Source organism: Megalobrama amblycephala, linkage group LG24 (genome assembly GCF_018812025.1).
Source record: "Megalobrama amblycephala isolate DHTTF-2021 linkage group LG24, ASM1881202v1, whole genome shotgun sequence".
NCBI classification, from domain to species: Eukaryota; Metazoa; Chordata; class Actinopteri; order Cypriniformes; family Xenocyprididae; genus Megalobrama; species Megalobrama amblycephala.
In genome coordinates, this window is record NC_063067.1 from 14,745,641 (window position 1) to 14,813,358 (window position 67,718).

The 67,718-nt window shown below is 37.3% G+C and overlaps 5 protein-coding genes and 1 long non-coding RNA gene across 15 annotated transcripts in view; 5 read left to right on the forward strand and 1 right to left on the reverse strand.

The window, feature by feature from the left end:
• The window catches only part of myh7bb (myosin, heavy chain 7B, cardiac muscle, beta b), a 20,613-nt gene extending 19,703 nt beyond the window's left edge, over positions 1–910 (reverse strand). The window contains 3 exon segments of the mRNA XM_048178742.1: positions 1–31; positions 225–361; positions 572–910. The exon segment at positions 1–31 is cut by the window's left edge and continues 73 nt beyond it. Coding sequence (XP_048034699.1) covers positions 1–31; positions 225–324 — 131 coding nt within the window. The 5' untranslated portion in view covers positions 325–361; positions 572–910.
• LOC125260404 overlaps positions 1–8,350 on the forward strand; it is an 8,405-nt gene extending 55 nt beyond the window's left edge. The window contains exons 1-3 of the long non-coding RNA XR_007183039.1: positions 1–73; positions 173–261; positions 6,274–8,350. The exon at positions 1–73 is cut by the window's left edge and continues 55 nt beyond it. This is a non-coding gene — a long non-coding RNA (uncharacterized LOC125260404). The remainder of the gene's footprint in view (positions 74–172; positions 262–6,273) is intronic.
• Positions 8,351–11,629: 3,279 nt separating this feature from the next.
• On the forward strand, positions 11,630–13,483 carry zgc:103759 (U8 snoRNA-decapping enzyme). 6 transcript variants are annotated; one of them, XM_048179128.1, is made up of 5 exons: positions 11,630–11,675; positions 12,043–12,159; positions 12,296–12,351; positions 12,465–12,690; positions 12,764–13,483. In XM_048179128.1, exons 1-5 carry the CDS (start codon positions 11,670–11,672, stop codon positions 12,968–12,970), a joined length of 612 nt encoding a protein of 203 aa, XP_048035085.1. In that variant the 5' UTR covers positions 11,630–11,669; the 3' UTR covers positions 12,971–13,483. The 6 variants fall into 6 exon arrangements, with proteins under 6 accessions (XP_048035085.1, XP_048035087.1, XP_048035090.1 ...); XM_048179130.1 differs by having other exon boundaries at positions 11,633–11,675; positions 12,311–12,351; XM_048179133.1 differs by lacking the exon at positions 11,630–11,675 and adding an exon at positions 11,886–11,904 and having other exon boundaries at positions 12,311–12,351.
• A 7,240-nt stretch (positions 13,484–20,723) lies between these two features.
• Positions 20,724–56,070, forward strand: arhgap4b (Rho GTPase activating protein 4b). Of its 4 annotated transcripts, XM_048177549.1 has the most exons (25): positions 20,733–21,020; positions 30,214–30,349; positions 30,512–31,024; positions 31,298–31,469; positions 32,864–33,026; positions 33,181–33,243; positions 34,683–34,856; positions 34,992–35,120; positions 35,840–36,061; positions 36,725–36,826; positions 36,979–37,164; positions 38,640–38,724; positions 39,002–39,029; positions 39,424–39,520; positions 44,289–44,349; positions 44,644–44,721; positions 45,410–45,538; positions 46,797–46,902; positions 47,006–47,236; positions 50,352–50,407; positions 50,619–50,790; positions 50,965–51,060; positions 51,157–51,339; positions 54,221–54,302; positions 54,661–56,070. In XM_048177549.1, exons 3-25 carry the CDS (start codon positions 30,958–30,960, stop codon positions 54,865–54,867), a joined length of 2,889 nt encoding a protein of 962 aa, XP_048033506.1. In that variant the 5' UTR covers positions 20,733–21,020; positions 30,214–30,349; positions 30,512–30,957; the 3' UTR covers positions 54,868–56,070. The 4 variants fall into 4 exon arrangements, with proteins under 4 accessions (XP_048033505.1, XP_048033507.1, XP_048033508.1 ...); XM_048177548.1 differs by lacking the exon at positions 30,214–30,349 and having other exon boundaries at positions 20,724–21,020; XM_048177550.1 differs by lacking the exon at positions 30,214–30,349 and having other exon boundaries at positions 20,724–21,020; positions 50,664–50,790.
• A 1,639-nt stretch (positions 56,071–57,709) lies between these two features.
• On the forward strand, positions 57,710–60,177 carry cav4b (caveolin 4b). Its single transcript, XM_048179334.1, has 4 exons — positions 57,710–58,205; positions 59,094–59,281; positions 59,394–59,581; positions 59,682–60,177. Exons 2-4 carry the CDS (start codon positions 59,099–59,101, stop codon positions 59,830–59,832), a joined length of 522 nt encoding a protein of 173 aa, XP_048035291.1. The 5' UTR covers positions 57,710–58,205; positions 59,094–59,098; the 3' UTR covers positions 59,833–60,177.
• Positions 60,178–62,437: 2,260 nt separating this feature from the next.
• The window catches only part of ikbkg (inhibitor of nuclear factor kappa B kinase regulatory subunit gamma), a 12,063-nt gene continuing 6,782 nt past the window's right edge, over positions 62,438–67,718 (forward strand). Inside the window, exons 1-7 of one of the 2 annotated variants that reach the window (XM_048178299.1) lie at positions 62,438–62,715; positions 64,461–64,648; positions 64,731–65,011; positions 65,112–65,183; positions 65,404–65,583; positions 66,949–67,004; positions 67,188–67,235. In XM_048178299.1, coding sequence (XP_048034256.1) covers positions 64,465–64,648; positions 64,731–65,011; positions 65,112–65,183; positions 65,404–65,583; positions 66,949–67,004; positions 67,188–67,235 — 821 coding nt within the window. In that variant the 5' untranslated portion in view covers positions 62,438–62,715; positions 64,461–64,464. The remainder of the gene's footprint in view (positions 62,716–64,460; positions 64,649–64,730; positions 65,012–65,111; positions 65,184–65,403; positions 65,584–66,948; positions 67,005–67,187; positions 67,236–67,718) is intronic. The other variant, XM_048178300.1, reaches the window with a different exon arrangement.

A 67,718-nucleotide genomic window follows, 5' to 3' on the forward strand; every position in this document is an offset into this window, starting at 1 on the left:
CTCTCATCCGGAATCCAAACACGTTTTTTCCCTGCACACAGAAGTATTTGGCACTTCTGAATTGAACTGTGAGGTAACTAACAAACCATTTTCACATTCACAATACATACTCAACTTAATGTGTAACTCAGTCACAATTGGATAAAATTAATGATTTGAATATTTCTGATAGGCTTGTGCATCATTAAAAAAACACAGGATACAAACAGGACGTCTGACAGTACCATCAAACGCATGGGACTGCGCAGCGAGTTGTTCCAGGTTGGTTTTACGCAGGAATGTGGCCGCATCTCCAAATTCCCTCAATTCCATAAAGCGGGACATGATTAACGCTTCCGGTCCCGGACCTGCGCTCAAACACCTGTAACGTTGTAGAAACTTTGTTAGAAAAAAGTTTTTCTCCACTTTGTTTTGTTTCTCATAGGCATGTGTTGAAAAAAAACTCTAATCCACACTCTTGGTGAGTATTTGTGTACAAAAAAAAAATTTGAATTCTTCAAAACGGTCACATGCAAGGCACGGCGCACTATACAAACAGTGCTATGGAAAGCACATGCATTTGAGTACTAACCTCAGTAATGTCTAAACGGGTTGGCCTCGGAAGAAGTGGCCTGGTCCTCTTTTATTGTTTCCCTCAAGGTCAGAGTTGGGGAGATATGTCAGATATTCCCATGTGTCGGTGTGTGTTCAGTTGCTCATTGGCTGCGTGGCCGTGCGGTCCGTCCCTGCGCGATCACAAAAGGCAAACAGGTTTGACGGAACCGTACTGTAAGGGGTTATTTTTAAAACGGCATTGTTGTTGCTTGTGATTTATGCGCTGCTGGCCAGAGGTTAAATGCATGACCTGTCTCTATTTCTTTAAAGACTTAAGTGATGTTATAATGGGCAAAAAAGTGATCACAGTAAAAAAATAAAATCTATGGCTTGACCCTTGAACCTCCCATATGGGAGTGAAAACACAAGATTGGGGAGGGGAAATGGGTATTTTTTTGTACACACAACGGCGTTTTCAAACAATAATTCTGTAAACACAAAAATTAGATTATAAATTAGTCACAGCGCACTAAATTGACGTTTGTGAAAAGCCGTCACGTTTACCTGTGGTAACAAAAGCAACAGTAGGTGCTCGAGACTTCCGTCAGGAGAAATCGTATCGGACGGTACATTGACAAAACACTTAAAATGTATTTATGATGTTTTTATATTAATGGTTTTATCACATAAGGAAATAGAAATATAATTTTATATGTATGCTATAAAGAAGGACACACAAGTAACAAAAACTTACAAAACCATTCTAACCTAAATTGCATATTGCCTAGGCCTATATATTTACACAGTTTGGAAATAGAAATGTAATTTTATATGCTGGCTAGAAGGGATTTAGTTTATTTATATTATTTATTACTTGATGTATTTTTATAATATGATTACTTACACATTAACAACATACCAGATTGAAAACAACACTATCATGATTTTTTAAGAGTAGGCTTAAACTGTGTTATGACTGGATGAATATGGTATTGAAAGGATAAATTAGGGCTTCCTATAGGCTAACATCTGAGAAAATGATTTTTCCAATTTGTGTCACAACTTGATGCAGTCCATTTCTGTGAGTGTATTAGAAGGGCATCTATCTTTGCCTCATTTGACAGACTAGTTGAAAGACATAGTAGTATGTTAATATAACACACAAGATCTGCATAACGTTCATACTCAGTTACTGATACAATCAGATCCTCCTTAACAAATAGGCGCCTCAGAAGCTGTCGACCTTGAGGGGTAAAGCTGAGATAAGTGTCCTCTAGCAGAATCCATGGCCCACTATGTAGTCCGAAAATAGAAGAGAATACAACTCCTGTTCCCAATAGCCGGCATTCCATGCAGAGATAGCCATGCTGTCTGGCATGGGTTTGTGGTTAAAGAGGCGGTGCTCTGCTTTGTTTCCCTTAGAAATTACTGAGCATGATCAGCCAGTGATTAAACACTGAAAGAGCGTCCACACTATCTCAACCTTATAAATACTGAAAGAGGTGTACACCATTTATATTTAGTTGATGAAAGTGCTGTTAAACACAATTTTATTTGTATTTATTTACTTTTTAATTACATTTATTTTTTGTAGTGACATCAGAAGTTATATCGCAATGAATTAGGCTACTTCATACAGCAATCTCTGTGTTGAGGAAGCTACTTTTAAAAAAAACGTAGTTACATATAGCCTACAACAAGCTACGAACAAAAAATAGCTAACTATACTGAAGTTGCTTAAGGGGGCAATATGTTCTTCATGTATCTTCAGTGTTGGGGTAACACATTACAAGTAACACAAGTTACATAATCAGATTACTTTTTAAGTAACTAGTAAAGTAACACATTACTTTTAAATTTACAACAAGATATTTGTGTTTACTTTTTTGAGAGAAATCAGGAGTGCAGAGGTGATGTGTCCGCTGTGTAAACATGGGCAAAGGTAACGTAACACATTACTTTCCATTAAAAGTAACTACGTAATGCAATTAGTTACTTTTTAGGGAGTAATGCAATATTGCAATGCATAACTTTTAAAAGTAACTTTCCTCAACACTGTTTATCATTTTAATCAAAGATGTATTTTTGCTTGCAGCAAAACAATGAGTGATTTGAAATGAATGAACAGTTAGGTTGGAAGTGTCAAACTTGAACAAACCAATTTATATGTAGACTTGTACAAAAACACCCTAACTTACATAACTAATTCGAAAATAGTACATATTGCAAAATTTTCTGTGAATCTGTGAATCGTTTTGTTCTCTGTTCATTTGGACGAGCCGATTTACTATGACTTACACATTGGACAGAGCAAATGATTTATGATAAACTAATTCAATAGAATGAATCAGACTCTCCAATGCTAAAGTAGAACAGAGAACTGTTTAAAACGATTCCTTTACAACCTGAATTCCGGAAATGTTGGGACGTTGAAATGAAAACTAAAATGAAAACTAAAAGACTTTGAAATCACATGAGCCAATATTTTATTCACAGTAGAACATAGATAACATAACAAATGTTTAAACTGAGAAATTGTAAAATTTTATGCACAAAATGAGCTCATTTCAAATTTGATGCCTGCTACAGGTCTCAAAATAGTTGGGACGGGGGCATGTTTACCATGGTGTAGCATCTCCTATTCTTTTCAAAACAGTGTGAAGACGTCTGGGCATCAAGGTTATAGGTTTCTGGAGTTTTGGTGTTGAAATTTGGTCCCATTCTTGCCTGATATAGGTTTCCAGCTGCTGAAGAGTTTGTGGTCGTCATTGCTGTATTTTTCATTAAATGATGCACCAAATGTTGTTTATAGGTGAAAGACCTTTCAGCATTCATAGTGCCTTCCAAAACTGGCAAGCTGCTCATACCGTATGCACTTATGCACCCCCATACCATCAAAGATGCTGGCTTTTGAACTGAACACTGATAACACGCTGGAAGGTCTCCCTCCTCTTTAGCATGGAGGACACGGTGTCCGTGATTTCCAACAAGAATGCCAAATTTGGACTCGTCTGACCATGGAACACTTTTCCACTTTTGAAACAGTCACATTTAACACATTTTAAATGAGCCTTGGCCCACAGGACACGACGGCGCTTCTGGACCACGTTCACATATGGCTTCCTTTTTGCATGATAGAGCTTTAGTTGGCATCTGCAGATGGCACGGTGGATTGTGTTTACCGACAGTGGTTTCTGGAAGTATTCCTGGGCCCATTTAGTAATGTCATTGACACAATCATGCCGATGAGTGATGCAGTGTCATCTGAGGGCCCGAAGACCACGGGCATCCAATAAAGGTCTTCGGCCTTGTCCCTTAAACTAGTGTTAATTTCGTCACCTATTTTTAATTTAGTCTTAGTCTTGTGCCAAATGTCCTTTTTAGTTTTAGTCTTATTTAGTCATTCACATATCTTTTTTTGTTAGTCAAGTTTTAGTCGACTAAACGTCTCGTCATTTTAGTCTAGTTTTAGTCAAAAGAAAACTCAAGTTATCTTAGTCAAGTTTTAGTCGACTAAAAGTCTTTTAATTTTAGTCTAGTTTTAGTCAAAAAAAATTGTAGTCTTTTTTAAAAAAATAACACATTACTGAGATTATTACTGATAAACATTTCAGTAAAAAAAGTGTTTCACATATCTCAAACATTGGTTAAATGTCATAATTACCTGACAAAATACACTTGTTGAAAGATTTTTGTTGAATGCAAATGTTAAACGTGTCTGGTTTTCAATTTCTGATTTAGGAGACACATTCACAAATGATTAACCTGTTCTGAAGAGTATTTTATTTTAACCAACACAATTCAAAAGCTAGCATGTCGTCGTCGCTCGTCACTCGTGTTCGCTTTGGGTGTTGTCGTGTGTTCAGCAGTTTCGTGTTGCAGCCACAGGCGTATGAGATCTGTAAAGCCTCGTTTACACTGCACGCATGTGCGGCTCGTTACGGCTGCGACGCGGCTACCGGAGCTGATACACGGCCACTCTAGTCAATGCTTGTGTTTACACCAGCCGCGCCGCGGTGCGTTTGAGAAGCGTCCCAGAAGCGGCTCGACGCGCCGCTTCGCTAAAGATAGGCGCCTCGCCTCCAAGATGCGCAGCTCAAATACAAAACAAAGTCAAAATAAGCACCCTGTGTAAACTCCCGATCATATTTTACATCACTAGAAACTGACGACAAGAGATTCGAAGTTGAAAAACGTGAAATTTCTTTGTTTGAGTTGACATCGCGCAGAGGACGGAACAACACCTTGCCGGAGCCGTAACGAGCCGCACACGCATGCAGTGTAAACAAGGCTTCAACGAGGCTTAACTTGAGCAACAGCGCGAAGCCGCGAACTCGTTCTGAATATTTTAAAGGCGTAACAGCTGATGAAAAGCAGAGACGATTGTAGACGAAAACGAAGAGAGATTTTATCTTAGTTTTTATTTTATACAAAACATTTTCGTCTCGTCTTTTTTCGTCAACAATAATGCATGTTAATTTAGTTTTAGTCAGCGTTTTTGGACAGTGGTGCAGTCTTGTCATCGTCTCGTCTTAGTCATGAAAAAAGAGGTTGTTGACATATTTCGTCTCGTCTCATCTGACGAAATTAACACTACCTTAAACACAGAGATTTATCCAGCTTCTCTGAATCTTTTGATGATGTTATAAACTGTAGATGATGAGATTTGCAAAGCCTTTGTAATTTGACGTTGAGGAACATTGTTTTTAAAGTATTCCACAATCTTTTTACAGAGAGACTCTGCCTCTCTAAGACATCCCTTTTATAGCTAATCATGTTATAGACCTGATATCAATTAACTTAATTAGTTGCTAGATGTTCTCCCAACTGAATCTTTTCAAAATTTCTTGCTTTTTCAGCCATTTGTTGCCCCCGTGCCAACTTTTTTGAGAGCAGGCATCAAATTTGAAATGAGCTCATTTAGTGGATAAAAGTGTAAAATTTCTCCGTTTAAACATTTGTTTTGTTATCTATGTTCTATTGTAAATAAAATATTGGCTCATGTGGTTTGAAAGTCTTTTAGTTTTCATTTTATTCACATTTAAAAAAAAACGCCCCAAAATTTCCGGAATTCGGGTTGTATAATTATGAATCAGACCTTCCAATGCTACATAGGACAGAGAGAACTGTATGAACTGATTCACTAGAATGAATCAGATTTTCCAATGCAACACATCAGAGAGTGGACCGTTTAGGTGAGTTTGGTTTTACTTAGATCAGTAATTAAATACAGCGACGCGATGCAGCATTTGGTTGCGCTATTCATTGTAAAAATAAAAATAGTTTGTTAGCTGTGGAAAAGGTAAGTTACATTACTAAAAATGTAGATTAAGTTAGTACTTTAGTTGCTACTTTTACATTTATTCAATTACCAGACAATTAATGAAACATTGTCTAGAAGTATCTTTTAGTTGGTTACTATCCAACATTGTACAATGTCACTTTAAAAGAGCAACCAAAATGGCACACCTGAACAAAGCTTCCAGGAACCAGGGTTTGAAGTTCTACACATGGTTAGCAGTTGTTACAGATTATCAGCTCGCATACAGTGGCACAAGCCTCTACCACAGAGGCTAAAAGGTCAGAGGTGGTGGGGGGAGGCCACATTCTGTATACCCACACTCAATGGAGGCAAAGAAAATACACATAAACTGCCTCTTAATGAATGTTTTCCTCTTGCCAATCAAAACATACAGTGTCTCCTGGTCTTCTAAATCCTGTATGTGATCTATCCATCAGGCGCAGACATGTGAACCATATCCCAGCTGAGCAGCGTTCGTCTCCCCCACAATTCTGGATTCTACATTAATTTTTCCCACTGATCTTCCTCTGACAGTGGCCTAAGACCCTGGCACACAGCAACCCCCCTGCACCTGTGTGTGTGATGGAGAGCGAGAATGAAGAGAAGGAGAGTTTGGGAAACCCTAGATGTCCTAATCTCAGGATTACCAGCCAGCCCATCCCCACAAATCGGCAGTAATATTAGCTAATCAGTCTTTTAGCAAGTGACTCAGTGGATGAAGACAACCAGTGTCATTCTCCCCCATCCGGCTCCAACGCACGGCCCGTCTGCATTGTGTTAGGTCTCCATTGCACCACCATCCTTCTCACACACACTCAAACACATAGCCTAGATATGAGCACCCACAGCTGTCTGTCTATTTTAGTCTGGATTTTGACAGCAGTATATCTACCCCCCAAGATCCCCTGTAACAATCCCTGACGCCTTCACCAGAACAATAGCCAGCAGCTCACATAAACCTTTTAAACTTAGAAAGCGCTCAGGCTCAAGAATAGCCCAGCCATTCTGGCGCAATCTCCTGCCACACGGTAAGCCCAGAAAGGACGGACAGAGTTAACAAGGCCACCAGTCAACACTGACTTGAACAATCCTAGATGCCTGATTCAAGTCTATGTGCAGATGCACAAAGTTTGTTACATTTTATAAAATGGATAGATTAGACTGATAGGATGAACTGCATTTAAAGCCATTGTAAAATATGCATATACACACACCTGTGCCACACATCTTGATGCACCAAGTTGCTCTGACCCATAAACAGCCTATATAAGGCTAATGAACTATATTAATTGCTGGAACAATTCTTTGTTCTTCTCATTATTATTAATATAGTAATGATGAAAAGAATGTATTTTAATATAACTTTAATGATTGAATATTGGTCAAAAAACAACCAGGGTAAAATCACAGTAATGTTCAGTCTTTCTGGCTTATCACTTTACAATGTTTAACTGCTGTGAATTTACAGTGATTGAACTGTGATGAATGGTTACCATGTGCATACCCTCATAACCTCACTTTATCTCTCCATCTGTCTCATTGTCTCTTAACATTCCCAGCATAGGCTTCCGCTATCAAATTTAGTATTTAAATAGTACATATAACCGGCAATTAAAATTCTCAGCTCCACTTAAATACACCTGCACATCTCCACATTCATTTACTGTCTCCTACCATGGGACAATAGAAACCTTGACAGATTGGAATGGGAAGTAGATACGGGTTAATTCAGTCAGTCTCCCATGTATTGCTATGTAAAATGTCTCTTAACAATTCAAAAGCCCAGGGATTGATGGAAACATCCACACGAATGACTCAGAAAACCCATATTAGCTGTATCCAACAACTGCTGGAGAATGTACACACAATAACACTATATACCTACAGTTCTTATCCCTTGCCTTGAATACTGCCCTGTTACTGTAGTATAAATGTAGATATTTTAGTTGTTTAAAAATGTTTCCATTTATAAACTTGATTATGTCATCCTATTTTATTTAAGACATGTTTGCATGTTCCACTATGTCCAACTGGCACAGGAGTTTAGTCATACCCAGCCAACATTTCCATGTGGTTTTTTGATGGGCTGTCACTTGAGCACTGCATGGGCAACCCAAATGGGACCCAGAGAAATTTGTTCATTGGCTAGATATGTATGTTAGCCCATAGGGGCACATGATGGGTCCATTGTAAACTCTAAGTGGGGATGTTCATTTAGATGTTCATTATATAGGCTTACTCGAGACCCCAAATGGGTGCTAATAATGGGGCCGAGATGGGCTACACAGAAAAAGCTTATGGGGCCCACATGCGTGATCACACTCATCCACAAATGGCCCTACTATGTTTTGTGGGACCACGTTGGGGGAAAATAGGGCCCCATTTATTAATTTCTTGAAAGATTCCAGTGGGTCAAATAATGACCTGCAAAATTCACATTCAAAGCACTCGACTCTGATGATTTACAGTGGGTACGGAAAGTATTCAGACCCCCTTAAATTTTTCACTCTTTGTTATATTGCAGCCATTTGCTAAAATCATTTAAGTTCATTTTTTTTCCTCATTAATGTACACACAACACCCCATATTGACAGAAAACACAGAATTGTTGACATTTTTGCAGATTTATTAAAAAAGAAAAACTGAAATATCACATGGTCCTAAGTTTTCAGACCCTTTGCTGTGACACTCATATATTTAACTCGGGTGCTGTCCATTTCTGCTGATCATCCTTGAGATGGTTCTACACCTTCATTTGAGTCCAGCTGTGTTTGATTATACTGATTGGACTTGATTAGGAAAGCCACACACCTGTCTATATAAGACCTTACAGCTCACAGTGCATGTCAGAGCAAATGAGAATCATGAGGTCAAAGGAACTGCCTGAAGAGCTCAGAGACAGAATTGTGGCAAGGCACAGATCTAGCCAAGGTTACAAAAAATTTCTGCTCACTTAAGGTTCCTAAGAGCACAGTGGCCTCCATAATCCTTAAATGGAAGATGTTTGGGGCGACCAGAACCCTTCCTAGAGCTGGCCGTCCGGCCAAACTGAGCTATCGGGAGAAAAGAGCCTTGGTGAGAGAGGTAAAGAAGAACCCAAAGATCACTGTGGCTGAGCTCCAGAGATGCAGTCAGGAGATGGGAGAAAGTTGTAGAAAGTCAACCATCACTGCAGCCCTCCACCAGTTGGGGCTTTATGGCAGAGTGGCCCAACAGAAGCCTCTCCTCAGTGCAAGACTGTGTTTTTTTTGTCAATATGGGGTGCTGTGTGTACATTAATGAGGAAAAAAATGAACTTAAATGACTTTAGCAAATGGCTGCAATAGAACAAAGAGTGAAAAATTTAAGGGGGTCTGAATACTTTCCGTACCCACTGTATATATATATATATATATATATATATATATATATATATATATATATATATATAAACCTTTACCTGACCAAACAAAGAATTCCTAAAATCAGCTGATTTTTATGTGGTGTTCTATTATTTTAAATTACATGAAAAAAAAAAAAAATCAACTGTAAAGAAAATGACTTCAACTCGGAATGTGTAAATTATGTTGTTTTTTTTTAATTGAAATGAAAAAAAAAAACTCTTGAATGCATCAGGATGAACAGCTCTTATTCCTGGGCCTGTACAGACTCCTCAGCTTCATACCTATAGAATAAAGAAAGAAAAAACATTTATTCTAATGCAGTGGTTCTTAATCCTGGTCCTAGTGACCCACCACTCTGCACATTTTGAAGGCCTGCGTCTCAACGTGCATACTATCCATCCTAAATAGTATGTGACATTAGTAATATTCAATACTATTTAGGGCGGATAGAATGCACATTGAGATGCAGGGTATGTCTGTCTATTTAACACACCTGATTCAGATCATCAGCTTGTTAGAAGAGCTCCATTAAAGGATTAGTTCACTTCTGAATGAAAATTTCCTGATAATTAACTTACACCCATGTCATCCAAGATGTTCATGTCTTTCTTTCTTCTTTTTTCATAAATAGAAATGAGTCAAGGATCATGGATTATTATTATATATTGAATTATATAATCATATAAAATATAATAATTATAAATATAGTCTAATATAGCCCAAATGTGGCCCATATGGAACCCTCAAATAAACAATAATGGGCAACCTAACTGGTGGGGCCCACAACGTTAACCAAGCTGGGACCCGCATTCAGACTCTTAAAGTGCCCACTTTGACCCCATGCCCTGATGACGCCCATATAACCCCGATAAAACCTGTGGGGCCCACATGGACATGTTGGCTGGGTATTTTTTGTTGAAAATGAAGAAGGGAGTGGTCGTGAAACAAAATATTTCCTTCAGTCATCACCTTGCAGTGGTGATCAGGTCAGAGAGATGGTAGTAGCATCATGGTTTAAGCTCCTGTAAGGCTGATGAAGAATCCTGTCAAGTGCTTTATTGCATGAAAGCAGTGTAGTCAAACACCCTTGAGATTTCAAACACACTCCATTTGGACAGCTAAATATTTGGTAGCTTGTTCATTAAATAAATTACAGAATGTGTTTTGCGGTTAGAACATTTAAACCTGTATACATAACATTTTATGAACAGGGACCAAACACTGTTTAACTAAATGCCCATGGTAATAATTTTATTTTTAACCACAATGATTTACAATGTAGAATCTGTACACATATTTCAATGTAAATACAGTATGAATAGCTTTTAGTTTTTATGTTTTTGCCACAAAGCCTAAACTAATTGAGCAATATGAGTGAGGAATTAACATGGCAGAGCTATCAGCTTTGCTTTTGAAGCCATGGTGGTTTTAGATATAAGAGGTTATTTCTAGTGCCATGCAGAGGTGGCATAGATTCAGAGTGACACAAGAGAGAGTCTTGCACTGTATCTATATTCACTTTATCTTTTTGCTCTGGCTTCTTCTTTCAACATGAACTTTCTTTCTTTCTTTCTTTCTTTCTTTCTTTCTTTCTTTCTTTCTTTCAGAAGCACAATTTAGTTGCTACTGCCATCTATAGGACAACAGATGTACGCTACATCCAAAGACTCAAGAGACTAAAGTTACTAAAATCTATGCACTGAATTATAATGTCCATAACTACTTAATTGTATGCAATATTGTAGTAAACTCTGTAGCTAAGTATTATCCAGAAACATTTATTTGCATAAGCCTATCGTTTTCATTTGTTATTGTGAGAATTATTGTGCCCAACCTTACAACAAAAGCTATGGAAACAATAGTTTGGCAGGTGAAATAGGTTAAAGGGTTAGTTCACCCAAAAATGAAAAATATGTCATTTATTACTCACCCTCATGTCGTTCCACACCCGTAAGGCCTTCTTTCATCTTCAGAACACAAATTAAGATATTTTTGATTAAATCCGCAATGACATTTCCTCTCGCAAGAGCCATAAAGGTACTAAAAACATATTTAAAACAATTCATGCGAGTTTAGTAGTTATAACATAATATTATAAAGTGACGAGAATATTTTTGTGCGCCAAAAAACCCAAAATAACGACTTTTCAACAATATAGTGATGGGCCGATTTCAAAACACTGCTTCGGAGCTTTACGAATCGAATCAGTGACTCGGAGCGCAAAAAGTCACGTGATTCCAGCAGCTTAGCCGTTTGATAGGAGATCCGAGTCACTGATTCGATTCGCAAAGCTCCGAAGCAGTGTTTTGAAATCGGCCCATCACTATATTGTTGAAAAGTCGTTATTTTGTTTTTTTGGCGCACAAAAAGTATTCTCGTCGCTTTGTAATATTAAAGTAGAACCACTGAACTCACATGAACTGTTTCAAATATGTTTTTAGTAGAACAACATGAGGGTGAGTAATAAATGTTAACACTGTTGCTTCTTTAAAATAATTATGAAATACTTTGGCATCTCTTTCGAGCATTTTAAGGCTTCAGACTTTTAAAAATATTTTTATTCTTTTTTGACAGATGTAAAACAATTGTACAGTTTTATTATGTCAACTGCGTGTTTTATATGGTTTATTATCATGACTAACCACGTTCTCAAATGGACTAGTATTTTGAAATAGTGGACATGAGGTGATTATAGTGGCACGTTGTTGCAAACGCACATATTGTAATAAGTGTTATTGATCTTACTTATCAATACGCGTCATTCAACCTACAGTTAACTGATTTAATTGTTTGTTTATCACTCGTCCCGTGATGGCGGAACAGATCACGAGAGAAGATGCATTGACACGGGAGGGCTTCAGACATGCCTGTCACATTATGCTGTACGGAGACTCTAGTGCCAAACTCTTCGGGAAAATCCCAATCAAACATATAGTACTGGTAAGGAAGAGTGCGCTTAACACACCTTTTTGCCTTTATCTGACGAGTGCGACTACGACAGATGCACTACCAAAGCAGGAAGTTAAAAAATAATGTATAAATAATGAACGCCCTGAACTTATGAACCTGAATTCAGATTACTGTTATTCAGATGCAGATGCGCTTTGATGGCTTGCTTGGTTTCCCAGGGGGGTGAGTTCAACTTTCTGCATGAAAAAATAAACCTTTAAATAATTTGTCTGAAGTTGTTTATAAATGCACATGAATTATTAATGGAGACTGTATTGTGTTTTATAATCTGTTAGTTTGGTGAACCCGTCTAAGGAGACGCTGGAGGCGGGGCTTAGCAGAGAGCTTCACGAGGAGGTGGGCGTGGCTGTGCCTGTGGGCGTGGAAAATCACGTCTCCTCCTGCCTTTCTCCATCCTCCCCTCGGCTCATCACACACTTCTACATCAAGAAGATGACAGAGTCAGAACTGAAAGAGCTTGAGAGAGCAGCTGTTACTACAGCCACAGACCATGGTTTAGAGGTAAAAATTCTTTTCATGTGCGTGTAAATGTACTCACAAACTCTTATTATGCAACTTTCTTGTCCGTCTCCAGGTATTGGGTATGGTCCGAGTCCCTCTCTACTTCCTGAAGAATGGAGGTGGTCTCCCCTATTTCCTGTCCCACTCGTTCATCAGCAACTCTCGGGCCCAGCTGCTCTCTGCCCTGCAACGCTGTAGGCTGCTGTCCCAGGGGGATCTGGAGAAGGCTGTGAGACAGGCTGAGCAGATGAGACACACACACAGCGATGATCCGCACTGACATTAGTTTACACAGCGGTGCCTTTTCACCCCTGGGCCATTACAGCTACATCACAGTAGCCCAACCCCCCAAGTGCCAGTAGAAACTCCCTGTTGTTATCACCCTACCATCAGGTCCTGATTCAGCCATGTACAGCATGTGCTCTCTGTAGATATCAAAGGTGCAGACCTGTTTAATTATAGAACCTTAACGGTTTATCATAATTTCACTAACAATTCATGACCCCAGATTCACTAAATAGGATTGTTATTGTTTGATAAAATTCTTTTTGCATAGTCCCTGTTCTGCAATATTAGAGCATTAAGCAAATTAATATGACTCTGAGATGTTGCAATAATTATACCTCAACAAATGTAATACTGTATGCAAATGTATTATTTATTATTTATGCAAGAGAGTTGATTGCTAGCCATAATGTTTGATGAAGTTATATCAGATCTGTTTATGAGAGTTAAATATTTGCAAGAGAAATGTGCATGCTAGTTGGACTAATAAACAGCAGACGACATGTAAGGCTTGTGTCTTTTTCAAATTTGTATTAAAGCACCACTTGCAGTACTTAGAATGGCCACAGAGCTGTGCTAACAGGCTGCCTTATTTGACGGGCACTTTTTCAAGCAAGTCTCAAGCTATCTCTTGCTATAGGATAAAGCTGCAGTGTGCAATTGTACAAATAATAACTTTATTTTTATTTAATTTTTTCAAAACGCTCCCTCTCAGTCCCGCCCCAAACTCATACCATTGGTTGCACAATGCCGCAGACTCCTCAAACAAACAGCATTGTTTTAAAGTCCCCCTGTGGTGAAAATCAAGCTATTAATGTTGTTTATAAGTCGATGTTGTGATTTTATTATACTTTAAGACAAACCATGTGCAAATTCATAAGTGTTTTCTCCTTTAAACTGCAGTGAACCAAAGACGTGGTTTGAAATCGCTGGTGTTTCTGACGTCACAACTGCCTTGTAACCAATCATGTCAACGTGTGGTTGTTAAAGGATTAGTCCACTTTCAAATAAAACATTTCCTGATCATTTATTCACCCCCATGTCATCCAAGATGTCCATGTCCTTCTTTCTTCAGTCGAAAAGAAATGAAGGTTTTTGATGAAAACATTCCAAGATACCTCCTTCTTCTGTATTACACTTCTGAAATCCTCCACTGGTCAAAGATTGAACTAAATTGTCAAATACAATATGCTAGTGCAAGTGTATAACAATTAGTTCAAACTTTGACCTGTGGAGGGCAGTAATACACTTAGCAGCGTCTACACTGCCGTAATTCTAATAGGGAAGAAGAAGAAGAGAGCTAGTTCAAGACAAGCGTCTATGGTTAAAACGTATATAATTTATTTTTTATTTTTTCGAAAATGACCGATCGTTTCACTAGATAAGACCCTTATTCCTCGTCTGGTATCGTTTAAAGCCCTTTGAAGCTGCACTGAAACTGTAATTTTGACCTTCAACCATTTGGGGCCAATTGAAGTCCACTATAAGGAGAATAATCCTGGAATGTTTTCCTCAAAAACCTTAATTTCTTTTCAACTGAAGAAAGAAGGACATTGACATCTAGGATGACATGGGGGTGAGTATGGAGTCAAATTAATGCCTTAAAGTTTTGCACAAAAATAAAGTTTTGCAAAACAAAAAAAAGAATTGAGCAATAAAAAAATGTTTTGCAAACAAAAATAAAGAATTTCAAAGGAAAAATAAAGTATTGAGCAGAAAAAAATAAGTTTTGCAAACAAAAATAATGAATTGCAAAATAAAATAACCTAGTGCAAAAATAAAAATATAATCAATTACAAAAATCAATGACAGCTGTAATCCTATTTTATCTTTGCCACATATTTTTCATGCTCAAACCTACTAAATCATATGCAACGCTCATTTTATTCTGCGTTTCAGTCAAGCGTGCGCTCACGATACCGGTTTTCCTTTGCGCTGCACTTTTCTGCGCGGTTCTCTTTATGGCACTGGTTTGACGTGGGGGTGGAGTCAAGAAACGGGGGCACGCCCCCGCGAAACACGTCATCGGCAGGAGACGCAGATCGGAACAGAACAGATCAAGCATAGAGACGGAGCGCATTTATTATAATCTGAAAACCACGCCCACCGGGGGAAAAACAATCCAACCGTCTCCAGGCTGCCTTCTTGTCTTTTCTGACTCATTACAAAAAACAGAACAATGCCTAAAAGGTGCTGTGTGACAAGGTGTACAGCTAACAAGCTAAAAAAACCAGAAATACGTTTTTATAAGCTGTCGACCCCAAAAAACGAATGTTTAAGGACACAAAAGTGGATACAGGCAGTAAGACAGAGAGCAACGGGTCATATTACTATAAGAAATGCATTGGAGGGGGTCGTAATCGGCGACAACATATGCTAAATAAACCAACAAAAACAAACCACTCATTATCTTTAACCACGTCAAAGAATTATTTCACCTGTCCCCAATTACGTTCCCCTCCAATGCATTTCGCGGGGGCATGCCCCAGTTTCTTGACTCCACCCCCACGTCAAACCAGTGCCATAAAGTGATCCGCACAGAAAAGTGCAGCGCAAAAGAAAACCGGTATCGTGAGCCCACGCTTGACTGAAACGCAGAATAAAATGAGCGTTGCAAATGATTTAGTAGGTTTGAGCATGAAAAATATGTGGCAAAGATAAAATAGGATTACAGCTGTCATTGATTTTTGTAATTGATTATATTTTTATTTTTGCACTACTTTATTTTATTTTGCAATTTATTATTTTTGTTTGCAAAACTTATTTTTTTCTGCTCAATACTTTATTTTTCCTTTGCAATTCTTTATTTTTGTTTGCAAAACATTTTTTTATTGCTCAATTCTTTTTTGTGTTTTGCAAAACTTTATTTTTGTGCAAAACTTTAAGGCATTAATTTGATTCCATAGGTGAGTATTATCAGGAAATTTTTATTTGAAAGTGGACTAATCCTTTAAGGAGTGGATCTCTGAACTGGTGTGAATGAGTGGAGGCGGGGCTAATTTGCATATTCATCGAACCGCGTATACTAAATTAGACAAGGGTGTAGAGTTACATTCAAGCTATTTTAAGGCATGAAGAAAAATTTTCAAGGAAAAAACGTTTAAATATGTCATTTTGGTGAGTTTTAAAGGATAAAATTATTGACTACAGGGGGACTTTAATAATTTTAAACAATATTTTAACATACTTTTTGGAGAAATTTACTAATGGCTTACATATTGTCTTACATAACCTTTAAATTAGTGTTAAATTTTGCCCACATCAATAATGAAATGAGAGTGCAGAAGCTATCATTTTAGCTTCCTCTTTTATGTACGAAACTCATGATGACTTTCATAATTTTCCTAATCTTTTAGTCAGAAACTCCATTATTCAGAGTTCTTTATTGACTGACTCATGCAATGGATGCATTTTCAGTAATTTACTCTTCTGTTAAATGATTGCATTAAGATGTGGCAATTTCTTGTAGCATTTTTTGCCAGTTTTGTTGCAAATAGCATGCTATATATTCTGGAAAACATACAGCTAACTTCAAGAGTCTTCAGATACATGTAGTAAGTGATCTAAAAGTGTGAACCACTAGTGAAAACATTTCTATTTCCCATTTAATTTTCTAACTTTTTATTACAAAAAATATTATCAGAATAAGAATGGAAATGAAAGTTGAATTGAAAAATGTCTTGGTTTTTCATCTTTGACAGCAGCATTCAAGCTTCATGAACTCCACAAGTTTGTGTGAAACCTGATGATCATGTTCTCCAGTAGGGTTATTCAAAGAGCTTCAATTGAAGTAGGAACATCTGACCGATCTGAATAAAGAGTCACATGCTGCAAATTAAATTTTTTACATAATAAGCCTCCTCTTTATGTCCAAGTTAAAAAATGAATTTGAATCTCAGATTTTCAGTGTGGTTTCAGGCTTTTGAACTCCACTCTACAATCAATGCACACATCTATATGTAGTCCATCAGCATCTCTGAACAGGATCTTTGTTGATGTGCTCATCAGACCACAGCAGGTGAAATCATCTTTGTTATCACTACTCAGCGTTCATTTGCATCGCTGCATGTGCAGTTTTGAGCGTGCGAGGCTATGAGTACGTGTTTGAAGCCAGAGATGTGAAGTAGGTCAAAGCTGTGAGGACTGACTGACCAAGTGGAAACTGAACTGTCCCTAGGGAGGACGGGCCGGGGTAGTACGGGTTGATGCGGGAAGAGGGGAAATTGAAGAAACAATCGTATCTGAGGCAACAGCGACAATGTTAAACTGCGTATACGGTTGTTACCTGTCGGGCCCTGTAAGTCGCTTCTCTTGTTGCACAAATCTGACAACCTGTTATAATGTTCACGTCTCATCATGGCTTCCCCCCAGCCACCCTCACAGTGGAGTCGCCTTTCCAAGCACTCATGGGTGGGGTGATGGTTCCCGTAGACCATTCGTTTGCCACGAGGGAGCTGGAGCATGTGCAACAATCCTTGTATTATATCCACAATTTTATAAGTCCTTCTTGACCGACTGCACACAGCATCACACATTTATATTGTATATGAACTCGTATACAGTTGTGTTGTAAGCGTACTCGGTTTAATATTGCTGCTGCTGCACTGAATATCTCTTTAGGGATCAATAATCATCAATCTTTTTATTTCTAGTGAGGCCGCACTGCAGCTGCAGATGTTTCTCTCAGCTGTGTGTGTTTCTGTCTGGTTGGATGTGTAAATACGTATTGTCTGTGTGTTTGTGTGTGTATGTTTCACATTATAGGATTTACGGGGCTTAATTTCCCTATATTTGTCACATCCTGAGGATTTTATAGTGAGAGAAAGAGAGCGAACACAGGCTTAACCCGAGAGAGGAAGGAAACAAGCACAGGAAAGATGGGGGAGGTGAAGGGGTTGAACTTCTCTTTCCACACTCTTAGAAAAAAAAGGTTTAATGGGTGTCTGTATAGAACCCTAGGGGTCTTGACTCAAACTCTTCATGCGAAAAGTTATTTGATAAAGTATGTTGACAGGCTGGTTAGTTCATGAAATGTAATTAAAAATGAATTAAAACAAAATTAATTAATAAATTCTAAATCCATAAAATGATCCTATGATGGGAATCCTCTGACAGAAGATTCAGAAGCTTTTCTTCTAAGAGTGCCTTACTCAGAACAGGAATTTAACCTGTGTTTATTAAATTAAATATTTATTTAATGTTAAAACACAAAATGTAAATGATTACATTGCTACATTTACATTGTATTACATTGCTCATTTTAGATGTTAAAGGGATAGTTCACCTAAAAACACTCTTGTCATACCAAACCTGTATGACTTTATTTCTTTCTTTAGATATTTTATGTTATAATGTTATATAAACAGGAAGGATGCGCAAGAAAAACCCTCTTGCGAAAGCTCAAACGTGCTGTGTAACACATTGGTTCTTGCACGCTTTAAAGCAGAACTAAGTAACTTTTTTTACCTTCATAAATAGTTTTCTAAGTCCTTACGATGGTTAATTGACTTGTAGTGGTGTGTTTGAGGCGTGCACTAACCCCATCTGGCACGTCTATGCCAGAATACAGCACTTGTAAGTTGAGCTGCGTCGACCCGACACAATCTCGCCTCATGTTCACGTTCACGCGAGAGTGACCAAATGCTTTACGGTAATTCAAAAACAATGTATATATTATGACTTTATAAGACAATTTCGAAAATTACCCACCTCCATCGAGTGTACTGTATTTTAGGGCTGCATGATATATCGCGCATTTCGTCAGTAAAGCCGGTTCCCTGATTACCGCTAAATCACCATCACCTGCTTTCAAATGGAGCGACATTTAATAGACAGAGCCGTAGATCACTGATAAGCCACGCAATATCGTGTTCATATCGCAGATGAATTGCCTTCGATAATGAACGCGATATTGCGTGGCTTTTCAGTGAACTACGGCTCTGTCTATTAAATGCCGCTCCATTTGAAAGCAGGTGATGGCGATTTAGCGGTAATCAGGGAACCGGCTTTACTGACGAAATGCGCGTGACAATCTCATGCGATATATTGTGCAGCCCTACTGTATTTGCAAATTACTCACCTCCTCTTTCTTGTACTGTATTTGCAAAACTACTGCGCTGGTGAGCGTTGTAGTCGCTGTTGTCCAGAGCTGCACTTGGAGTATTTACGACAGTGTGAAGGAACCTGTAGGGGGAGCTTCGCAAATCTTACTGAGTTCCACTTTAAGCAAACATGCTTGAGCTTCTGTTTACCACAGTTGATGTGTGAGCTGACGAATGTTTACATGTGAATATAAGCCTAAATTCAATCTGTTCGTCTTTTAAAGTGATTGTGTCTCTTTGGAAAAATTGGACTAAACCACTCAATTCATATGGATTAGTTTTACAATCTCTTTATGAACTTTATGAAGCGTCAAAATGGTATTAGCTGTCTATGGAGGGACAGAAAGCTCTCAGATTTCATCAAAAATATCTTAATTCGTGATCTGAATATGAACAAAAGTCGTACGGGTTTGGAACGACATGAGGGTGAGTAATTAATGACAGAATTTTCATTTTTGGGTGAACTGACCCTTTAATGTTTTTTGTTGTTCATACAATGGAAGTCAATGGTAACCAAAATTGTTTTGTTACCAGCATTCTTCAAAACACCTTCTTTTGTGTTCAGAAGAAGAAAGAAAGTCATACAGGTTTGTAATGACATGAGGATGAGTGAATCATTTAAGATTTTATTTCATTTTATTTAAGCTATCCCTTTAAGGTCTTCTCATTTACAAAACTAAAATTGTTCTCATGCATATGCAAATGAACCCGGTGTTTTTACAAAAAAAAATATATATAAAAAAACCCTGCCTCTTCTAAATTCTTTAGTCAAGCATTTATGTTTCAACAACAAATTGTATGATTCTGGCACATTAACAAGTCACGACCCACACTCAACACTTCTCAGTATCCTTTAGTGGTTTCTGTGATGAGTAAAGACCGAGTAAATTGGCGGTTATGTGGGCACCATTTCCTGTGAGGTGCGAACTTGTCGAAAAACTCGTTGTACCCTGCTCTTATTGTATGCATAACAATAATGGAGATAATGAGCTACATAAATATTTGCACATCCAGTGCATAATAGATTTGACAGATAAGTCATTAGCACATGACATCGCGCGCGTGGTGTAGGTAGAATAGAATGGTAAACAACGACGTTTTAAAAAGTTCAACTTCGACGCGTCGAAAAGGTCAACGGTGCATGTTTACATAAAAAAAGAAAAGAAAAGAAAAAAACAGAGCAGTGGAGCGGTAAAAACGCGTTCTGTGTAAACCGGCCATTACAGTCAGTGCCAGCAGCAGGTGTACATGTGTGTGTGTGTGTGTACGCGTCGGCCATTGTTTGTTTATCACCCAGCTATAGCTCTTAACCATTCAATCCCTTTTGAATTGGAATCAGCATCAGTTTTATAGCTCATCTGCAAGAGCATTAAATAGATTAATGACTGTACATTAATTCTGAACGTGTGTTTATGTGTGAGTGCGCGTGCAGAAAAAGGGGGGCTGGTAGTCCGCGAGCACAATGCAAGGTCATAAGAGAAGCATTTCATGGCCACAGAGAGGGGAATATTAGGAATGAGAGATGGAACAAAACGGGAGGGGGGAAAGTCTAAGAGAACAAGACAGCATATTCATATCCATCTCTGTATTTATAGTAAGCCTGCGGGGAGGGGGGCGCAGTGGGCGTGGCTTCGGTTATGACATTCTCTCTGATTGCCTGAGAGCTGAGGAGACAGAGTGAGAGGCTGTGTTTCAGCATGCGCGTGTGGTGTGTGCATGCATGTGTGTGAACCAAAGAAGGGGAGCTGTTTTCTAGCATGCATGCTTGTGTGTTTATGTGCGTGCTTCCACCTTATTGTAAATGCACTCTTGAGAGAGAGAGAGAGTCATGTGTGTACAATGTGTCAGAGGGGGTGAAATCAAGCTGACTGCATGAAATCTGTGAGACTCAAACACAGTGTTTGTTATCTGTGTCCAGCGAGAGACAGATCCTAGGAGAATGAGGTAAGACTGGGCTTCCTTTATTATTTATGGCTATAAATGCACTGTGTATTCCTCTCAGCGTGACCGGTTGTATGTTTATGTGTTCTCCCTCCATCTTCTCACACACGCAGTGGAGGTTCACTGACGTGTTTGTGTATTTCTTAGTTTATCCTCTCAATAGGATGAGCGTGTGTGCGTGTTTTTGGCAGATCCGTCCAGCGCGTTCACATAGGCTACGTGCTTTTGCATATATGACTGATTGTGCGCATGAATGCCACACAGCAAGAGAAAGACACAAACTGACGGGCTGCTTCCTCTTTCTATGTGTCTCTGCAGCATTGATTGTTATCAGGCAGTCCGTACCACCTCTGCTTCAGTCTTCCGCCTCATCATCTCACCTCTCACCTCCTCTACCTCTGTGGTGTTGTCATTTGACTGAGGGTTTCCCTGTCTCTTTCTCTTCCTCTTCCTCCTGCCTTTCATTTTCACACCTCAAATCATCATTAAAGAAATAGTACACCTTGAAATGAAAATTCTGTCATTGTTTAAGTCACCCTCTTGTTGTTACAAACCTGTATGACGTGTCTGTCTTCTGTCAAACATGAAAGGAGATGTTTAGCTGAGCGTTCATGCTGCCCGTTTCCATACAATGGAATTAAATAATGACCAGGGCTTTTCAGGCATCAAGTATGACAGAAAGCACTATAAAAGTAGTCCATATGACTTGTGCACTATATTCTATGGATGGGCGGTACCACTTGTTTTTTATACAGTACCGATACTTTCAAGGCCAATATCGCCGATATCGATACGATACCTCTAATTTGAATTTATACATTTTAAAATTTCTTAAATTATTGAATTGCTAAGAGTAAAATGGGTAATGATACCCACTCAACATTATACTTGAAAGGTATTTTAATATTCAATATGCCTTAATTGCATTTTATTAGATTATATTTTTGTTTACACATGGTTAAAATGTTTACTTGTAGTGTTAACCATGGAAATCAACAAATACTATAGGCTTAGCTGAAATATTGTCACTGTAGTAATGGGTAATTTTCATAAGGGACTGCCAGTGACAGGCTGTTGCACCCACAAAATGCAACCTTTGTATTTTGACAGTGTATCAACATTAGTTACAGAATAGAACATCAATATGAACTTTTAATGTTCAATTTAAATAAATTTAATTGCACAAACTATGTATGCTACTATTTAATTTTGTTTATTGTGAAATAACTCAAACGTATTATGTTTTTCCGAGAATTTGAGAATTGATACTTTAGATACTCAACGTCAGTATCGATATATCGATACTTCATATCGATACGCCCATCCCTACTATATTCCAAGTAATATGAAGTCATAGCGTTATGTGAGGAATAAACCTACATTTAATTCTCAGCTACTACCCTTGCTCTCAAATCTCAGTTATGGGATTTAAATATTCAAATATTAAATGCATAAAAATATTCAAATAATATATATTGATAAATCTTCAGATAATAAATATTCTAATTATAAATATTGAGATTTTCATATTCAAATTTGGCATGGTACAACTGGAGACAAGACACACAAGAACCAGATACATTTTGCATCTCTGGTGTCAAACCTTCATGAACATTAATGAAATTTAAAGGCATAATTCACCCCAAAATGAAACTTCTGTTATCATCTACTCACCTTCATTTAGTTCCAAACCTGTATGACTTACTTTCTTCTGCCGAACACAAAAGAAGATATTTTTTTGATGAATGTTTTGTCCATGTCATGAAAAGTAATGGGGTTAAAAACAACTCTGGATTGTTGTTCAAATGATGACAGGTTTGAAATGACATGCAGGTGTTGTGAGAGCCAAAAAATGACTTAAATTTCTGTATGTTTTTCAAACAACCGATTGTACAGTGTGTCCAGTCATATGGACCACTTGTATAGTGCCTTTTTTTTAGCTTGAAAGTTTCTGGTTATCATTCACTTTCATTTTATGAAAAAAGGAGAAGTATCATCATTCTGCTAAACTTCTCCTTTTGTGTTCCATGGAATTAAGAAAATCATAAAGGTTCGGAACAATGTGAGGATGAGTAAACAGTGACAGAGTCGTCATTTTGGGGTGAACTAACCCTTTAAATGTAGATATGTAGCAGTTTGGATAGATGCTCCCTAGAAAGTGGGATTAAAGGATAGATGTATGAGTCTTCAGAGGCAAAACTTGGCAGATAAGCAGGGATGAAACGCAAGGAGAGGAGAGATGTGTTCTCTGTACCCCACAGAGCACGTCACAATGTCAGACTTCAGGAGAAGTGCAGGAAAGAATACAGTGACTCAAGCTTCTTAATATGGGATTAGAGTGTGTTTAAGAGAGTGTGTAAGTGTGTGTTTTCATGTACACATTCTGAAAAGGAGCGACAGTGCAGGAAAGGGAATCGTGATTGTCAGATAAGCAGTCTCATCTCAGCATGACCTCTACTCAGCTCCTACATTTATTGCTCTGAGCTGTCCCTCAAAGCTCTGCAATCTATCCATTCTGCCCAGAAAAAAAATGTATCATGGTTGTATCTTTAGCGGTAAATCAGCACATTAGAATGATTTCTGAAGGATCATGTGACACTCAAGACTGGAGTAATGGCTGCTGAAAATTCAGCATTGCCATCACAGAAATAAAATACATTGCCTTGGAAGATACTTTTTCAAAAACAATAAATCATCTTACCAACCCCAAACATTTGAACTGTTTTGTATGAGCTGAGACATTAGCAACTGTACGTTTCCATCTAGTTGCACAAAATTGGATTATCACAACATTTGCGAATAAAGCAGAGTTTCCATCCCATGTGTTCAAGAGAACAAAATCGTCACTTCCTGGGAAATTGGTGCAAAATATCTGTATTAAAAACGAAAGTTGCTACAATTGTGGAAGCCACTGTGGCTCTTTTATCCTACATCATACAGTAAATGACTTGCGTCTAAGAGTGCGCAGACGAAACGCAATAAACGTTGTCGTTTTCTAGCGTTCAGATGTCTGGTGTTTGGAAACAGAATCATGTGAGATGCTTCTGGGAGGTCATTATACCAAATCATTCTGATGGCGGACCCGGGCATTTCAGAATGATCAAATCAGCATTTGAGATGCTGTGCAGTGTGATTGGTCTGCAGGTTAGTCCAGTTATCCAATCACATCCACTGTTGAAGTGAGTGATTTATTCAACCTCAATTGAGCACATGCATTTTTTTATGCGAATCTTGGCATTTCCATCCAGGGTTTTTTTTTATGCATTATCCAAAAATGTGCCTAAAAACAGGTGGATGGAAACATAGCTATTGTTGAGATCTCTTCTGAATCTAAGTGAGATTACTGTACCCTTCCCTCAAGAGAAAAACGGGAGACTTAATTGCATTTCTGACTAGGAGAAACCATTGAGATTCTACAAAGATCTCATTTATGATGGTTTCATTGGGGGCAGCCATCAGAGCAAGGCATATCTTAATCAACTTACTAGTCTCAGGCCACATTTGCTAATTGCCTCTGCAGAAATGCACTTTATCATAGTCCATAACATGTATGTTCAGAATTATGCTCACTTTATTGGTGCTTGGTGAATTTGTGATGTCATTTACTTGTAGATAATTAATAAGGTCTTTGGATAGACACACATTTGTAGCTTTATGAGATCACGAGCATGAGGTCTAACTGTCACGGATGTGGTACGAATTATCACTGGTCACATCACATGAGTTTCTGTGCTGTTGTGTAGGTATGATAATGTGGTTTAGCGTTGTGTAATTAGACAAGTCGGTTTGTTTCCATTTTGAGTGGCGTTTAATGTTATGGGTAAGTTGCACATCATAGTGTGTGACTTGAGTATTGTGTTGGCATATTGACTGGAAAGAGTTTGTGGGTGCTGCTGGGAAATATACATTGTGTGTTTTGGCTGTTTGTTTTGTAGGTCCACTACCGTTCAACAGTTTATGGTCATAAGATTTTTTTTGAAAAAAGTAATACTTTTATTCAGCATGGATGCATTAAATTGATCAAAAGTGACAGTATAGAGATTTAAATGATAAGTAATGATTTCTATTTCAAATTAATGCTGCTCTTTTGAGGTTTATATTCATCAAAGTATCCTGAAAATAGTATCAAGGTTTTAAATTGAATAATATTTCATAGTATTACTGTTTGATGAAATAAATTCAGCCTTGAGACTTCTTTCAAAAACATAAAAGAATCTTTCCGACCCCAACCTTTGAAAGATATTTCCACTTCCACAGTTTGTGAGCTTAATGTTATTTAAAGGTATAGTTCGCCCATTTTTTTCACCACCATGTTTTTGTCTTTGGAATACAAAATGAGATATTAGGCAGGATGTTGAAGCTGCCCTTTTCCATGTAGTCTAATGGCTTCCATTGAGTGGTATGGTACAGTACAGTACAATACGGTTGGTACACGATTTCTGTTTCGATTGTCAGAAGTTCTGAATGGTACCAAAATACCGAACCGTACCGTACCATACCACTTTTTTGGGACCCTTCTGTTGGGGTACCTAGCACAGTAATCTGGTAGCTAAAGGGTGGAGCTAGTCTCACTGCAGAACGTTGATTGGTTGACAGAGAATCGTCACTTGCGCGTGCTATAAGGGGAATGAAATCACAAGAGGCGCGATTTTTTTTTTAAATGTATATTTGAAATACGATACCGCTGCAACACAATGTCAGCACACAGCAATGTACCATGGTTGACTTAGGAGGTGCCTATGAAGTGACGTCGATCGCTGCTTTCCGGCATACACCAGGCCTATCAAGTAAGGGTACTGCTGGTGCTGGAAATGCCATATTCTATTAGCAAAGTCTTTTGAAGCCATACTATAGCTTTGTGTGATCTGTTGAGGCAAAAATTTGCCTTGAAAGTCATATTTGACAGCCATGGTTACCATTTTCAAAAAGGGCAGCTTGGGTGAGCTATTCCTTTTAAATAAATATTTTGTGATACATTATATTCAGCCTTTAATATCTGTGCCTTTGTCCGTGCGGCTGGAGCATCACTCCATGGCAATGACAGAACACAGCAGAGATCTCAGCAGTGTGTGTGTGTGTGTGAGGGCTCCCTGTGGTCCTCTGCTCTGAGAGATAAGACCAGAGCTCAGCTTCTTCCCAGCCTCCACTGGGAGCGTAAAACAGGATTGATCCCATGGATCTCCAATTCCCCTCAGTTTCTTTAACTCAATACAGCAGACAGATCAAGTTTAAACAGGCACATTCACTCAGTCAGGACACCGGAGTGGTTTCACACTGGCATTCCACTGCTGGATCAATATATATGCTTGCTTATGTGTAGCTGACAGATTTCAAGTGGGCCCACAACAGCAACCTGCGATACCCCAGCTACGGCCCTGCATATAAGCCTATATACAGTATATGATAGATTTGCTTATTTGTGAATTGCTAAATGCAATTATGCAATCCGATGACTGGACACAGTGTTTTCTTTTTTGCCTGAAATATCAGATTAGAATTTAATATTTAAAATGCTTCAATCTTTTCTGCAAATAGTGAAACTACTGCCAAGAGTATATATCAAAAAAGCACCGGCATTCAGCAGTGCTGGCATAAACTAATGCAATACAATTCAACCCCATTGTGCACAAATCCGATTCAACTCTTGTGAATCAATAATAGCATTATCATAATGAAGTCTCTACTGAGCTCTGATTGGCTGGCTTAGGCTTTTGACCTCTAAACACTGAGATGGAGGAAGTGAAGAGGAGACTGTCATGACCGCTCAATGACTGAGAGTGCATGATGTGCCTTTTGCATGGAGTCAGTTGACGAGGAAATGTGTTGCCTAAAAATAATGTATATTATAATTTTTTATATATTAAATTGCATCCAAAGGCCTAAAACATGTTTTCCCAAACTGGGATTCGTAATGAAAAGCTAATAATTTATTATTAGCACAAATATACAATTCACAAAATTCACAAAAATATACAATTAAACTAAATAAATGATTTAAAAATAATAACAATAAAATAAAACATTTGCTAAAACATTAAATATTTTGGTAACACTTTACTTGAAGGGGTGTGCATAAGACTGACATGACACCTTCATAATCTTGACATGACACGTGTCATGAATATGAAGGAGGTTTTATGCATGTTTATGACAACTGTCATTAAATGTCATTCGCTCAATTATGTCATTTTTAATGCAAAGATGACATTGTTTGAGATGTCTTTGTTACGACAACTTGACATAAACCAATACATCATAACCTGTCAGTGTCTTTGTCATGACAACTTGACATTAGCAAAACATCATAACCTGTCATAAACATGACATAGCAGATTAATTATCAAACTTAAAAAAACTACTTAGCTTTATGGGTTAACATTACATTACATTATTTTGGTAACACTTCAGTATAGGGAACACATATATAAACGATTAACTATGACTTTTCCCTCAAACTCTTAATTTACTGCTTATTATAGTTAATTGTTAGGTTTAGGTATTGGGTAGGATTAAGAATGTAGAATAAGATCATGCAGAATAAGGCATTAATATGTGCTTTATAAGTACTAATAAATAGCCAATATTTTAGCCATATGAATGCTAATAGTAATAAGCAACTAGTTAAAAGACCCTAAAAAAAAGTGTTACCATTATTTTATAACAGTGTCATCTTTTTTACGAAATTTGAAATTGTCTATTATCTGACCTTCTGTTGGAGGAAACTTAAAAAAACAAAAAAAAACAACCATGAAATGAAAAATAGTCATGACACTGTTATAAATTTATTTGTCAGAGTTTTGTCACTTAATGACATTTTAATGACAAGTTCAATTTGTACCACTGTACTTGAGCTCAAGATACATATTTATGACACTATTATAATGGCCTCATGACAGCCAATGTCAAAACCAACGACATGACAGTTTAATGTAATGTTAACCCATAAAGCTAAATGATGTCAAGTTGTCATGACAAAGACACTGACAGGTTATGATGTATTGGTTTATGTCAAGTTGTCATAACTCGGACATCTCAAACAATGTCATCTTTGCATTAAATATGACATAATTGAGCGAATGACACTTAATGACAGTTGTCATAAACATTCATAAAACCTCCTTCATATTCATGACATGTGTCATGTCATGATTATGAAGGTGTCATGTCAGTCTTATGCACACCCCTTCAAGTAAAGTGTTACCAATATTTTATTTGTTTACTTGCATGTCGTGCGACCATTAACAACATCAGAGAACTGCGAACATGAACAAATGAAATATTAACTTAAAATCTCAGGGGGTACTTCAAGTAAACATTTTACGTCAGAGCTGTTTGGCTTACAAAAAATTTGTGAATCCTGGACCTAAAACACATATGCACACCAATTTAAAGGTGCCCTAGAACTTCTTTTTAAAAGATGTAATATAAGTCTAAGGTGTCCCCTGAATGTGTCTGTGAAGTTTCAGCTCAAAATACCCCGTAGATTTTTTTTTAATTCATTTTTTTAACTGCCTATTTTGGGGCATCATTAACCATGCACCGATATATAGGTTGCGGCCCCTTTAAATCTCCCGCTCCCCCGCCCCGGAGCTCGCACTTGCCTTGAACAGCATAAAAACAGTTCACACAGCTAATATAACCCTCAAAATGGATCTTTACAAGATGTTCGTCATGCATGCTGCATGCATACATCGGATCATGTGAGTATAGTATTTATTTGGATGTATTACATTTGATTCTGAATGAGTTTGAGGCTATGCTGCATGGCTAAAGCTAACATTACACACTGTTGGAGAGATTTATAAAGAATGAAGTTGTGTTTATGCATTATACAGACTGCAAGTGTTTAAAAATGAAAATAGCGACGGCTCTCTTGTCACCGTGAATACAGTAATAAACGATGGTAACTTTAACCACATTTAACAGTACATTAGCAACATGCTAACGAAAACATTTAGAAAGACAATTCACAAATATCACTGAAAATATCATGTAATCATGGATCATGTCAGTTATTATCGCTCCATCTGCCATTTTTCGCTATTGTTCTTGCTTGCTTACCTAGTCTGATGATTCAGCTGTACACATCTCCAGACGTCCTGCCCTTGTCTAATGCTTTGAACATGAGCTGGCATATATTGGGGGCGTACACCCCGACTGTTAAGTTACAGTCGGTGTTATGTTGAGATTCGCCTGTTCTTCGGAGGTCTTTTAAACAAATGAGATTTATATAAGAAGGAGGAAACAATGGAGTTTGAAACTCAGTGTATGTCTTTTCCATGTACTGAACACTTGTTATTCAACTATGCCAAAATAAATTCAATATTTAATTCTAGGGCACCTTTAAATACATACATGAGACATATTACTCTCTTGAGAAGCCCATTTATTAAATGTATGTACATTAACTCACAATGTGCCGAACATTTCTTTTTGCATTTCTCAGGTTATATACAAAGAAGCTCACCATACATGTGTGGTGCTCTAAATTCTTAATGCACAGTGCTGGAGCAGCACTCTCTGTTCTGACTATTATGACTGTGTGTGTTTGTGCCGAGAGCCACGATGACTCAGGTCCCTCCACCCTCTCTTACGACCAACGGCCATCACTGGCGCAACTCACAGGAACTCCTGCGCAGTTCAGGCTGCCATCCCACAACAAACAATCAGTCACATAGCTTGAGTCAGAGCTAAGTCAGATCTTCCAAAAAAATCCTCCGTTACCTTTCTAATGTGTTTAAGGCCTTTTAATTTGAGTTATTAGCTCAAGCATTAGACCAGTGGTTCTCAGCTGGTGGGTCGTGATCAAAAAATGGGTCACAGGTTTGTCTGATTGGATTGCAGACAGCGTTGAAGATGCTAAATGCAAATAATAAATAGCAACTAACCATGTAATTGTTCATAGATAGGATAGCAAAATAAACAGGCTTCCTAAAAGAGAAGAAAACGGTTTCTATATCGTTTGATGTTCTCAAAGGCTGTATCTAATCAGACTCTGTTTTTGATGCAAACTGATCTGTCACTTGTGGAAGCAGCCAAATTAAGCAGGTGCCAACATGGACAGGTTGCATTGTACAAAAGTAAATACAGTTTTGGTACTGTATTGGGTTGCAACTTGACATTCAGTGTGAAACTGTCGAACGTGATAGGTTGTTTTTTTTAGTAGTAAAATGTGTTGTGTGGATACTTCACTTAGGATTGACAGGATGTCTTCATCTGAGAATCTTTTTGAATTGCACACACTATAGAAGACAAACAGGATGTGGGCAGGTGTGTTCTCTTCGCTTAACCGTTTTAGTCTTCTGGAAGTGCCCGCGACACGTCATATTGAAGTAACGTTTTTTTTTGCATCTCTCTTCCTCTCCTGTCTGTCTCTTATCTTGTATTTACTTCCATATTCCATTTATGGTTTGTTTCTGTCTTGTACACTTGTCTTCGTTACAGCTCTTACTAAAGTTCTCATTCTTCTGTGTATCTCTCACTGTCTCTTCAAGGCAAGGACAATCACATTTAACCACTCAGGAGTTTCAGGAAACAACTAGAAAACTATCAGGCCCCTGCAACGTTCTCTGCTCTGAAAACGAATCTTTAAATGCAGAAGCTCAGCGCTGAGAGAGAATTGCTTGGATTGGAACTCCCTCCGTGTTCACAAACGCACACACTCACACACAAACATACACATGCACACAGAGACTTCCCTGTTCCGTTTCTGCTGAGGGCACGGATTGAAGGACTGAAAAGAGTGAAAAGGTTTTTCTTTAGTAGTCCAGTATGAACTCAAAACCGAACATGGAAATATAAATCATTTTGCAAAATAAAAACACCAATACAGAATTAGAGGATTTTTGTCGTGAAGAGGAACAAAATTTGTGCGTGATCATCTCAGACTTTGAGCTACCGTGAACAAGTCAACAGGAGCACTACACCAGCAAAGGAGACCATGACATCACATGGAAAACTGAGGAAGGAAAAGGGGAGTCTGGCGGAGTATGAGACTCAAATCAAAGGTAAAAGAAATCTATTTGATCTCATGCTCTCTTTCTTTCACTTGGTTAGTACAGACTACATGTACATCTAAAAATTTAATGTTTGTTCTATGTGCAAGATGTAGGCCTGCGACGTGATGTATTTATAGGCAGGCAATATTAGGGATGCTGTCTTCCCTCATCCAATCAGCTCTGAGCCCCAGGCCAGAGCCACTAGTGCAGGGGGATACAAATTCATCAGTTCATGCTGCTTTTTGTGCTGAAAACCATCCATACATATATCTCTTTGCTCAGAGGTGCGTGGTCAGCTATCGGAGCAGCTAAAAGTCCTAGACGCGCAGGTGGAGGTCAAGACACAACAGCTGCAGGATCTAAGCGAGTACCTGCGCAGACGGGGGGAGATTGAGGCAGAATATGCCCGTTCTCTGGAGAAGCTCAGCGAGAAGTTCACAGTGAAGACCAAGAGGTACCCACCATGCATTTAACATTGATGGATGGATAGTTGGGTGAGTGGATGGATGGATGGGTGGATGGATAGGTGAGTGGATGGATGGATAGGTGATTGGATGGATGGATGAATGGATGAATGGATGAATGGATGGATGGATGGATGGATGGATGGATGAATGGATGGATGGATGGATAGCTGAGTGGATGGATGGATGGATGGATGGATGGATGGATGGATGGATGGATGGATGGAGGCGAGTGGATGGATTGATAGCTGAGTGGATGGATGGATGGATGGATGGATAGGCGAGTGGATGGATGGATGGATGGATGGATGGATAGGCGAGTGGATGGATGGATAGGCGAGTGGATGGATGGATGGATGGATGGATTGGTGGATAGGTGAGTGGATGGGTGGGTCGATGGATGGATGGATGGATGGATGGATGGATGGATGGATGGATAGGTGAGTGGATGGGTGGATGGATGGATGGATGGATGGGTGAGTGGATAGATGGATGGATGGATAGATATGTGAGTGGATGGATGGATGGATGGATGGATGGATGGATAGGTGAGTGGATGGAGGGGTGGATAGATGGGTAAGTGGATGGATGGATGGATAGGTGAGTGGATAGATGGATAGGTGAGTGGATAGATGGATAGGTGAGTGGATAGATAGATTGATAGATAGATGGATAGATGGATAGATGGATGGATAGATAGATAGATAGATAGATAGATAGATAGATAGATAGATAGATAGATAGATAGATAGATAGATAGATAATTGGATGGATGGATAGATGAGTGGATAGATAGGTGAGTGAATAGATGGGTTGATGGATGGATGGATGGATGGAGTGGCTGGAGTGGCTGTTTGTATGAGTGAGTCAATGAAGCATTCATGCAAAGATTTGTTCAAATATTCAGTAACCAAATAAGTGACTGTTTGTGAGTGAGTCATTGAATCATTCACTCAACCAATTCATGCAAAAACACTGATCCATTACTGTGTTTTATTTTTTTCCCATGTAAACATGCACTTTTAATATTAACTATTAATCATATTGTTAATGATTCATCCATACATGTTTCGTTTTTTTTAATTGACTTCGTAATTTTGAATCGAACTGGATCTTCCGGCGAAAATCGAGACTTTTCTTTGGTGACATATGCAAGAATACTCTAATAATTAGTCTGCTTAAAACTGCTCATTTCTTACAATCAACTGCAAGCTCGCATTCAGATCTGCCTTCACCCAATCAACAACCGACTGATATTTTATTTTTCAAGAGTCCGTTTCACACTGAACTACATCAAAATATCTATGAAAAGATCTGTTGCTACTTCTAATAGATTGTGACTTTAACCATCTCTTTTATTCTCTCTGCTCTTGTCTCTCTTTAGGAAGGAGCAGTTAGACCTGTCGGTGGCGCAGTGCTGGTCTGTTCTGCTGACCCAGACCAGGCAGGAGAGTAGAGATCACAGTTCACTGAGCGAGCTCTGTGGCAACACACTCACGCAGCGGCTTTCACACTGCATAGAGGACACACACCGCCTGGCAAAGCGGGTACAGAAATCTCTCTCTGCCGTTATATTACCAGCTCTGATGTCCAATTCTTCCCTCTTTCTATTCCTCTCTTATTTACCAACATAAAACACCCCCACACAAAACAGCCAAATAATCTTCCTCATTTCACACTGACTCTTATTCTCTGTTTCAGAGCAAGGAGGTGGGACTCCAGATGCAGGATGAGCTTTTGAAAGTCACCACAGAGCTGCAGACGGTAAGTCGGAGGCCGTTTTGCTGTGAACATGCTAAATTTATACTCAGCAACGCGCTCTAGTGAACTGAAATAGAGTCCAAATGGCATCAGCTTTGAATTACATCATCTCATGCAGCCAGAAACAGCATGATTAAACTTGACTAAATACCACATGATGCACATAAATTGCTCATGCATTCACAACTGAATGTGTCTGCATGTCTTTCTATAGACCTCAGTGCATTTTAGTCCATCCTGTAACAAAAAAAGCCCACATGCCCCCCTGCTTTCCAGAGCTCATTTTTCTAGCTGTGCTCAGGTCAGAGCTGCAAGATCAAGCCCACTGACCCCGGCTGACAGCAGCTGTGTGCTCTCTACCCTCCAGTAGACAAACAGCTTGCCTATCACAAGTGTCTTGGCTGGAGGCTCAGTGATTGTGTGTGCGTGTGTCTTTTTGCAGTCTCAGAAGGTATTAATGTCTCTGAAAGTAAATACTCTAAGCTTGATCATAAAAAATAAAAATAGGGCTTTATTAGAGTATGTAAAATGGGACGTAATTGAGTATGTCGCATTGACAAACTTTGTATAAATCGAACAGTAAGCTTAAAATATATTGCTTATTATGTTAATAATTTAAAAAAAGATTTGCACATGGAGAAAAAATAATATAATAAAAAAGTTTCTGGTGTCCCCAGAATGTGTCTGAAGTTTCAGCTCAAAATACCCCACAGATCATTTATAGGTTGTTCAAATTTGCCCCTATTTGGGTGTGAGCAAAAACACACCATTTTTGTGTGTCCCTTTAAATGCAAATGAGCTGCTGCTCCCAGCCCCCTTTCCAGAAGAGGGTGGAGCTTTAACAGCTTGCGCTTTGGTTGCTCAGCAACAACAAAGCTGGAGAATCTCACGCAGCCAAAATGACCCCCTTGGTTGCGTGTTCCCGGGGGAAGGGTTTATGTAAATTTTGGTGTTTTGTGATGTCACCAACCTGGGAAGAAGCTTGTTATAGTCCATACCAGCCTTTTTTTTTTTTTTGGTCCTTTAAAAAAAGCGATTTCTAAAAAAAAGATATTCTCTGAATAAAATGTCTCCCATTGCATTGAACTTTGAGCGTTGTAACTTCGCAGATGTTGTTTATGCTCAAAAAGCAACATTACACACTAACTAAAGTTAAAAAAGTGAAATCATAATCAAGGACCCCTTTAATATATCTGGCTGCTTATGTTAAAAACAATAAAAAATGGCATATGGAGTAAAAATAAACATTTGTAATTATAATAATAATAATCATAATAATTATTATTTGTTATTATTATTATTTTATCTCGTTTCATTCTTGAATCTAACAAAAAAATTAATATATAATAAATTACTGAAAACTGATTTATTATTATTAATTTGCACAATTTTCATTCTCAACTAAGTTTACCTTGTTTTAAACTTTTTTTTTTTCCTTACAGGCTTTGAAAACTTATCATCAGTACCACATCGACTGTCTGGCTGCTGAAGGAAAGCTCAAAGAGGCCACACGACTGGAGGAGAAACAGACGGGCAAGTCAGCTGATCTCGGGCTCAGCCAATCAGGGGGGCAGAGGCGCAGCTCTGTGAAAAAAATGGAGAGACTGATGGAGAAGGTAAAAGCGGTGGTTTGTGAAAATGAAAGATTGTAACATCCGGAGCTTTGCTCTGTGAAGATGGCACAGGAAGAGCAAGATCTCACTTTATCTCTAACCCCCCCAGTTTCCACTGTACATGTGTTTGTTTTACAGAGACAAGGGAAAGTACAGGAAACCCAGCTGAAATGCACTAAAGCTCGTAACGACTACTTGCTCAACTTGGCAGCAGCTAATGCCTCTATGAATAAGTACTATCTGCAGGATATTTGCACTCTGATTGATGTGAGTCTAACACTGCTGTCCCATTACAATCTGTCTAGACACTGGTTGTTTTAGTTCCCTTTTCATTTTGAATTGACCCTTGGCCAAAAAATAGCACAGACCATTTTAGCTAATGTATTTACTATATGTAGAATGTGTCCATTGAGAGAACACTAGAGAAAACCATTTACGCTACAAGTGAAAAGTATGAGCACGCTTGACTGATTTATGTTTCTCATGATCTTAAACAGCTTTTGATATAAAGATTTATGCTTAAATGCTTTAAAAGCTTTCTAATGAAAATATAAATAGGGCCTATATATGAATTTCTGTTTTTCATGAATGAGTTGGTGCAGAAAGATGAACGAAAAGAGCCAATACGTGTCCAGCATACTGTATACATACAGCATACTGTTAAAAAGAATCCCAGGGTGCACTTCATGAAGTCACTAGATAATTCCCACACTTCCAGTTGTATTATTTCATAGTGTCAATGACTTCACTATTGTTCCACTTTTTGATTGGTAGTGTGCATCTTTTGTGGCACTGATATCTTCGGCTTTCATGTCGGGTGGTTTGTTTTTCCCATTGCCTGAGGCACATTGTAGAACATGTCACGTCAAAAACATCACAGCAGGTTTAGTCAGTGAGCGTGAATCAGAACATTCATGTTTGCTCAAACAATGACTGTATTTTCCTCGTTTTTCTTTGTCTTGCCATCTGGCTGATGTCGAATGCAGTGCACAGATCTGGGGTACCACCTATCTGTGTCTCGGGTTATCCGCGGATACCTCTCCAACAGAAACCGAGCCCTCCAGAATATGAAAAATGGCCTTCAGCAGCTAGACTCAGCAGTGACTGGACTCAACCAGAGCCAAGATAGAGATGCTCTGCTTCAGGCCCACAACACAGCATTCTGTCTGCCCTTCCGCTTTCTGTACCAGCCCCATGAAGGAGACCAGGTAACGCATGAGCATAGCTCTTGAATGAATGAAATCCTTGAAATACTTTGGTGATGTAATGTGTATAATAGTAATATAATATATTAAGAAACTAAACTTTTGTAATTTTTTAATACAAATACATGATATATAAATACACGATAGATTTATTATACACATTAGTAAAGACATTTATAATGTTACAAAAAAATCTGTCAATTAAATACTGTTCTTTTGTCAGAGTATCCTGAAAAAATCACTGTTTCCATAAAAATATTAAGCAGCACAACTGTTTTTTACATTGATGATAATAAGAAATGTTTCTTGAGCAGCAAATCAGCATATTAGAATGATTTCTGAAGGATTAAAAAATATATTAAAAGGGAAAAGTTATTTTAAATTACAATATTTCACAATATTACTGTTTTTACTGTAGTCTTGGTGAGCATAAGGTACTTGAACATGAAAAAATCTGCATAAACCCCAAGCTTTTGAATAGTTTATAAAAAAGTTTATTTTTTTTCACTGGTCTTGAACTTTATAGTGACCACCAGTTGTTTTGGCAGCTTAAAGGGTTTGATAATAAGGGGCTACCAAGATAAAATCAGTAATATTGTGCTGGTCATGTGGCCATCATTAGAGGCCGGCATTATGTGGAATAAAAACATCTGGTGTATGTGACAGGTGTGTGAGGTGAGCGCAGAAGGGCAGGTGCGGTATGAGCTTGAGACCAGATTCCAGCAGCTTCAGTCCAGACTGGCATCTGTTACCTTGGAAACTGATGAGGTAAAATCTCTTTATTTTGGTGCACTCCTCCTACAGAGATGCTTATAGCAGCACTATGCTTCTCTTTCAAACTGTTATTTTCATTTATCAAGCGGGTCTTTGAACATCCCTCTGTGCCACTCGCATATCTCACACCTGTGAAATTTCTTCAGGTCAGTAAGACACTTAAGGCAACACACTCAAACCTTCTGGAGAGCGTCTGTGATGATGATTGCAACCCCACACCGGACGCCTCCGCCACCCCATCAGTGGAGAGCACAGGTGACGGAACAGGAGCCAAACCCAGCCTCGCCAAACGCAGAGCCAATCAACAGGACACAGAGACCTTCTACTTCACAGTAAGATCTCTTCCCAACATGGATTGATGTGCTATATGACCAAAAATATGTGGACACTTCCTTCTATTCAGCAAGTATTCATTTAAAGGGATAGTTCACCCAAAAATGAAATTATCCCATGATTTACTCACCCTCAAGCCATCCTAGGTGTATGTGACAATCAGAGTTATATTCAAAAATATTCTGGCTCTTCCCAGCTTTATAATGGTAGTGAATGGTGCTCGAGATTTTGAAGCCCAAAAAAGTAATCCATACAGCTCCAGGTATTTAATAAAGGCCTTCTGAAGCAAAGTAATGGTTTTGGAAGAAAAATATCCATATTTGAAACTTTACAAATTATAATAACTGGCTTCCGGAAATGGCCTTACGCAAGTCGAGTTCCAGCAGAAGAGTGACCTCTGACCCGACGTATGGCGTAGGATGTAGGAGTAGCGTAAGCTTAGGAGAGTAGACGCCTCTCGCGCTTCAAACTAATTGAGCAACAAACTTAAGCTTCCTCTTCTCATATTCTGACATTTCTCTTTAAAAATTCTCATTTTAGACTTCTAATTCATGACTGCTGTTTTGTTTTGCTCTATTAACTGCGCTTCCTCATTTGTCAGTGCGTCATGCGTGGGGTTAGAGGTCACTCTTCCGCCAGATCTAGATTTGCCATTAGTGGAAGTCAGTTATTATAGTTTATAAAGTTATAAATATAGATATTTTTCTTACAAAAACCCATCACTTCACTTCAGAAGGTCTTTAATAACCCCCTGGAGCCGTATGGATTACTTTTATGATGGATGGATGCATTATTTTGGGCTTCAAAATCTTGAGCCCCATACACTACCATTATAAAGCTTGGAAGAGCAAAGATATTTTTTAATATATCTCTGATTGTGTTCGTCTGAAAGAAGATAGTCATATACACTTACGATGGCTTGAGGGTGAGTAAATCATGGCAAAATTTTCATTTTTGTGTGAACTATCCCTTTAAATTGATCAAAAGTGACTGTAAATGTGATTTGTATTTCTATTTCAAATTAATGCTTCTTTTCAAGTTCAAAAAAGCAAAGATTCTATTCATGAAACAATCCTGAAAATGTATCACGAGAATATTAAGCAGCACAACTGTTTTCAACATTGATAGTAATAATAAATGTTTCTTGAGCAGCAAATCAGCATGATTTCTGAAGGATCATGTGACACTGAAGACTGAAATTCAGCTTTGCATCACAGGAATAAATTACATTTTAAAATATTTTGCAACAGAAAACAAGTCATTTGAATTGTGATAATATTTTGCAATATTACTGCAAGATTTACTGTATTTTGATCAAATAAACAGTATTGGTGATTATAAGAGATTTCTTTCAAAAAGAATAGTAGTGTACTGTATACTTTTGGCTATATATTGTTATATAGCAGAAAAGTAAATACCTTGACTAACGATGACACAGTCAATCATTTATTCAATGTATTTTTTTTTTTTCCAGAAAGTGAAGGAGCATGTAAGCGGCAGCTCTCTGATCTCGAAACTCGAAGCCAAGCATGACCTACTTAAAGAGGCCATACAGAAAGGTAACTAACCACAACTAATCAGCTATTCTACTAAAAATAAAAATAAAAGCAGTAAATAAGAAAAGAAAGAATGAATCTAAGAAAAACATGCATGTGTAAAAGTGGTTTGTCCCTATACCTCTCATAAGATATTAGGTAAGATGGTGTAAGATGCCTTACCACAATAAAAGTTGCCATAGTTTGATTGTAGCAACAGTGACTTTAGTAACTGTAGTATTGGAAACTGTGTGATGGAGGAACTCTCAACCCTCAATTTCCCTCTCTTTCTCTTTTGCAGCTGAGGCCATTGATAGTGATCCCTCCAGGTACGTCTCCCATCCCATCTGTCTCTCTGTGACTATGTGCTGTTCACACAGTCATGTGCTGACAACATTGGCCGCAATCCAGCAAACATCTGCTCTTGTTTCCTGGCTCACGGTCTTTGCGTGTTCAGCAGAAATTAAGACGGCTCCATTGAGAAGTGTAACGATCAGTTTAAATGACTCGAGTGATTGCACAAAACACAATCAATTTCATAATGAGGCTAAAACATCTCATTGTGGGATAAATAAGAGTGTGTATTGACCGTGTGCATGCTCTAGAGTACATTTCTGTTGTGTTGTTGTCTGTTCTGTGTGAATTACTGTTATGTTAGCATGTTTGCATGAGTACACTGATGCCATAGTGTCACAGTGGAGTGCTGGTGTATATATTTCCCAGAATGCAGCCTGGTAGGGCAATGCGTGTGCGGAAAGCCAGGCCCTGCTCCCAGTACAACCACAAACTCTTCTCTGGAGACATGCTCTCCTTCATTCAGGTATAGCCCTGTGGCTGACAGCCCTCTGCTCTGTTACAGATAGATTTCTGTAATGTTCTTGCTGTGCTCCTTTAACTCCGTTCCCTCCATGGCTTCCTTAACACTAGCGCCTCATTCTCATGTGCTTCTGGTCTTGTGTGTTGCGTTTGTGCAGGCTATGAGCATGGACATCCCTCTGTCTGATTATTAATGTGGCCTGTTAATAATTACTTGTGAATTTTTTTTTGTGACCAGTCGCTTTTAAATCTACAAGGGAATGTTAAATAACGAGAGCATGTATGGAGATAATGTGATCGCTTCATGCTCCCCGAGTAAGGTTAGAGACATTGGCGCGGTTTGCACGATTGTGTTACCGAATCTTATTTGAAATGACATGCTATGTTATTTCCATAATGTGACATGGCTGCTTATTAAATTGGGTGAGACAGACGCGCTCACAGTTTTCTCTCCAGGCATCTGTGCAGCCTAATAATCCATGTGCCTAGCAACAAAAATGTGTGTTCACCTGTGTGTGTGAGTGAAGGCATGCATATTTTGTGCATGTTTGTGCTCATAAGATCCACTGTGCTGTTCTCTGAACGCTGCATCATTTTAACAGTTATCAAAGCCTCTTGCTTAGTGTAGTGTTTTTTGATGCTCGTATTTGATGCCTCTTCCATGTTATGGCCTATAAAAACAATGTGTGTTGCTTCTCATTGAAACTGCTGCTAACAGTGCGTAACAGTGACTGGCCATTTTTTTTAATAGCCTTGGTTCTGGAATTTCTTCCTTGTTTTCTCCATAGGGATTTAAAAATAAAAACAGGGAATGAACAGCTCAGGGAATGAACTACGATCCCATAAAGCACTGTGAATGACCAAATAAAAAACCCAAGGTACAATATAAAATATTTTACATATTTATATGTATATATAAATGTGTAAAGTATAAATAAATATATGTAAATATATAATATTAATTCATAATTATTGAAAAAAAAAAAAAAAAAAAAAATAAATATATATATATATATATATATATATATATATATATATATATATATATATAAATATTATAATAAAATAAGTAAATTAAATTATAATTATATATATATATATAAAAATAGATAATATAATAATAATAATAATAATAGATTATAAATGTATAATATTAATTCATAATTTTGATAAATATATTAAGTAATTATAATTAAATTAATATAAAAATAAATCATTTTTATATATATATATATATATATATATATATAAAATATTATAATAAAATAAGTAAATTAAATTATAATTTTATATATATATATATATATATATATATATATATATATATATATATATATATATATATATATATATATATAATAGATAATATAATGATAAATAGATAAATGTATAATATTAATTCATAATTATTGATAAATATAATTAAGTCATTATAATTACTTAAAATAATATAAAGTAATATATATTAAATTATTAAATAACCATAAATAATAATACAATTTTCAGTTATGTACCAGATATGCATCTCTGTTTTTTACATCCTATGCTTCATGGGAGTTGGATGTTTCTCTTGAGCTCTTTTGTCGCAATTTCTCTTTCCGTGTGATTCCGTGTGATTTCTGTATTTTTTGTTGCTTTACTGGGAATTCACTTATTAAGCATATTTTCTCTTAAAGATGAAGTTCAAATTACTCTTGTGGCTTCTACAGAAGTATAGATTGCTTTTTATTTTGTCTAAAAATCTATATGGAGAAAATGAATGGGATTTTATTAGCATCATATGATACCTCATTTGGCTAACTCTCATTTGCTCTGCTGACTTCGTGTTTTACAAGATTAAGCGGTTTCAAGATGTAGCCCTCTGATAGCACTGGGGAACTCCAGACTTCACACTTTCAAGTTTTTTGAGCTTATACCCTAGCGGTAACCATAGAGCTTTTACAATAGAGCTCATGACAGCTAGAGTATAAGATCAGCTAAATTCTGCACCATCTAAGAGGTGATATTTTTGCTTTCCATGTTATCTGCACTTGATATCCTTGGCTCATTAGCAGTGTCCTTAGAAGATCACCTACACCAGTTCACCCTGCTGAAAAGACCCGCATGCATTTGGGTGATTGACAAATAATGTTCATAAACCATTTTATTTATAAATATACAAGGGACGATATATATTTAGATTAGTTTTTAAACATTTTATTCAACATTTAACCCAAAAATGAAAATTCTATCATCATTTACTCACCCTCAAGTTATTCCAAACCTGTATGAATTTCTTTCATCTGTTTAACACAAAAGAAGATATTTGGAAGAATGTTTGTAACCAAACAGCATAATATTTTTTTCCATATTATGGCTACCGCCAACTGTTTGGTTACCAACATTCTTCCAAATATCTTCTTTTGTGTTTAACAAATGAAAGAAACTCATATACTTTACGTAGTTCTGCAATTTTTTTCTCAGCTTTCCATTTCTATGCTATTCAAGGGTGATTTAATGTTATTCTGAGCACAACAAACATTGTACATAGGTCAAATTGGTCAACCAGCATGGTCTTTCTGGTGAAGCTGGTCAGCAAGTGTAATGTTGCTGGTTAAACAGTCTACTGGGGAAGCCACCATCCACCAGACAGCATATGCTGGTGAGCAGTCACGCTAGTGGTTTCAGCAGGGTGCTCTCTATTCTTTGAGATTCCCACCGTGAGTCTTTCTGTCCCTCTCTATTCCTGGGAGCTCAGGCCTGTAGAGCACTGCTCTGCCATCTGGCTCTCTGCACTATGAGAAACTACTTCCTTCTTCCCTCGTCCACTCACTTCCATTCTCTCACACTTTTATTCTCTTGTGGTGAAGTGTCTAACAGTGTCTGCTACATCCTGCATTAGCAATGGCTGGTGTATCTCTTCATCTTAAGTGGACAGTAAATCTATGAGATGTGCACTCTCATTACACCGCTAATAATTGGATAATGCAGTCAGGGCCACAGAACTGCTTTGCCAACAACACTTTTTTTTTTTTTTTGGCTTGATTGGTTGATCAATGGGTGCAGCCTAGTAAAATGGACATTTTTCTGGCAAAGTGGATTTAAATCAGGTTGAGGAACATTGTTGGCATCGAGCTATGCTACCATGTTGTTTCTGACACTAAAAGACTGTAAATCCCTTAACGAGCATAGTTTTGTGTCCTATATTGACGAATTTCCCATTGAAACAAGATGTTTGGGTGACATGTTGAATGTGTTCTTTTTTTATGACAAATGATAAAATGTTATGATAAATGATCAAAATCTAATTTGAATTTACATTTTTAGAATGCACATTAGCTTATTTTGCATCAAGCTTTTAAAATTTACAACATTGCATAAAAATTTTGCATTGCTCTGAACAAAAATGGCAGACAGGTTGAATGAAAATCCACTCTCTGACAGTAGATGGCGCTTATGAAACTTGAACTTTATTTAGTGTGTAATATTGCTGGTTGAGCATGAAAAAGGTCTGCAAAGTTACAAAGCACAAAGACCACTCCAAGCTCCCTGAAATTTTTTTCCGCGAACAAACACGTCACAAAATATTTAAATAATTCCCGCCCAGGGCAAAAAAGGGTGTCTGGTTGGGTTTCGTTAGTAGCGTGTTGAAATTTGCGGCTACGGTAAGGGGCGTGACATTTCCTTAACAAGCTCAAAGCAGTTGATCAATCACAACACACTGGTCCAGCCAACCAATCAGAGCACACTGCATTATTCAGAAGGCGGGGCTTCATAGAGACGGAACTAAACAGAGCGCTACTGCCAGACTGGAAAGAGAGGTGCTGCAACAATTTAAAATATGTAAAATATAATGTGTTTTTGAACATTTAAGCATGAAAACCTGTTCTAGTAGAGCCTAAAAACAAAATCAAGACTGTAAATTGGCATAAAATGGCCTTTTAAGGCCAGTTGAGACTAACTTTGCTTAATGCTGGATATTTTTTACTGTGAGTTTCTCAAATCGTGGTTATCAAATATAGTTTTAATGATCATTAAAATATGAAATGCTACAGTTTTATATTTTATCACGCTTTATCGTCAAACTGGTAAACTACCCTAATTATAACTGTCTTTACTGCCACTTTTGATCAGTTTAATGCATCCATGCCCAAAACACCAACAACAGTAGTGTGTATATATCTACTAAAAGTGTATTTTGGCAATGGGAGTACACTAGCATATAACTAACAAAATCTAATTTTGATTTTATGCTGCCTTTAAGCCCATTATTCTTGTCTAGCCAGTTCTACATTAAAACAGAGCATCCCTGACATGTTGCTTTTCATCTAAACTCCTTGTTCTCTGTTTTTGTCTTTCTCCCATACCCCGATTTTTCTTCCCTTTTTCTGACTGCTTTTGCTTTTGTTTGCTTTTATGTCATTCTCTCCCTATTTTTCATGTTACACACTCCTTCTGGTCATGCCACACAATCTGCTCCTCCTTTATATGTCCCTCCTGTCTCTTTCTTTCCTTGCTTGGCTGGCTGTGACTGTAGAAGGAGGAGGCGGATGTCGAGGACTCAGGTACAGCTGTTTCCCCTGTCATGCATGCATCTATGTGCATCTGTTTGTGTTGGTAAATTTATTTCTGTGCTCTCTGCACTTTTTGTCTCTCTCTTGGCACATTATGTTTACTATACTTAATATGTATATTTGTTTTATTTCTTTCATTATTGATTCCTATACAACTCTGTTCCCATCCAGATGTGTGTAATTATTATTCCCAATTTCCCTCCATTTTCTTTCTATCAGAGCTCTGGGCAACAGATCCCCCTGGTGGTGGAGAGCTGCATTCGCTTCATCAACCTGCACGGTAAAACTGTCATTATTATAGTTACATTATAGTTATAGTCATATAGTCATTTTTCCTCATTAAATAAGTTTTACACATAATGAAACAAAATACATGTTAAAATACGTTTGAAATGATTTATAGTCACATATGATGAAGACTACAGTCATATATCAGTAGCCTAATAAAAGGCAAATTATTCATAGCTGACTGCTAATAGAACATTTACTGAGTGTAACTTTTTAATGTTGGTAGTATTAATGTAAACGAGTATTTATTTATGGATGTGTGAATATAAATGTGATGTTTTCACAGGTCTGCATCATGAAGGCATTTTTAGAGTTCCTGGATCGCAGACTGAAGTCAATCTCATCAGGGATGCCTTTGAAAGAGGTATATCATGTTTAAATTGATGAATACAGGTGTATTAACATAAGAATGTAACATGAAGTAATGCACATTTGTCTGGTTATTATCGCAAAATAAAAATAAATCACTCTGACAGTGTTTATATTGCAATAATGGCCGACTAAATGTATGTTTTGGGGTTAGTAAGACATTTTTTATTCTTTTATTCATTAAATTGATCAAAAGTGACTGTAAAGACATTTATAATGTTACAAAAGATTTCTATTTCAAATAAATGCTGTCAATCAAAGAATCCTGAGAAAAATGTATCACGGTTTCCACAAAATTTTTTAAAAACTTTCAACATTGATTGTAAAAGAGTAAAAGTAAATGTTTCTTGAGCAGCAAATCAGCATATTAGAATGATTTCTGAAGGATCATGTGACACTGAAGACTGGAGTAATGATGCTGAAAATTCAGCTTTGACATCACAGGAATAAATTACATTTTAAAATATATTTATAAATAATATTTCACAACATTACAATTTGACTGTATTTTTGATGCATAAGAGACTTCTTTCAAAAACATTTAAAAATCTTGCCGACCCCAAACGTTTGAACTTTTGGTAGTGTATATTATCTGATTTTTATATACAAATCCGCCTTTTTTCAGTCTCTTGTCTGTTTTCTCTTCTCGCTGACTGTTCTTCTCTCTTTTTTTGATTTTGCAGGAGAGGACCCGCTCACCGACAGTGAGAGTGACATTGATTCAGTGGCAGGGGTTCTGAAGTTGTATTTCAGAGGTCTAGAGAAAGCTCTGTTCCCCGAGGAGAGTTTTAGCCAGCTCATGGAGTGTGTCCGTAAGAGGCCTTTTCATGTGTTTTCTCTTCTTCTGTTTTATTGTGTGTTTGTGTGCATATTCATTCACCCCCAAAAAAGTATTTTGACATTTAATTTGCATTAGACATCTCAACATATTAATTGCCATTCTGCAATTAATTTGAACCAACTGGGTCACAAGGTAGCACCATTTCAAAGTTTGGCGGCAGTAAGCTTTTTTTTAAAGAAATAAATTAACCCTTAAATGCCTGACTGTTTCGCTAATCATTCTTACATATTCGGGTCTTTATCGACCCGGATCTATATCTAACACGAAAGGATCTCTACCTGACGCGATAATTTAAAACTCCACTGATATTAGAGTAACAATTACAGAAGAATAAAATAAAGCATATTTTGTTACCTTTTGGAGCTTGAAAGGGCTCCATTTGAGCAGATGTTTTATGCCATCATCACTGTCCTCGTCAGAGCTCATTTCCCAGTAAATTCAGCAAATAATAGGCTAGTTTTATGTTTGAGTTCACGAATATGAGCCCATTCGCGATCTCAAACATATTCTCAAAACTATATAATTTTCAACATCTTCAAAATCAAAATTTCGATCGCTAACAGCTTCACCAGATCAATCCAGTAACAGTTACAGTCATATTTGATGGCGTTCAGTACTTGCTCTGCAGTAAATCGCTGAGCCATTTCATGTTTCTCTTATTATTTCGTTTTCTGTCTGAATGAGTTGTCACTTAAGCATTGTGTATCAGACATTGCCACCTTGTGGAATAAAGGTGAATTGCACTTATTCCGTCATCTAAGATTCAATTATTGTTGTGCAGAAAAAATATATGTACACTCATACACACCTTGGGTCGTTTGCGACCCTATACAATTTTTACAAAAAATGAATTCAAAAATAGGCATTCTTTTATAATTTTATGATTTTTTTTTTCTTGTTATATTCTTTATAATGAATTGATTGAGGAATACCAAGAAGGTTGATGTCTAACTTTAAAAAATGAATGAGGAGGAGGGTAGTGAATGACATCCCGGGTCACTAAAGACCCGAGGTATGCATTTAAGGGTTAATACTTTGCTTTAAATTGATCAAAATTGACAGTAAAGACAAAAACATTGTCAAAAACATTTAAAATATCTTACTGACCCCAATCTTTTGAATGCTAATGTATTTTGCTTTAATACAGTTAATTTAATAAGTTACTGTTTTTTGAATGTCTTGAAGTCCAGTGTGTTGACTAAATTCCATTAACTCTGTGTCTCTTGCAGAGATGGAGAACATGACAGAAAAAGTAGTGCAGATAAAGACGATAGTCTCTTCCTTCCCCAGACCCGTTGTCATAGTAATGCGTTATCTCTTCGCCTTCCTTCATCAGTGAGTCCAGCTCTCTTTTTCTTAAAGCACTCGTAATCGTTCCAAACCTGATTATGGTGTGCAGTGATACAGTCTGGAACCTCTTTTGTTTGTGTCTGTTCAGTGTCTCTCAGTACAGTGATGAGAACATGATGCAGCCGTATAACCTGGCTGTGTGCTTCGGCCCCAGTCTGCTCAGAGGGGTGGAGATGGGTGGTGATGAAGTGACCCTGGCACCTCAGATCAATGACCTTGTCAAGACCATGATCCTCCATCACGAGAACATTTTCCCAGGGCCATCCGAGCTCCCAGGCCCCGTCTATGAGAAATGCATGACTCTGGAGCAGGAGTACTGGTGAGTCTTAAGGCCTTGATATACTTACGGCGTATCTTTGTTTAGGGGTAAAAAGAATTTTGAAACACCTGAGCATTATTATACTGTTAGCGTACTTCTCCATGCCACTCGCATTTCTCAGAGCAGTGTTTAGATGAAAATGTAAATATGGACTGTAAAAATGACAGCGGTGAGAAAATAGCCGTTAGTAAAGCATGTGATCAGAGCGATATAGATATATTTACAGTACAGTCCAAAAGTTTGGAACCACTAAGATTTTTAATGTTTTTAAAAGAAGTTTCGTCTGCTCACCAAGGCTACATTTATTTAATTAAAAATACAGTAAAAACAGTAATATTGTGAAATATTATTACAATTTAAAATAACTGTTTTCTATTTGAATATATTTCACAAAGTAATTTATTCCTGTGATGGCAAAGCTGAATTTTCAGCATCATTACTCCAGTCTTCAGTGTCACATGATCCTTCAGAAATCATTCTAATATGCTGATCTGCTGCTCAAGAAACATTTAATGTGTACAATTGTACAAAATATTTGTGTACAATATTTTTTTTCAGGATTATTTGATGAATAGAAAGTTCAAAAGAACAGTGTTTATCTGAAATCTAATCTTTTGTAACATTATAAATGTCTTTACTGCCACTTTTGATTTATTTAATGCATCCTTGCTGAATAAAAGTATTCATTTCTTTAATTTCTTTTCAAAAAAATAAAAATAAAAATTCTTACTGACCCCAAACTTTTGATCGGTAGTGTATAATGCTACAGAAGCTTTGTATTTCAGATAAATGCTGTTCTTTTGAACTTTCTATTCATCAAGGAATCCTGAAAAAAAAAAAAAAGTACACAACTGTTTTCAACATTGAAAATAATCATAAATGTTTATTGAGCAGCAAATCAGCATATTAGAATGATTTCTGAAGGATCATGTGACACTGAAGATGCTGAAAATTCAGCTTTGCATCACAGAAATAAATTACTTTGTCAAATATATTTAAATAGTACACAGTTATTTTAAATTGTAATAATATTTCACAATATTACTGTTTTTTACTGTATTTTTAATTAAATAAATGTAGCCTTGGTGAGCAGACGAAACTTCTTTTAAAAACATTAAAAATCTTAGTGGTTCCAAACTTTTGGACTGTACTGTATATACAATTATTTATATACCACTTTATTAGGGCTACCCTTGATTAAAGATTTTTCTAGTCGACTAGTAGTCGTTCATTTAAGCAATTAGTCGACTAATCATGTGTTTATTTTAATAAACCATATAAATCATAATACTGAGCCTTTTAATCGCCTAGGCTATATATAATACATAGCCTAATCAGTATTCAAATGCATGCATAAAGCTCGCAGCAGCGCAGTGGCAAATGTATTGATTATGAATGTGGTGTGAAAAACAGAAGACTGTCTGAACATTTTAATCATTTATTGATCAGCTAGTGTTTTGTGTGTTTTCGGCTGCAGAGGTGAAGTCGATGATGCTGACTCATCATCTCCGCAATAGTGGATGCGCCTATATCCACATTTCATATGGATTAGCCTACATAATCTGAGAACATTTGTTATGGATTTGAATTGCTTCATTTAAAAGTAGACATTTCAGGGCATTCAGGGTAGCACTGTTGCCTCACAGCAAGAAGGTCCCCGGTTTGAGCCCCAGCTGAGCTAGGAGTCTGTATGGAGTTTGCATGTTATCCCCGTGTCAGCGTGGGTTTCCTCCGGGTGCTCCGGTTTCCCCCACAATCCCAAAACATGCAGGTTAGGTGGATTGGATATGCCAAATTTGAGTGTGTGAGTGTATGAATGTGTCCCAGCACTCTTAGTGCTGGGTTGTGTCAGAAAGGGCATCCGGCATAAAAACTGTGCCAAATCAAGTGTGTGTGAAGCGAACCCTGCAAGTGAGCTGAAATGTAAGCAGGAATAAAGCTAAGGAAAGAGAGAGATTTAAAAGTAGACATTTAAAGCTTTCCATAGATATATTTCTCACGTCTGTGAGGCAAGTATATGCAGAGTTTTTGTTCATTTTTGTGACATGCTCAAGTTCACTTGAAACAGAGACGGCAAAAAACACATCCTGTTCATTTGTTACTGTGAGTTTACACAAATAAAAACATTTACAGTTTCGAATGTTGGATTATTCTTATCTGTATGACCAAAAATGACAGAGTATTTTAAGTTAAATGCAAGTGATCGCGCCAGCGCCTCCATGTCATGCAGTAAGCGAGCTCTGCACACAAACATTTGGATATGTGCCAAATAATAGCGCACGCTTATCTAGGTTAACGTTAGAATGAGCAGGCCATATTTGAGGTCGATAAATGATAGGCGAATGTTTGGATTTCCTGCCATTAATCATCTGTCCATCAAAGACTGTGTGATTTTCGCCACTTCCTGTGGAGGTTTTTTTTTTTTATGACTAACCAACTAATACCAATTTTGGTCGTCTAAGCCTCTTCTCATCGACTAATGGTTAGTCGACTATTAAGGGGCAGCCGTACACTTAATAAAATGTATTGCTTTAAAGCAAGCAACTTTATATAATTAAACATGAAAAAAAGTGTCGCTTTAAATTAGAATGACAACTTTCCACTATAAAGCAGTGTGTTCTTATTTTTACTCACGTCTGACCTAAGCACACTGAACAGAAGAGATGAACCGGAAATTTTGAAAAAAGATTTCCATGTCAAAGAGCCACACTCACTTAGTATATAATTGACAGAGACCAATCGTAGTTCGAATGTGTTTACCAGGCAGAGCGAACTTCCCCGTAAAGTTTGCTTTTTTTTTTTTTTAAAGTTTGCTTTGGTGAGCTGTTTCAAACTCCAAAAAAAATGTTGTTTTGGCCTGTTTTTGTTTTAAATGACATCACACCAGTTTGTTTTTCAATTTGGCTTGAAGTATATCAGGGCCTTTAGAGGGTTAGTTCGTCCAAAAATAACAATTCTGTCATCATTTCCCCAACCTCATGTTGTTTCATACCCTTTTGCTGTTGTTTTTGGGTCTCACACAAAAAAATCCAAATTTTTAAAGAATAGTTAGCAGTTCTTGCCAGGATTTTTCTAATGTTGTTTACTTTTAAGTAACGCCAACCACTTTTTCCAGTGAACCCATCACAGAGGAGGGCGAGGGAGAAGCTGAACATCTTCCCAGTGAAGATGGTAAGAAAATACAACATATATCATGCCAATTTATTTCTAAACCTTTAAAGTTTTATTAATTTAATAATCTAAATGTGTCCATGTGTGTTCTATGTTGGGTTTTTGTGTGCTGTTGTGCATTGTGGACATTCCATGTTGGATTTTGGCATATGTGGTATTTTTGTCGCTATGCTTTGTGTTGCATGTTTGTATGTGTGCATTGTATGACCAGAGTGCGAGGCTGTGGCCATGTTTGATTATGTTGCACGCTCTGCAGCCGAGCTGTCATTCAAGCAGGGTGACCACCTCCTACTACACAGCAAGGCCTCACCTGATTGGTGGAGAGGGGAAATGGGAGGAATGAGAGGCCTGATCCCCCATAAGTACATCAGTATGGTAGAGGGGTGAGATCATATTTACCATAAACTTGAACTGCATGAGGTTCCTTCAAACATTGCATTGATGTTACTATTACAGTAGCTAGTCGAAGTTTTAATGCCTTGTTACACAGACAGCATTCATAACCTTACCAATAGCTTTGGTACTGTAACCTCATCTTGTTGTCTGCTCATCCTCAGGGCGGACCGTAAGGAACGAGGGAAGAAGGAAGACAGCAGAGGGGGAAGCACTGGAAACCTTGCAGAAGAACAGCAGCAGTCTGAACACAGCACCCGGTACATTCTCTCAGACTGCTTGTAATAATGCACCATGGATGCTCTACACAGACCCACTGAGATCTTATCTGTATCGTGTTCGCTGTCGTTCCCCAGAATGAGAGTGAACAGTGACAGCGCTTCTTTGCCCTGCCGGCAGAGGACGGGCAGCGGAGGCAGCAATATAGTTGGAGGCAGCAGTGGGAATGTGAGCCCCATACGGAAGCTCACCCTGCAGGTGCCCGAGGGACGACTCATCCTTCCTCCTCAGTCAACTGCAGTTGGGCGTCAATTCTCAGGGTAGGAGAACAGAATGTGTTGTTTTGATGGTACCAGATGCTGAAAGTCACATGTATGAGACGTGATCTGAGTATATGACCACCATTAAACTTCAATGAGCTTACAGAATTATTTTAGAGATTACAAAAATGATGTTTCAGGATGTTCACACTTGGCATGTTTGGTTCAATTAAAACGAACCCTAGTGCGGTTCATTTGATTAAGTGTGAACGCTGCCATCTGAACCCTGGTGCACACCAAACAAGCAGTGAAAAGGTCCGCTTGGTCCGCTTCCAAATGAACTCTGGAATTAAATATGAATGCAAAACGGACCAAAGATATGTAAACAAACTAAAACAGACATGATGTCTCAAGATTTGACCCTAAAAAGGACAGAATGCTCAAGCATACATGTTTTTTCTTGTCATAGTTGCAATGTTCCCATTACAGTTCAGTACAGGCATGAGAACCACGTCTCCTTACAGTAGATTTTCGTTTGTGTGTGTGATGCAGGAGTGATTCCTGCCTCTGTTTTGACTCCTTTACACATTTTATAAGATCTTCATGAGTTCTCAGCTGATCAAAATACCATCATACAGTGGTGGTCAAAATTATTGGCACCCTTGGTAAATATGATCAAAGATGACTATAAAAATAAATCTGCATTGTTTATCCTTTTTATCTTTAATTTGTAAAATTAGCAAAAATATAACCTTTCATTGAAGGACAAGAATTTTAAGGGGGGGGGATCATATTATGAAATAAATGTTTTTCTTCAAAACACGTTGGCCACAATTATTGGCACCCCTAGAATTTTTTATGAGTGAAATATCTCTGAAGAATATTCCCAATAATATTTACATTTTTTTAGCACACCAGGGTGACTAGGAGCATGAAATTGTCCAGCCATGACTTCCTGTTCCACAGGAGTATAAACATGAGGAAACACAAAGGCCAAATTCCCTTAATCATCCATCACAATGAGTAAAAGCAAAGAATATAGTTCTGATGTGCAGCAAAAGAATGTTGAGCTTCACAAAATAAAAAGTGGCTGTAAGAAAATAGCTAAAGCATTAAAATTAAAATTAAAAGCATAAATTAAAATTAAGAAGTTCCAATCAACTAAAGATGTTACCAATCTGCCTGGAAGAGGACGTGTGTCTAAATCGTCCTAATGCGTGGTGAGAAGGAAAGTTTGAGTGGCCAAAGACTCTTCAAGGATCACAGCTGGAGAATTGCAGAGATTAGTTGAGTCTTGAGTCTCAGAAAGCCTAAAAAAAATGACAAACAGCACCTACATCACCACAAGTTGCTCGGGAGGGTTTCAAGAAAAATCCTCTGCTCTCATCCAGAATCAATCTCCAGCATATTCAGTTGTCAGACACGACTGGAACTTCAAACAGGACCGGCTTGTATGGTCAGATGAAACTAAAAAAAAAGCTTTTTGGCAGCAAACCCACCAGATGGGTTTGGTGCACACATGGATAAAAAGTATCCCATGCCCACGGTTAAATATACTGTTGGATCTTTAATGTTGTGGACCTATTTTTCTGCTGGAGGTCCAGGACATCTTGTTCAGATATATGGTATCATGGATTCTATCAAATACTAACAGATAAAAATCAAAACCTGACCGCCTCTGCTAGAAATCCATTAATGGGCAGTGATTGGTTCATCCATCAGGACAATGATCCAAAACAAACATCAAAACCAACACAAAAATGTGTCACTGAGCACAAAATGAAGTTTCTGCCATGACCGTCCCAGTTCCTGACCTAAACCCTAAAGAAAATGAGTGGAGTGAACAGAAGAGAAGAAGCACCAACATGGAGCTGGGAATCTGAAGGATCTGGAAAGATTCTGTATGAAGGAATGATCTCTGATCTCGTCAGGTGTTCTCCAAACTCATCAGGCATTATAGAAGAAGACTCTGAGCTGTTCTTTTGGCAAAAAAAAAATAAAAAATTGAATAAAAGGGTGCCAATAATTGTGGCCAACGTGTTTTGGAGAAAAACATTTATTTCATAATGTGGTGTTTTTTTTTTCTTTTTTTTTTCAATTCTTTTTTCTTCAATGAAAGGATAGATTTTTGCTAATTTTATGAATTAAAGATCAAAAGGATAAACAATATTTACCAAGGGTGCCAATAATACTGACCACCACTATATGTAGGCTATACACATACAATGAACACATTTAGCCCAGTGCACAGCATTGTTTTGGATGTTCAGTCAGTTCCATTGCAAAATATACATCATAAAAGCTGACCAATCAGGTTGTGAATGCATCCTTGTCACTTTAGGTTGAGTATCTTTAGGTTCAATGTTAAAATGCCAATGTGAACGCTAAAGGACTAAATGTTTTTATTTAAAAAAGAAAACTTTTTAAAGAAATGAATACTTTTATTCAGCAAGGATGCATTAAGTTGATCAAGTAACAGCTGAACCATTTATAATGTTACAAAAAGATATCTATTTCAAATAAATGCTGTTCTTTTGAACTTTCTGTTCATCAAATAATCTAGAAAAAATGTTTCATGATTCCACAAAAATGAAAAAAATGTTCAATCATTGATAATAGGAAGAAATGTTCTTGAGCAGCATATTAGAATGATTTCTGAAGGATCATGTGACACTGAACACTGGAGTAATGATGCTTTGCCATCACAGGAATATATTATTAAGTATTAAAATAGAAAACAGTTATTTTAAATTGTAAAAATATTCCACAATATTACAGTTTTTCCTGTATTTTTGTTCAAATAATTGTAGCCGTGGTGAGCATAAGAGACCGATCCTTGAACTTTTGAATGGTAGTGTATGTTTTTGTACGTAATTGAATATTTTTTTCATCAGTAACCTTCATTCATCATTCCCTTCTCTGTGCCTTTGTTTCTCTTCAGTCATCAAGAGCGTAGGCACACTTTGGACAGTCTGAGGCCAGTAGGAGGAGCAGCAGAGAGACAGACAGTACATATCGACAAGGTCTGATTCTCATACTGACATTTCATGGACATTTCTATAACGGATATACATTTTTGTAGTTATGAATGATGACCTAAAATATTTTATCAGGTAGAAATTGCAGAGAAATTGTACAAATCCCTCACAAACTAAAATGGAATTTATGGAATTGAATTATTAATTATAAATGATTTTAATATATTTCCACTCTATGAATAAAAAATGTTTGAAACATTACAGTAGAAGTACCGGAAATATCTTGGACAATGGGGGATTTGAATCAAAAAGGCTCAAAATCACTGATTTAAATCTATGAATTTGATGGTCTAGTACATGGTGGAAATCCTAATGTTTTAATACGATTCTCTCTTTCTCATAGGAGGTCAGTCGCCAGATGAACTCAGTGTTTAAGGAGCTGTTGTCCCGTCAACCTCCTCTGGAAATCTCGGGTTCGAGCATTCCTCCCTCCTCTCCCCCTACATCTGTCCCTTCGGTTCCCTCCGCTGCTGCTCGACCTCCGGTGAAGAAGGGAGGCTTCGGCCTGCGCAGCAGAGGCCTCTTCAAACCCCAAGACCAACAGGACTGAGGGAGAGGAAGAGATATGAGTGAATCTGAGTATGAGTGTTGGGGGAACAGCAAACTCATCACAGATATGAATATATTTTTCCAGACATACAATATATGGTTCTCTTTACGCCTTATTAACTAAACTGTATTCAAAAAGATTTCCGTTGACAGTAATTAATTATGGTTTTGTTTCGTGTGAGACCAAGTCATTGATCCTATTATTGGTTGTATTTGTGTTTTACTAGCTTTGACAACAGTTAATCTGGTCCTCGGTCAAGAATTTCCTACTTCCCGTCTGATCATTCATTGCAGTGATGTCCAATGTGTCTGATGTTTTTGATTGTAGTGTAGGCTGTGTTCTTTTGGAGAAACATAACTATCTGCTGATGATGTATTCTTGGATTCCCTCAAAGCACATAGATTCTGATCAGCAAGTGAATTGTGGGAATGATGTCCATGACAGAGTCCACACTGTTATTTTAGATATAGACGAGTCACCCTGAATGTAGCAAGAGATTCATGAAGGCCAATGATACATTATTGGAGTTTTTCTTATTCAGTTTTAAATGTTTTTTTTGCTGTTTTTTAATATTATGCATTACTCAAGTAGTTCAAGGTACAACATGAATATTAACATGCTCCAGTTTTTCATTTTTAGAAGATTCATTTAGGGTTTTTTTTTTTTGTAACATTTGCTATTTAATTTTTTTTTTTTTTTTTTTTTTTTTTCATTTTATTGCATTTCTTTTTTTTTTTTTTTTCTTACAATGATTTGCATTACAATGGATTATTCTTTAAAAAGCATTCTGTCCTAAAGGAATCGGCACATATGCATGCAATGTGCTGGGATGGTCTCGCGTGGGAACAGGTGGGACGGCCAAAATAAGCACAGCTCTGTAGCCTTTTTTATCCCGCTGGCTCCATATGAAAACTGAAAAGACAACTGTGAAGATAAGTGCCACCAAACACTCAGAACAGCTCAGGAACTGTCCAACAGAGAAGCGACTGGAGAAAAGATCAAACTGTGAAAAGGCACATGTCACAGGAAGTACAATGGCACTCACTTCCTTTTCACTGCACATTAATGCCTCTGGTTACTGGTCTCCCTCGACTTCCACCCCGTCACCCATGCCTTCCCTTTAGCAGTGTGTTTCTCTTGTAGATGATGTCATCATTGATATGTGGATTACAATATTATCAAAATAAATTATAGATTCTAAAATACTGTCGGCTTGCCAAATATTTCATGCATAATAATTACTTGTAAAATGTTATATAATAAATGCTATAATAGTATATAGATACTATTAATATATTAAAGGTGCAGTGTGTAAATTTTAGTGGCATCTAGCGGTGAGGTTGCGAAGTGTCATAACCCAGAGCTTATTTTTTGTGATTTTCCAAAAGTCTATGGGAAAAATGCATAGGCTTTCGATCGAGGGAACCTGTGCACCGCTAACTTCCAGGTTGGCCTACAAAAATCTCTGATGTACTCTATGAGGTTTCTTCTTCTAACAAAGAATAAACTTATTAAAAAAACACCTACTCCTACTACTACTACTACTATTTGATGTGTATTCAACGTAGTGACGATGCAAGCTGCCTCTACAAACACGAACAGTTTAGAAGAACAACAACATAGCAACAAAACGCACTTTGTAGACTGTTTGTCCGTTTAGGGCTGCTGTAGAAACATGCCGGTGCAAAATGGCGACTTAACATGTAAGGAGACCCGAGGTGTATGTAGATAGAAATGGCTCATTCTAAGGCAATAAAAAAATAACGGTTCATTATGTAAGATCTTTATACTAAAAACATTGTTATGTATATTATATTGCATTTCTTTCAATAGATCCTCCCAAATTTTTTACACATTGCACCTTTAAATTAGTTTTTAATATTTTCAGTTATTTAAATTTTTATGTAGTATGTTTTGTGCTTTTGTCTTTATTTAGCTTTATTCTATTTTTCTTTCATTTTTAGAGATTTTAGTACTTAAAGTTAAATGTGTATTTTATTTGTTTCTAATTTTCATTTACATTTTTAAGTTTTTTTTCATGTTTATATTTTATTTTGTTTCTTTATTTTTTATTTTTAGGGTAACACTTTATGGTTAGGTCTCATTAGTTCATTCATTAACTAACAATGAGCAATACATTTGTTACAGTTTTCTCAATCTTTATTAATGTTTAATTGTTAGTTAAATTACGGAAGAGGATTAGGGCCAAGCAATAACAAAATAAAACCATCTCGAGATTAAAGTTGTTAAATTTCGAGAAAAATCTCGTTAAATTTCAAGAAAAAAGTCGAGATAAAATGTTGAGAATAAACTCGTTAAATTACGAGAAAAAAGTCGAGATAAAATGTTGAGAATAAAGTCATTAAATTACGAGAAAAAAGTCGTTAAATTGCGAGAACAAATTCGTTAAATTATGAGAAAAATGTCATTAAATTTCGAGAAAAAAGTCAAGATAAAATGTTGAGAATAAACTCGTTAAATTACGACATTTTATCGACTTTTTTCTCGAAATTTTATGACATTTTTCTCATAATTTAACGAATTTGTTCTCGTAATTTAATGACTTTTTTCTCGTAATTTAATGACTTTATTCTCAACATTTTATCTTGACTTTTTTCTCCAAATTTTATGAGTTTTTTTCTCGTAATTTAACGAGTTTATTCTCAACATTTTATCTTGACTTTTTTCTTGAAATTTAACGAGTTTTTCTCGTAATTTAACGAGTTTATTCTAAACATTTTATTTCGACTTTTTTCTCGAAATTTAACAACTTTAATCTCGAGATGGTTTTATTTTTTTATTATTGCTTGGCCCTAATCCTCTTCCGTATCTGTGATTTTGACACTGTGTAAAACAAAGACATTTTTTTAGTGCCACTGTATGTTTCCTAAAAATAATAATAATAATAATAATAATTTATCTAGACCTAAAATTAGATGGTACTATGAGAGGAAACTGGCTGTGTGCGAAGAGGGTTAGCCTGTCCGGTAACCTGATTAGTGGTGCCCTCTCCATTCCTCTCCCCAAAATAACTTTACGCTCAGCCTTCTAATTCTTCACTGGGTACACACACTTCCACAAACTAGACTATGGCAAAGAACACAAGGGACAGAGAGTGAGGCCATACTGTAAGACGCTCCGCTCCATGCCTCCTGATGCCATTAACAGAATGATATCGGCCATATATTTATCTGTTAGATGATGAGATAGTTTATAGAGATTAGGAGTGTCTGTCAGACTGATCAAAATAGTCATAAACTATACTGCTGAAGTTACTTTTTTCTTGACCTGCACAGGATTACAGTTTATTTTTGGACCAGGACTGAATATTGAATAGGGTAAGTGAAAAATATTCATAATTGCTAAAAAATATTTTGCATTACATTCACGAGTATGCCAAAATTGAACAATATAACATATTCTGTAATTATAATGCATTTATAATTAGTTATTATAACATAAATGCAATGCAGTTTTGACATCTACACCCATATGCTATACAGTGCTGATGGGTTCATGTCATCACTTCTCAATCAGACAAGCATGCATTACTGTAGCCTATGGTGTATAATGAGTAAATATAGTAAGCAAGAGTTGTCAGGGTGTCTTTTCTGACTTTGGTTTGCATTTGTCACATGTTGCCTGTAGTTTAGTGGTTCTCAAACGGGGCCGTGACCCATAGGGGGCCTCAGCACACTTCCAATGGGACTGCAAGATCGCTCAAAATTATTTAAAATATGACAGAACCGGTCAAGATTTAAGCTGAGATAACATTTCTTATTCAAATTAGTTTCAAATTGCAATTTTCATTAAAGAACAAGAGGGGCTTTCACGCCATGTCGTAATTACAAGATTTCAACTTGTAAAAAAAAAAAGCTTTCACATCCTCGTAATTACAACTTGTAAGCTGGGAATTTTCTGAGAGCTCCTACCACCTGACTGCTGCAGATTCTTTTAGGCGTTGAAAGAACGTCATGTGTTGTCATTTCGAAATTACGGCATGAACGCATGATTTTAGACAACCTGGACATAAAGTATGGGATGACTTCAAATATTGTCTTTGACAATGGGATGCCTTGCAATCAAAAACTAACATGTTTAACCCACGGATATGCTATAAACCTAACCTATTTATTGAGGTAGGCCTACTGGTTTGGTTCTGCACTGATTTAAGGATGCGTATGAGAAATTGCACACAAACACAAAGCGTGTGATCTGCTTTGCAGTCAATATGATGTCAGACGAGTATTTGGTGGAGTGTAAGATTGATGATGATGATGATGATGAAGAAGAAGATGATTATGATGTGAAGAAGATCCACCCATCTCCACCTCCTCCACCACAGTTCTCCTCCACCCCTTCCCTCACTCAGGTTGAGATCAGGGATCCCTATGGCGTCAACAAACACTTGAAGGTGAACGCAACGTTGACTTCCCGTCCTGAGGGCAGTCATACAGGAGGTTTTACATGAAATAAGCATAACCAAGAATAAAATTCACATAACTTTCTGTTCATTTTGTCACCAGGTAGAGTTTAGCGATGTTTTGGCAGAGCCCGCGTCCACACACAGCTACGACCGCGTGTGGGTGTACAGTGGGATCGCCTTCGAGTCCATGCGGCTGTGGGGTTACCGCTGCCTGTCAGCGCTGTGTGCGGTTCCTCTCTCTTGCCTCTGTGGCTGTCTCTTTGCCCTACTGGCCTGTATGCACATCTGGTAGGCTAATTTTGTGAATTATTTATGAAAGCTGTTCCATAAAGTTAAGTTTTTCATCAAAAATATTTTCTTTGCTTCTGTCTCCTCCTTTTTGCCATAGGTGTGTGATGCCCTGTATTCAGGTGTGCCATACCTGCCTGCCCTGTGTGAGGTCACTGTGGATGAGTGTGGTTAATATCTTTATCACTCCATTCTGCGCATCTGTGGCGCGCTGTTGCAGTGGCATATATGTGATGTACTCCAAAGAGTGATGAAAAACAATTGAGGAATTTTTGACATTACAAAATAGTGTTCAAACCATTCAAAGAAGAGGATTATGTGCTGTTATAGCCTATAGATTTTTATTTAATAATACATTATTATAATAATCTTTTTAAAATTATCTTAATGCAACACAAATTTTGCATGTCAGAAGATATTTTGTTTCTAAATTATCAAGAACCTCTTTTCGTTTTCATAAAAATCTGTTAATATTTGTTTTTTTTCTGTTTGATATAATGAACCATTGTCATTGTATTATCTATGAAGCCAGATGTCTGTTTTGATGGTTATCATGTCATACATGTATTTGAATAAAACAACCACTTACATTTGTACATACAAGTTCTCTTATTTATCAAGTTTTGTCATTTTTATTATGTGAATGTCTGTCAAACATGATGTCTAAAGATCATTCCAGATGATAAAGCACTCAAAAGCATAAAAAATAAATTCTTTCTTTTTCTTTTGTTTGTGAGGTGAAACTAAAAACGGCTGTATTATGGTATACAACTGCACATTTAAAGGTGCAATATGTAAGAATTTTGCAGTAAAATCCTCAGTTTCCGGTTTTATTTTGTAGAAACCATGGAAACACCAAAGATGCTTTAATATTTACACGTTTTAATAGACAAGGGAACAACTGTTTTGATATATTTATAAACAGAAAACTAACTTGTTATAGCTCAACATCTTTAGTCTAATTGTTTAAATCGAATTTTCTTGATTTTTTGCGAGTACCATGCTTTACCATGCCTCAGAGAAAAACACTATTTTGTGAAGTAGCTAACATAGCATAATCAGATGCAGCTTTATTTTTAGTAAAAATAATACAGAATTTTCTCCATCATACAATACGTTTTAAAATTAATTGCATGCCATTTATCAACACAAGCCATCCAGCATTTAATATGATATTCTAAAATCGATCTAGCTTACTGCAGTGTGCAACAAGTGTCTCAGAGCAGCAGCCGAGCAAACGCACAGAGTAACGTTATAACATCATTTTCAACACACTCAAATGTATCTATTATGATAAACAGAGCTGCGTTACCTCATACTCATGACCAGAAAAGCGGAAGCGGCGCCGGCGACTGTGTCATAATAAAAGTTCGGCTGCTCGTGAGGCGTGTGTTGCGCAATCCTCCAGCGGCCTCGTTCAGCTCCTACAACACTCGGTCCTGCTCTGCTTCATACTATAGTATCGTTAATGATCTCATCCATGAACATGATTTCTTCCCCAGTCCTATCCCTATTCTTTTGCACCGGCCGTTGATGTGAAGACCACATGTCCCAAGATTCTGCACTCAAACTTGCCATCATCAAGCTACGTCTTTGTTTTGAATAGGCCTCTAGCGACCTCTAGCGGACAGAAATCCTACATACTGCACCTTTAACAAATAAGTAATAAGGTACTCGAGGCTCTGCTGTATCGTGAATAAGTCACAGCTGAAGGGTGTTGTTAGGCACGACGCGAAGCGGAGCGATACAGCACTAGCCTCGAGTAGCCTACCTTATTGCTTTTATAAAACGGTTACCACACAATACAAATATTAAAGCCAAAAATATGTATCAATGCAACTTTCATGTAGTAAACTTTTTCTAAAAGCCTTCCTTCCACCGGGAAAAATAGTCCCTGACCGTGAACAGCAACAGAAGTTACATTATTGCGCCATTAGATGGCGGCAAAGACTGTCTTGTCTTAATGAGTGTGTCAGTCATTGTTTTGAAAATGGAACAAGACGCAACAGACAAATGCTTTGACTAGCGCAGTTAGTCAAGTAAAAATCCCTTAAATGTTAAAAGGACAAGATGATAAATCAGACATTTAAACAGATTTTTTATTATGAACACATGACTGAACTGAAGGAAAATGCTAAATCTGAATGTAATAAACTCACTCTCTCTTTTTCTCACAATACTCTTCTACATAATACAGTAAGCTTCAATGAGCAATATCAATTGAGAACAAACAGTTTACATTGCTAAGAGTGGTTGCTAAGGGTGTTGTGTTGGGTGAAGCATCATAGCCATGTTTTATCGTGGATAAAACACAGCTATTGACCAATCAGAATCAAGAACAGGAACTAACCGTTTTATAATCTTCATTATGACATGAACAGCCAATTTGGACCAACTTTTCACATCAATTAGTTGCAACAAATCTATTTTAATACTTACAAAAAAATATTTGATGCAGTAAGTTAAGTGAAAGTGCTGTAGTGGATGTTACTATGTAGGAATGGAGCATTTTATAGCCCAAAACAGAGTTGAAAAGAACTTTGCATAAATGTAATGGCACAGATACAAATCCTTATTATTATTAGAAATGTAATAAAATATGTAATGGATAATATGTTATTTCTGTAGTCTATTGAGTTGTTATTGTGTCAAAACACAAATAAAACAACAATTAATAATCTGTTCTGGATATCAGTTATAAGACAGAAAAAACAACATGATCTCTGTCCAAAAACATGTCAAAAATGGCGTGTAGACATTAAAAAGGGTTAAAAGCTCATTTTGTAGAGGTGATAACAAAAACGCCTCGGATGAAGAAGTTTCTTATGACTTTTTTTGTAATTTGTCTTCCCATAATTCCACTACCCGGAAACAGAGCACAGTGTGATGAAGCGCGGAAGTATCGCGGGGGAATTCCTCGACAGTCTGCACCTGTCTGAGCTTTTCTGGACGTTTTCTTCTGATTTACTTTATTAACCTCGATTCTGATTTTCCAGCTCGGTGAGGCTGAAGATGTTGGCCGACCTGAACGTCTGTGGTTGACTATAAACAGGGCCGTGTTTCTTTGGTGGAAGACCGACAGACAGTGAATCTGTGTTAGCGCAGACTTATATACTGTTAACGGCATAAAGAAGGTAATAATAACCTTTCTCTTACACCCTACGATATATGTATCACAGCATTTATGTATATGTAATGAATTTGAATTGTGTTAGTGTGTGGTTTTGAATGTTGTAGGGTTTTAAATGCGCTGATGCTAGTTCGTTAGCTGGACGAGTCTGTAACGAGCCTGTAAACAAAACATTGAATCTCGTCTTTTACAAGACTTGCGAAGTTGTTTAAAATAAACCTGTCGATAAGAACTAAATATCAGGTCAATGTAAGACTTAACAGTGTGTTTGAGATATGTGTGTCTTTAGCATGAACACCGCACTGAGAAACAGTGAAAGTGTCTCTCTTTTTTGATGTGGAAATGATCATGAAACTGTAGAGTCACTTCAGTGTGATTTGGAGTGATTCTTTTATTTTAGATGTGGCCTTTTTGATGGAAAAGAAGTGTCAGTGAATAGCCTCATTTAGCTCTTGTTGTAAAGTGAAACTGGAATTCATCCATTACACTTTATTAGACGTGAGATTGTAAAATAATATAAATTTAAGTTTCTTAAAACTATTACCATTTAAAGGTGTATAATTTAACTGTACCTAACTGTAACTGAAATATCAGGAAATGTCATTTCCAGCACTGAAAAAGTCATAGAAATGAATAACATTGTAAATGTTATCCATAATAATACGTTATCCAAAGTTGAATTTTAAATCTAGTTATGATCAAGTTGTTTTTACTAGGTGCTGTTTGGTTTATTTAACACTTACACATGGTAATTTTTTAGGTGAAGACCCACCGTCATGTCTTCCATGTCAAACTGTTAAGATTTTGATGAGATTACTTATATAGATATTATTTTAACCCTAGCTTTTCATTTCTTAAACAACCATGTAGGAAGACACATCATGGCCATATTCCAGGATGACAATGTCAAGATTCACCAGGGTTAAAATTGTGAAAGAATGATTCATTATTTTCACCCATGAATTGGAACATCTTGAGTCCAGACCTTAATTTCATTGAAAGTCTTTGGGATGTGCTACAGAGTGCTCTGTCAATACAAGATCTTGACCAAAAAAAATGATGCACCTCTCGATGTAAATAAATCTTGTGATGTTTTTCCATCAAGAGGTGCATCAATTTTTGGTCAAGATCTTGTATTGACAGAACAAGAGGTGAGCACTCTGTACAGTATCCTCCAGTACATCCCAAAGACTTACACTGAGGTTAAGGTCAGTGCCAATTCATGTGTGAAAATGATTGTTCATGCTCCCTCCCAACAAGTCTTTCACAATTTGAGCCTGATGAATTTTGACACTGTCATCCTGGAATATGGCCATGATACATCTTAATATATGGTTGTTTAAGAAATGAAAAGCTACATACGCCATCTTTTATGGTTAAAAGTACCATTGCCAAACATATAATATGCTAGAAAAATAATAATCACTGTAATAATGATCCATCCATAGACTCTTAAGTATTTGCCTATTAAAATCCAAGCAGCGACTTTTTTTTTGTCCGGGCAGTGTATTTAACCTGGAAAGAGTATCTTTTTAAATGTCTTGAATAGTTTTTTTTTGCTAATTGTATTTTTTTTATTCACTTTATTCTCACCATGATTGCTGCTGACATGAAATTAAAAAATAATTAATCATTTTAATAATATTCTAATATTTAATATACTTAGCCATGAATCATAAACAACTGGAAAGGTAATGGATATTCAGAGCTGCCGATGTTTATAATTGGCTTGTCTTCTCTCTCTCTCAGGATCATGGTCCAGCCGCAGCCGTCAGGTGGTTGTACTCTGCAGTGGGAGCTGACTGGAGAGGAGACTGTGGGTGCTGGAGGTCAAGGGTCACTGATGGCCAGTTCACAGGGGTCTCTGAGGGTCCCTCCTGAATTAGCGGGAAATGAAGTGGTCCATAGACTTATAACAGATAATCATCAGCTACGAGGTGAGACTGTGAGGTTATGAGATCTATGCCAGACTCACTGCCTATTGAATACAATGCATAAACGACTCTAAACGTTCCACAGAGGCTCTGAAGCGAAGCAATGATGCCCTCAAAGAGAGATGCGAAGAGATGGAAGGGTGGCAGAGGAGGTCGCGGGAGGAGCGAGAGTTCCTGAGCTGTAGATTTCGTGAGGCCAGAGCTTTAGTGCAGCGACTGGCGCAGGAAAACCAGAGCCTGTTAGGACAGCTCAACCACAGCATCAGTCCATGTGTCGGCACCTCTAAAGAGGCTGGAACTCAAGGCCAGGACCAAGAGCTGAAGTGCACCAATGCAGAGAAGAATGTCCCCATGGACTCACCAGAAGTAAATTCTTTTGTAAATCAATTGTTTATTTTCAAGGAACTTAGAAATTTGTCAGTTCATTGAATTAAAATTAACGTCCCTTTTTTGTTTCATCACGCAGGTATTAAATGAAGCTGTACTGACAGACCGAGCTGAAGGAGACACTGACAGACACACAATGCCTCAAAGTTTGGTAATTTACCATAAATCTCAATATGAGAAATGTAATAATGTTTTTGTTTGTTGTTGTATCGGCACCATGTGATAATCTGCTTTGACTTCTTTTGGGTGTGGTGTGTTTGTCCTCATTTTCTTTACTGTGTTAAAGTACATGCTAAACATGGCTAAAGATGAGGTCTTAAAGGCTATTTGTGCCTTTCATCTTAACAAATCTTTATCTCTTTACTCTTCAGCCTGCTGAGGGCTCTAATGAATTTCTTAAACTGCTGAAAAGCCACAAAGAGAAGCTGGAGGAAGGGATGAGGGCGCTGAAGAGGAGGAACGAGGAGCTGGAGAAGGAGAAAGCAGAGAGTGAGAAAGAGAGAGAAAATCTCCTCACCACCCTGGAGCAGTTACGCTCCAGACTCACTCAGGTAGAGCATTTAGCTTCCACGTGTTTATTGCTACAATTAGATGTGTCATTTGGATTGCTGACAGGGCTTGGTTGACATTAACTGTTTTGCTCACCAGCCACTGTGGCTTGTGGTTTTCTAAATTTACTAGCCTCTGTATTTTCACTGGCCACAGTTTTGACATCAATTCCTTGAAGAAAAACTGATATATTGATACTTTTAATATTATCATATTTTGGCAGCAGGTATATTTGGCTGATGTCACTTTAAGGCCTGACGGATGGCTTTATTATATTGTTACACATGTTTTCTTTCTCAACTGTTTATGTTCACGTAAAACATAACTGACTGTTTACGTGAATACTCGCCAAGACCGGCATTTTTACATTATTTTGTATTTGACTGCTTAAGCGTGATAAGTAGCGAAAAAGGACTCAGTTTAGTATGAGAGGCAGCTTTATGAGCGGCCATTTTCGGTGTGAGCCCAAAATCTACAGGAATGATTAAAATTATGCACAATCCCACACAGAAATTCAAGCCATGCAACACCAACAATATTGATCCGGAGCAAATGAAATGAGTGCGTGAGTAAGGGGAGGCACATTTGTTTGTCAACTTGTCAGAGAGATAAGAGAGCGAGAAAGTGCATTCTGTGGAAAATCCAGATATTTCAGTATTGATATGTATTGAAAATCAATATTTTTGACTACACTACAAAGACTGCATTTATTTGATCAATGCAAAAATAATAATATCATGAAATTACAATTTAAAGTGTTTTATATTTTGATATATTTTAAAATGTAATTTATTCCTGCAATGGTAAAGCTGAATTTTTAGCAGCCATTACTCCAATATCTAATATGCTGATTTGGTGCTCAAGAAACATTTCTTAATATTATCAATGTTTAAAGCCATTGTGCTGCTGCTTAATATACAGTACAGTCCAAAAGTTTGGAACCACTAAGATTTTTAATGTTTTTAAAAGAAGTTTCGTCTGCTCACCAAGGCTACATTTATTTAATTAAAAATACAGTAAAAACAGTAATATTGTGAAATATTATTACAATTTAAAATAACTGTTTTCTATTTGAATATATTTCACAAAGTAATTTATTCCTGTGATGCAAAGCTGAATTTTCAGCATCATTACTCCAGTCTTCAGTGTCACATGATCCTTCAGAAATCATTCTAATATGCTGATCTGCTGCTCAAGAAACATTTTAAATGTCTTCACTGTCACTTTTGATCAATTTAATGCATCCTTGCTGAACAAAAAACAAAAATATTTCATATAGCATGTTACTGGTTTCTTACAGCTGCTCTTGTTCATATTTTAGTTTATGAAGTGATTTAACTAATATTGATCATTCCTCTCTTTATCAGAATGTTACTGAAGAGTCAGTTCAGCAGGCATGTGCGCTCACCGTTCCTGCAGAAAGGTACTCTCAAATATTCAGTTTACTCTGCTCTCTCTCCCTACAGTTGATAGTGACGCTCCTTTAACTCTGCATGCTTGGATTGGATTGTAATAAATCTCAAGGTGCTTTGCTTCCTTTCTTTTAATGTGAATGGTTTGGAATCTCTTTTCTCTGCCTTCTGTCTTGATTCATGTGTCTGCTTAGCTCTCACTTGGCTAAACTAACTGAGCAGCTTCAGGCTACGCAAGGCAGGTGAGGGGAAAACGTATCTCACTATATGTGTGCATGAGTGTCCTTCCCTCTTATTGGTGCTGCAAGAACATGTTGTCTGTGACTGGAATGAGACATGCACTAGCATAACTAGCATTAATTTGGGGTCGGGAGGATTAATACATATATATATATATATATATATATATATCAGTTGTTATTTATTTATTGTTTGTTGTAAGATTTTTTTTTTTTTATTGGAGTAGTAAATGTTGCACAGCACACATGAGAGCTTGTTGTTTTTGCATCTAGGCCAAGGGCAAGTACTTTGAGGAAGTATAAAATATTTTGGTCACTACATTTCTCCCAGACTGGGTTATTTATTTTTATTTTGATGCCTTTACTATTACTTTAAAAATTTAGAAAATACTGACATAATAATGAATTGATGTGTCCAAATACAAATGGTAGTACATTTGGTGGTGAACTGCAGTAAGATGGGCGGGTAATCGGGTTTCTGTCTTT

What these genes read in the sequence shown, in the direction of transcription:
- zgc:103759 (XM_048179127.1), top strand. Translation starts at nt 12,031, where the DNA reads ATGGCGGAACAGATCACGAGAGAAGATGCATTGACACGGGAGGGCTTC. An exon ending in CAATCAAACATATAGTACTG is followed by an intron (nt 12,160 to 12,295) that starts GTAAGGAAGAGT and finishes ACCTGAATTCAG; the next exon opens with ATTACTGTTATTCAGATGCA. An exon ending in TTGCTTGGTTTCCCAGGGGG is followed by an intron (nt 12,352 to 12,464) that starts GTGAGTTCAACT and finishes ATAATCTGTTAG; the next exon opens with TTTGGTGAACCCGTCTAAGG.
- arhgap4b (XM_048177548.1), top strand. Translation starts at nt 30,958, where the DNA reads ATGACATCACATGGAAAACTGAGGAAGGAAAAGGGGAGTCTGGCGGAG. An exon ending in AGCCCCATGAAGGAGACCAG is followed by an intron (nt 36,062 to 36,724) that starts GTAACGCATGAG and finishes TGTATGTGACAG; the next exon opens with GTGTGTGAGGTGAGCGCAGA. An exon ending in ACATCTTCCCAGTGAAGATG is followed by an intron (nt 50,408 to 50,618) that starts GTAAGAAAATAC and finishes TTGTATGACCAG; the next exon opens with AGTGCGAGGCTGTGGCCATG.
- cav4b (XM_048179334.1), top strand. Translation starts at nt 59,099, where the DNA reads ATGATGTCAGACGAGTATTTGGTGGAGTGTAAGATTGATGATGATGAT. An exon ending in GCGTCAACAAACACTTGAAG is followed by an intron (nt 59,282 to 59,393) that starts GTGAACGCAACG and finishes TTTTGTCACCAG; the next exon opens with GTAGAGTTTAGCGATGTTTT. An exon ending in CTGGCCTGTATGCACATCTG is followed by an intron (nt 59,582 to 59,681) that starts GTAGGCTAATTT and finishes TTTTTGCCATAG; the next exon opens with GTGTGTGATGCCCTGTATTC.